Source organism: Nicotiana tabacum, chromosome 2 (genome assembly GCF_000715075.1).
Source record: "Nicotiana tabacum cultivar K326 chromosome 2, ASM71507v2, whole genome shotgun sequence".
Classification (NCBI taxonomy): Eukaryota; Viridiplantae; Streptophyta; class Magnoliopsida; order Solanales; family Solanaceae; genus Nicotiana; species Nicotiana tabacum.
Window position 1 is genome coordinate 69,775,200 of NC_134081.1, and position 71,103 is coordinate 69,846,302.

Here is a 71,103-nt window from a genome sequence, read left to right on the forward strand (position 1 = left end):
TGTTTCATGTATCCATGTTGAAGAAGTTGGTTAGAGACCCATCAATTATTGTTCCAGTTGAGACTATTGAGGTTAATGAAGAATTAATTTATGAAGAAATTCCAGTTTCCATTCTTGATAGGCAAGTCTGTAAGCTGAGAAATAAAGAGATTGCCTCCGTAAAAGTGTTATGGCAAAACCAACAGGTTAAAGAGGCCACTTGGAAAGCCGAGGAAGAGATAAAGAAGAAGCATCCTCATTTGTTTGAATAGATATGTAGTTGTGTCCATGATGTTAAAAGCTAACTTTCTACAAATTACGTTTCCCCTGTATAACTTATGTTAAGGATACTCCTTCTTGGTAATATAATGTTTATGATATTATGGCCAGTGTTGTTTCCATGTTATTTACATCATTATGTTATGGTTATGCTGTTAGGACTAGTTTTGGGATTCTCTGGCAGGTGGATATGCCCAATTATAGGGGACACTCTGGCAAAACTTTTGGAAATTTAGGGAGTTAGTCAAAATTTGGAGCTACTGGTGTGTGAAGTAATGGTTGGGTCACATTGGATGCTAATGGAGGATTTTGACCCTCATTCGAGGATGAATGATTCTAAGTGGGGGAGGATGTAAGGACCCGTAAAATTTCACCTAAAACCCTGGGTTTTGTGGTGCCGAGGTAGGCTAATGTATTTGAGGGTTGTAGAATGGTACAAACTCTTTGGGTTGAAGAGTATTGGGGAGTTGAAGAAATATTATTGCAGAACAGGGCATTTCTGCCGTCCATTATGCGACCGCAGAACTGATATGTGGACCGCAGATCCTCTGCAGAGTGAAGCAGAGAAATGGGCCAATTCTGGAGGTTGTTTTGCGGTCAACTATGCGACCGCATAATCGTTTCGTGGGCTGCACATCCGTCGCAGAACTAGCATGAAGATTTTCGGAGAGAGATTCTACGGCCACATAATTGATATGCGGGCCGTAGACCTGGCCGCATACTGGATCAGACCAGCCGAGATTTTGGGACTGTTTCTGCGGTCCATTTTGCGGGCCGCAGACCTGATCTATGATGCACTCTGCGATCGCAAAGTTGAGTTCGGAGGGTCCATTTTCCTATTTTTATAACCCGATCCCATTTCATTTTATATAGCCATAGGGGTCATTTTTGAAGGATTATATGATATTTTAGAGAGAGAAGAGAGCTATTTTAGAGAGAGAGAAAGTGGAGGATTCAAGGATTTCACTACTGAACTCTGATCAAGCCTTGGAATTTCATCAAGATGAACTTGCTAGGGTTTCTAAAAGGTAAGAATTGCTTCTCCCAATTCTTCAATTTCGCATTTGGGTTGGTTATGGGTGATGAGAGTAGACCTATCACATGCATGAGCTAATAGGGATTGTGGGAAAGTTGTTGGACAATCTTGGGTGGTTTTGTTGTTGAATTGGTTGAGGAAAGGTTGCCATTGTAGTAGATCTTGCCATACAAATTCCTCTAATATAGCTTGTAATTCTTCCCTCTTCTATATATTGGCATCGTTAGGAGTGTCAGGACGTTATTGTTACACCACGGAAAGCTTTTTCGAGATATGAAGGCTAAACTCTTCTTCTAGTATCGGAATTCCCGTATTCTTCTAAAACTCCATCGTGTGTAGTTCGAACTTGAAACACTATTGAGGTGGGATATTCAAGCTAGTAAATTGATTCCCAAATTGCATAACATGTCAGAACCCTCGTGTGTTAATGATTCTCTATTTTGACTTAATTATGTTATGCCCTTTTTGGGAAGAAAGTTTTGTACGAAATCAATGTGATCAAATTCTTATATCTCATATGATGAAATCTTATGAACTTATATATGTTAAGGCCAAAGGCGCCAAAGGGTTTTTATTTGAAAAGAAATCTTTTGTACAAACTATTATCGTATCCCACTTCCAATAGCATTGTTTGACTTTCTTGGTCGATATTTAGCTTGGATCTACGTGAAGGTTAGAATGAGGTTTTGACTCGATTTGAGATTAAAACTAGCCTGGGAAGAGGTAAGTCTCTTGGCTAAGCTTGTTTTGAGGTAAACCACCTAGGATTGACTTGATTGCTATATGTTTGAAATATTGTGGATGGTGTATATACAAGGTGACAAACGTATGTGCACCTACCAAGTTTATATCATGTATGGGTTAGAATTGAGATACTTTATGTCTTATTTTGATTATGTGCTCATCTTGATGCATGATTTGTTTGGCTTATATGACTATGTTCGCTCTCTTGTTCATGCTAGAGATCATGCATATGTTTATGATTATTTATGAAGGCATGATAGCTTATTTTTTAAATGTTGAATTACTTGAATTATCCGTAGTCATATAAAAATTCCTTGAGCACTTATCCACATAATTATTATTAAGTCTATAATTCTTGGGCATATGCATACATATTATATTTGGATATTTGATTTGGACTGAGAATGAGGCACGAGAGCTAAGGTCGTGTTGATGAAATACATTTATGGCATACATGACATGGTGAGCGGATATTTGATTATACGTGAGCTATCAAGTTCCTTTTTTCGCTTGAATAAGGATTTGTTAATCTAAAGTCAGGTGATAACCTAGGTTACTTTGGGCTCTTAGATCATGGTCGATACTTGAATTGTGTATCGGGTTTCAGTGATACATGGATTGTGTATCATGTTCAATGATACATGAAATATGTATCGGGGTACATGGATCGTGTACAGTTATGGTGAGTAACATTTGAGCATACATAGATATCCCTGATTCTTTTAGCAGTATTCATTTGAATGCTAACCATTTCATTCAAACTAGTGATCCAATAGGTTGGCATTTTAAAGGTTTAATTTTGAAGGTCGGGCCTAATGACCTTGGTAGAATCGTGTGTTATATCGCTATTAGTCTGAATATTCACGAGATAAACCTTCCACTGATGCCCGGCATTTTATGGTATTCCCGATTTATTTGATATTGACACTTGGCATTTTCTGAGCTATTAAGGTAGAATACGAAATTGAGAAATTTATACTTTAAAAGAAATATTTGGAGGATTATGAAATTTACAGATTTACCCCACTATTACTGTGCACTTCATATCTGTTATGAATTATTATATTATTTTATTGAACCTTTAGTAAGGGTCGATGTAGACCCCTCGTCACTACTTCTCCGGGGTTAGGCTAAATACTTACTGGGTACGCATTGATTTACGTACTCATGCTCATGCTGCACTTATGCACTAAATGTGCAGGATCTGACAGGTTCATTGGGTGATCATCTTGGCGCGTAGGTGCATCTGTTGAGGAGACTTTATGGGAGCTGCAATTCAGGTTACGCATCTCAGTCCACCGAGTCTCCATTATACTATTTATTTTATCCTATCCTATTTACATTCTGGATAGATATTATACTATTATTGTACTCCTTAGAAAATGCTCATGTACTTGTGACACCGGGTTTTGGGTGTTCCTACGTGTTGTTCGTTATTGTAGTTCGTGTAAATATTATCATTTACCCTGTAAATTCTATTTCATACTATTTAATTAAGGAAAATTATGATTTCAAAATACTAAAATGAGTAATTAAGTTGATCATTCACCGTTGGCTTGCCTGGCGGCGGTGTTAGGCGTCATCATGACCTTTAGAAGATTTTGGGTCGTGACACGTTCATTCAGCACTTCCAGTTGCCAGTGGTATTTCGGACACTCCTAGGCCCCAGGCCCCCTATTATGCACCGCCATTGTCTAGTGCACCTCCTGCACGGGGTGCTTTCAGCGGTCAGTCCTGTTGATCATGCCCGAGCCAACCACAACAACCATGTCCTCTAAGAGCTTGTTTTAAGTGTGGTAACACTCTTCATATGGTGAGGGATTTCCCAGACTCAGGAGGGGTGCACCTCCACAAACCACTCAGGCAACGCATGCTCCAAAGGGTCCTCAGGCTATGGTTACAGCACTAGCTACCACTCCACCTGCACAGCCAGCTTGAGGTGGAGGTCGAGCAGGTAGAGGTCGCCCTAGAAAGGGAGGCCAAGCCAGATATTATGCCCTTCCTGCTAGGACGGAGGTAGTTGCATCCAACTCTGTCATCACGGGTATTGTTCTGGTCTGTCATATAGATATGCATCAGTCTTATTTGATCCATGCTCGACTTATTCATATGTGTCATCTTATTTTGCTTCTTATTTGGATGTATCCCATGATTCTTTGAGTTCTCCTGTCTATGTGTCTACACCCGTAGGAGATTCTATTGTTACTGACCGTGTGTATCGGTCGTGTTTGTTGTTCTTAGTGGTTTTGAGACCAGAGCCAATTTATTGTTGCTCAGTATGGTGAATTTTGATATTATTTTGGGCATGGACTAGTTATCGCCCTATTATGCTATCCTTGATTGTCATGCCAAGATGGTGACGTTAGCTATGCCAGGTCTACAGTGATTAAGTAGAGAGGTACTTTAGATTATGTTCCTAACAGGGTTGTTTCATTTCTAAAGGCTCAGTAGATGGTTGAAAAGGGGTGTGATGCCTATCTGGCATATGTGAGGGATGTTAGTGTCGATACTTCTACCGTCGAGTCAATTCTGGTAGTGAGAGATTATCCAGATGTATTCCCGGCGGATCTTTCGGGCATGCCGCCCGATAGAGATATCAACTTTGGTATTGATTTGTTACCGGGCACTCAGCCCATTTCTATTCCACCATATCATATGGACCCAGTAAAGTTGAATGAATTAAAGGAACAGTTGCAAGAGTTGCTCGATAAGGGCTTCATTCGGCCCAGTGTGTCGCCTTGGGTGCTCATGTCTTATTTGTAAAGAAGAAGAATGGTTCTATGCGAATGTGTAATGATTATTTCCAGTTGAATAAGGTTACAGTGAAGAACAGGTACCCATTGCCACGTATTGATGACCTATTTAATCAGCTTCAGTGTGCCAGAGTGTTCTATAAGATTGACTTGCGTTCAGGCTATCATCAGTTGAATATTCGAGAATCAGATATCCCGAAGACTACCTTCAGGACACGGTATGGTCATTACGAGTTCCTTGTGATGTCTTATGGGCTGACCAATGCCCCAGCAATATTCATGCACTTGATGAACAGTTTATTTCAACCCTATCTTGACTCGTTCATCATTGTGTTTATTGATGACATTCTGGTGTACTCCCAGAGCCGGGAGGATCATGAGCAGCACCTGAGGATTATGCTTCAGACCTTGAGAGAAAAGAAGTTATATGCAAAAATTTTGAAGTGTGAATTCTGTATAGATTCAGTGGCAGTTTTGGGTCATGTAGTATCGAGTGAGGGGATCAAGGTAGATCCAAAGAAGATTGAAGCAGTTCAGAGTTGGCCCAGACCGTCCTCAGCTACGGAGATCCGGAGTTTCTTAGCTTGGCTGGGTATTACTGTGGATTTGTAGAGGGTTTCTCATCTATTGCAACAACTATGACCAGGCTGACCCAGAAGGGTGCTCCGTTTAGGTGGACCGAGGAGTGTGAAGAGAGCTTTCAAAAGCTCAAGACTACTTTGACTATAGCCCCAATGTTGGTATTGCCTACTGGTTCGGGGTCCTATATGGTGTATTGTGATGTGCCGCGCATTGGTCTTGGCGCGGTGTTGATGCAGGACGGTAGGGTGATTGCCTACGCGTCTAGACAGTTGAAGGTGCATGAGAAGAACTATCATGTCCACGGCCTCGAGTTATCAGCTATTGTTCATGCCTTGAAGATCTGGTGGCACTATTTGTATGGTGTCCCTTGTAAGGTCTACACCAATCATCGGAGTCTACAATATCTGTTCAAATAGAAAGATCTTAACTTGCGGTAGCGGAGGTGGTTGGAGTTGCTTAAGGACTATCATATCACCATTCTATATAATCCCGGGAAGGCCAATGTGGTAGCCGATGCATTGAGTCATAAGCCGGAGAGTTTGGGCAGCTTAACATATCTACCGGTAGCAGAGAGTCCATTAGCCTTGGATGCTCAGGACTTGGCCAACCAATTTTTTAGATTGGATGTTTCCAAGCCGAGCTGGGTTTTGGCTTGTGTGGTTTCTTAGTCTTCTCTTTATGATTGTATCAGAGAGCGTCAGTATGATGACCCTCATTTGTTTGTCCTTCAGGACACGATTAGGCACGGTGATGCCAAGGAGGTCACAATCGTATATGACGGTGTGTTACGGATGCAGGACAGGCTATGTGTGCCCAATGTAGAAGGTTTGCGTGAGTTGATTCTCCAGGAGGCTCACAGTTCGCGGTACTCCATTCATCCAGGTGCCACGAAGATGTATCAGGACCTGAGGCAGCATTATTGGTGGAGGAGGATGAATAAGGACATAGTGGAGTATGTAGCTCGGTGCCTAAATTGTCAGCAGGTGAAGTATGAGAATCAACAACCAGGTGGATTGCTTCAGAAGCTAGAGATTCAGGAGTGGAAATGGAAGCAGATCACTATGGATTTTGTTGTAGGGCTTCCACAGACTCAGAGGAAGTTCGATGCAGTTTGGGTGATTGTGGATATATTGACCAAGTCAGCTCATTTCATTCCAGTGGTAACTACTTACTCTTCGGAGCAGTTGGCTCAGGTTTATATTCGCAAGATTGTCAGGCTTCATGGCGTGCCAGTATCTATCATCTTTGACCAGGGCACGTAGTTTATATCGCGGTTTTGGAGAGCCATACAACATGAGTTGGGTACTCAAGTGGAGTTGAGTACATCATTTCATCCTCAGACGGACAGTCCAAGCGCACTATTCAGATATTGGAGGATATGCTCGGTGCATGTGTGATGGAGTTTAGGGGATCTTGGGATCAGTTCTTTCCACTTGCGGAGTTTTCCTATAATAACAGTTATCAATCGAGCATTCAGATGGCCCCGTGTGAGGCTTTGTATGGTAGGCGGTGCCGGTCCCCGATAGGTTGGTTTGAGCCAGGTGAGGCAAGACTATTGGGTACAAACTTGGTTCGGGATGCTTTGGAAAAGGTTAAAGTAATTCAGGATCGACTTCTTATAGCCCAATCTAGACAAGAGAGTTATACGGATCGGAAGGTTCACGACGTTGCATTCATGGTTGAAGAGCGGTTCTTGCTCCGAGTTTCGCCCATAAAGGGTGTTATGAGGTTCGGGAAGAAGGGCAAGTTGAGCCCTAGGTATATCGGACCTTTGAGATTCATAAGAGGGTTGGAGAGGTGGCCTACAAACCTGCACTACCACCCAGTCTAGTTGCAGTTCATCTAGTGTTCCATGTTTCTATGCTCCGAAAGTATCACGGCGATCTGTCTCATATGTTAGACTTCAGCTCAGTTCAGTTGGACAAGGATCTATCATATGTTGAGGAGCCGGTAGCCATTTTGGATGGGCAGGTCCGGAAGTTGAGGTCGAAGAACATCTCTTCAGTTAAGGTCCAGTGAAAGGGTCATCCATTCGAGGAGGCAACTTGGGAGACCGAGCATGATATGCGCAACCGTTATCCTCATCTTTTTACCACTTAAGGTATGTCTCTATACTCGTTCGAGGACGAATGTTTGTTTTAAGAGGGAGAGGATGTAACGACCCGGTCGGTCATTTTGAGTGTATTAGCCCCGACCCCTTCCCCCCTAATTACTGCATTATCTATGTTATATTGTGGGTACGTGACTTGCCGGGAGGTTTGGTTTTTGGTTTCGGAGTGAAATGTGATACATAATCCCTAAATTGGAAGCTTAAGTTGAAAGGTTGCCTGGATATTGATTTATGTGTAGAACACTTTGGAATGGAGTTTTGATGGTTCTGTTAGCTCCATTGGGTGATCTTAGACACAGAAGCACGTCCGTATTGTGAATTGGATGTCCATAGTTGAATTAGGCTTGAAATGGCGAAAGTTGGAAATTTAGAAGTTTGACCGAGAGTGGACTTTGTGGATATCGGGCTCGGATTGGGGTTTCGGGAGTTGGAGTAGGTCTTTGGTGTCATTTGTGACTTGTGTGCAAAATTTGAGGTCAATCGAACGTGATTTGATAGGTTTCAGCATCGAATGTGAAAATTAGAAGTTCAAACTTCATTAGGCTTGAATCGACACGCGATTCGTGATTTTAGCGTTGTTTGAGGTGATTTGAAGTCTCGACTAAGTTCGTATTGTATTTTAAGACTTGTTGGTATATTGGTTGGGGTCCCGGGGGCCTCATGTGAAGTTCGGACGAATATCGGATCAAGGTTAGGAGTTGAGAATTGCTTAAGTGTACCAGTTCTGGTGCTACCGCACCTGCGTAATTTTGATCGCAAGTGCAAGCTCGCAGAAGCGAGCACTGGAGCGCAGAAGCGACCTAGGACAAGGGTGTGCAGTGGTCGTAGGTGCGAGGAAATTTTCGCACCTGTGTGATTGCAGATGCAGCGTGATGGGCGCAGAAGCGGAGTTGGCCAGTGGGGGAGTTTGCGCAGGTGCGATGGAAATTCCGCACATGCGATTGTTGGAGGTAGGATCGCATAAGAGAAAAGAGCCTTGAGTCATGTCCGTTGAATCGGAGGATTTTCTGCAAAAGCGGAACATGTGTGGTTAAATTTCCGCAGGAGCGAAAAGGCTGGATAAAACCTTAAATTCAAGGGTTCCGTGATTTTCTTCATTTTTTAACATTCCATGCTCGGATTAAGGCGATAATCCGAGGGAGTTTTAGAGGGATTTTTGGGGTAAGAGTTTCTAACTCATTTTTGATTAATTTTCACTAATCTATCTTCGATTTCTTCATTTAACTAAGGATTTGGGTTGAAATATTTAAGGAAAAAGGTGTAGAGTTCTTAGACCGAATTCTTGAGTTTTGAAAGGCGAAATGGGATCGGATTTGAATAATGTTTGTATGGTTGGACTTGATATCGAATGGGTGTTCAGATTTTATAATTTTTGTCGGTTTTCGAGATGTGGTCCCGGGTCGACTTTTTGGGGCAATTTTTTTTACAGTTCTTGCTAAAATCATAATTTCATTATTTAGATTAGTTTCCATAGTTATATTTATAGTATGTAATTATTTTTGGCTAGATTTGAGTCGTTCAAAGTCGGAAAGTCGAGGGAAAGGCCTTCTTATTGATTGATTGAGCGAGGTTTGAGGTAAGTAACTTGTCTATCCTTGTGTGGTGGAAATTCCCTTTAGGTTTTGGTACTGTTATGGTAATTTGCAATATGTGAAAGCCGTGTACGCGAGGTGACGAGTGCGTCTTTGGGAAAATTTTTTACAGTTCTTGCTAAAATCATAATTTCATTATTTAGATTAGTTTCCATAGTTATATTTATAGTATGTAATTATTTTTGGCTAGATTTGAGTCGTTCAAAGTCGGAAAGTCGAGGGAAATGCCTTCTTATTGATTGATTGAGCAAGGTTTGAGGTAAGTAACTTGTCTAACCTTGTGTGGTGGAAATTCTCCTTAGGATTTGGTACTGTTATGGTAATTTACAATATGTGAAAGCCGTGTACGCGAGGTGACGAGTGCGTACACGGGCTAGATATTGAAAATTCGGTTTTGCTAAGTAGTTTCCTTTTATTTACTTAATTGAGTTACTTTAGCATGTATAGTCATCATGTTTAGCCTAATTTTACATGTTTACGTGTCTTACCTCTTATTTGCAACTTGTACAATATGCTTAGTTGAAATACCTGCTTTCTTGATTTCGTATTCATTATTTAACTGTGGGATTCTTTACTTGAAATTGCTATCCTTGGAATATCATTGTTTCAATTGTTATATTTTAATTTTCGTGATTTTTGTTAAGGTGATTGGTTGGTTGTTGCACGAAGTTTTTGCCGTGCGGTTGTTATTGTGGCACGAGGTTTTTGCCGTGCGATTTTTATTGTGGCACAAGGTTTCTGTCGTGCGGTTATTTATTGTGGCACGAGGTTTCTGACGTGCGGTTGTTATTGTGGCACGAGGTTTATATCGTACCGTTGTGATTATTGATACTCATGGGTGGTATAAGGAAAGATTGTGATATATTTACTTTTGGGACTACGAGGCGGTACCTCGGGAATGCCCATGTTGATTTTCTCTATTTGTTATATTGTTTATTGTTGTTGTTCCTTAACTTGTAAGATTCTTGCTTCCTTACGTGTTGTATTTGTCTTCTTTGATTCCGTGTTGTTACCTTCCGTAAATTCTTATTGTTACACTTCCCTGTTATTTTATTATATCATTATATCTTTTGCCTTGTTTTTTTATTATTCCTAGTAGGGCCCTAACCTGACCTCGTTACCACTCTACCGAGGTTAGACTTGGTACTTACTGGGTACCGTTGTGGTGTACTCATACTATGCTTATGCATATCTTTTTGTGCAGATCCAGGTACTTCATACAACCTCAATATTAGAGTGTTGTGCTGCTGTTTGGAGACTTCAAGGTACAGCTGCACGCGTCCGCAGGCCTCAGAGTCCTCTTCTATCCTATCTTTTCCTTGTTTCTTTATGTTTTGATAGAGAGTGATGTTTAGGATATTTGCAACATTATATCTAGAGCTTGTGAATTATATCTACCAGGTTTTGGGAGTTGTATATACTTAGAGTTGCAGTTTTTACTTTGTACAGTTGCTGGCGTTTTGAGCTTTTAGATTATTATTCCAATTATTCCGCATGCTTGTTAGGTATACCTAGTTTTAGAGACCAGGTGTCGTCACGACATCCTACGGAGGGAAATTGGGGTCGTGAAAATCCTAAAACCTAAAAGGAACTTTTTTATGGACTTAAAAGGAATTGAATCAAAAACTAAGGCTCCCAAATGCAAATGGGAGTTCAAACTAATGTAAATGTTTTTTTAGACACTTTACAAAAAGATTAGGCGGTTGCTGATTTTTTTTTGTTTCAGTTGCTAACTCTTATAATTAGTTTTGGACTATTAATTGTATGGTTTATTTTGTGGCTACCGATTATCATTAGTTTTTTCCGGAAGCTATAAGTGATAATAGCTCAAGTACTTTTCAGGTTTTATATAACTTGGTGGGCCACACCGGATAAGGTCTTCAAAAGTGGGACATTTTCGAATGGACTGTTGGACCAAGTGATACGAAGCAATGAGTAAGTGGGACGATCAATCTTAAACCCTAAAAGCAATGCTAATCTAATTACTAAACTACCAATTTCTTTATTTTCTTTCTCTAAATAAGTGCATCTCAAAACAAAAAATCAAAAAAGTGCACTCGTTAAGTATTACTAGTAAGGGTAGCCCCGGCAAAGCCCGAGCTCAACGTGAACAAAGCTATAATAAGTAAAGTATAATGGCAATGTCGGCAAAGAATGAGCTTGTATAGGAGAGAGATAAAAGACTACAGAGCTACTACAGGAATGTTACAGACTTACAGTTACTTAGAAGAGAAATAGAAAACTATAGTGCTGCTACATAAATGTTACTCTTTCAATTTTTCTCCAATAAAAACTAAGAAGGTATTTAAAGGTAAATATTGATCTTGAATAGCCAATTTAATTTGACCACTGCTCTAAACTAAACCTATCAGTTTACAGTAAGAAATTTACCGAGATGATGTAACAAGGCCAATAAAGATCAAGTTGTATTTAATTTCATATGGAGATTAATTACTTCATCGGCAAAGACCCATGAGGCAAAGCCCAAAAAAAAGAAAAACTGAACAAAATTAAATTGTGCATCTATTTGGATTACAAGGCTAGCCAATATTCGGGAGCATCATATATCTTTTTGGTCTGGCAAAGTCAATTGTCCCTAGCAGAGTCCACAAACATTGACAGTTTCTTCCGGGCAAATACAAAAAAAGATGGAGTAATAATTTTACCCAATTTAATTAAATTCTACCCAGCAAAATTTGTGGTTACGAAAAATCAAAAAATTAAGAAAACCTGCAAAACGAAACTCACCTTTTAATAAAGGGAAAAGACCATTATTACCCTGGTACTATTGTAAATAGTACACTTTTGTCCTCCGTTTCACTTTACGTCCAAAACTCACCCTACCGTTAACAAATTTAATGGAATTACCCCTAACTCTAAAGGATGACCAACATGTCCGCTGTTAAGTCAGCTTAGTCTTTACTCAACTATTCCCCTTCTCTTTCTTTCTCCGAGTTACGACAAAAGCAACGACCGATTTTAAAAGACTCGCTCCAGTCACTGACCCGTCAGTAGTGAACCCAATTTAACCCCTTAAATAAAATAAGCAAAATTTAAAGAAAAAAAAGAGTTGACGGGAATAAATTCCTATGAAGTCCCAGATCTGTAGAGTCTGAAGGAAGTTTTTCGACTGTTAAAGCAGCAGCTAACAATGGTTGGATATATCTCTAGAAAAATTCAACTATGTTGGATAATGGAAAGGACCTCAAAACTCAAAATCTTTTCGCCGGCAAATTAATGCTCATTGACAAAAATGACAGATTCGGCCATTCTTAAAACAACCTGATCCATACAACTCAAGTTCCACCCTCTAATAGCCCACCCCACAAAAGCTTTGTGCACTTTGTCCTTGAAACCCTTTTGACTCTTCAATTTCCTTTTACCAGCGAGCTTCCAACCTGAAGATATGACCATTACTGTCATGCTAAGTAAAAAACCTTGTATTTAATCTTGTTTCTTATCCTCTCAACAACTACCCTAGGAAAACCAATGCCATTTTAATCATCCAGTTGAGAGAAATATATTGGAAAACCTATGCGATTAACTGGCAACCCGAAAAAGGAGGTTCCGGCGACTTCTTGGCAACAAGGCTACCGTTAATGTCTTCCCCATACTCATCGGGCCTCACACATACAGTAAATTGTGGCTGAACTTTGGAGAAGAAGATGACCGGAAATTGTTAGTGGATGAAGAACACCAATTAAGGGGTTAAATCCGGTTCACTATTAACGGGTGGCCTAGTTTGGATTGAAAAATTTGAAACAAAGATGAAGAACTCATGGAAGAAAGAAGAAGTAGGGAGTCCGGAGGGGGTGGGGTTGGGGATATGTTTTAATTTTTTTTAATTGTGTAAATAAGTGACTTGGTGGCTGACACGAAAAAAATAAAATGGGTCGGCTGCCATATTGATTATCCGTTATACTATTTACAATAGCTCAGGGGTAATAATGACATTTTCCCTTTAATAAAGGGAGCACGAAGAGAGAACTGAAAAAGACAAAGGAAAGTGAAATAAGAGTGGATCAACTACGAAAATCCGGAGAAAGAACAGTATAAATTAGCTGCAAGGACATGTAACACGAGGGAAAACAGGGATAGCACGTGTCGCAAGCCAAACCAATTGCGATTTCCCCATGATACTCCTGACGACCCCAAGTTCCTCGAACTGTACCTTATTAATAGTAGGAAATCGTCTTATTTTGATTCACTTTTATCTTCTTTATCTAGTATAATTAACTCTTTGTTCCCCTTTTTTTTCTTTTACAAGATCTTCTTTTCTTTTCGTGAATAATATTCATCTAGTCCGAAAAAGAAAAGGGCAAAATGAGTATGATATCAGCATAAATTTTATACTATATTTTCTAAAATAAAATAACATATTTAGAAACAAAACAAAATGTACCTTAAGTCAAAACTTATTATAGTTAAAAATACTATTTATAATATTAACCGAAAAAAAACAGCTTTATCTATCCAAAATGGTATTTTTTTTCTTCCAAAAGATAGAAGGCCTAATCAGGTCCAACACCGTACTTTAGTTGATAGGAGGTTAACTGTTAATTAGTAGTTGCTTTTAACTAGATCCAAAAGGGCAGAGGACACACATCATTCAGTGTGTGAAAGACTCAAAAACTATCGATTCTAACATCGCGCAAAAATTAGTGTGCCTTAAGTTGAAGAGAAACGTTCAGGAATGGTGGTTATAAGATAAATAATAAGGAGTAATTTCTCGTTATCTGCATGAGCAGTATGTGTTTAAAACTATACGATTAATATATATCATGCCAAAGGCTAACATTGTTCTACTTTTCATGCTAAAACTTGCTTTCATAAAGTCCATCCCCTTTTGACGGTTTTTCGAACAGTGTCATAACTAGGTTTATTTAATAAGCGTGTCAAATAACCCTAAAAGGTAGCTTATTGGGTTCCGACAAAGTTATTTAAGTGAATTTTTAAATATAAATACATGGTCTGGTCTGACACTAAGCTACTTGATTTTGTCAAACCCGTAAACGATATTGGAGCTCCGCCCTGCTCAGAGAATTCGCTAAGAAAGAAGAGGAGAAGAAAGATCCCGTGTCGCCATAACAATGAAAGTTAACAAGTTGTGAACAAGAGCATTTGACTCTTAGGAAAGAGAATGCCCATCTCTCAAGTATTCAAACATTAATAATTTTTTTTAAAAAAATCATGTATTCAGAAATGACGTAAAAGTACTATGCATAAATTAAATAAAAAAAACATTGGGGCTAAAAGTATTTTTTAAAACCATAGTAAAAGAGAAATTATTTGACTCCTCAAAAAGAAACTGCTTCCTTCTTTTTTCAACGAAGGAAGGTACTCTTAAGAAGGAGATTGAAGATATGGATATCTAGGACTTCTCTCATGGTTAATGCACCTTTTCTGATATGCCAATTGATCAGGAATTCTGTGAACTTGAAACTGAAAAGTATATTGTAGCTCTTGATATGGTGTACTAGGCCGAATTCAAGGTTTAGTTAATCAGTTCAAGTTTTGGTCATCAATACAAACTCTTTTTCTATTAAGAATTCATTTAAACTATAGACAAGTTGATTGGAAAGTCGATGAAAAATAACTGGAAACTCAGGTCGTCTGTTCTGGTGAATCACCGACAAATCTTAATTATTTGTTTTTTTTATTGCTCCACTACTAGAAATCCGAGAAAAACCGGCCAAGCGATACCGACCAACGTTGGTCGGTCCACAAAAACGACCAAAAAACCGTCCACAATGGACGGAAACTACCAAAAAAATATTTTATATTTTTTTAAAATTACATACCGACCGAAATTGGTCGGTATATTGGTCAAACATTTGACCACAGTGGTCAGACTTGCTTAGTCAAAGCACATTTTTGATTACCGACCAACATCGGTCGGTAATGTGGATCCAATTTTTAAAATTTTAATAATTATATTATTATTTAAAATATTTTATAAAATTTATAGTTAAATTTACCGACCAAAGTTGGTCGGTTATTGCAGGGGAAGATTTTACCGTCTAACGTTGTTCGGTAAATATAATTTCTGAAAAATAACCGACCAACTTCAGTCGGTTCATAGATCAAACATGGTCAAACTTTTGAATCACATTAATATTTACTATCTAAATAATATAAATATAATTTGTTAACACTTTATTTTGTAATACAAATAATGAATAAACTAATATATACTATAACAAGCTATATATAGTTAAAGTAGTACAACGAAGTGTGTGTGTGTATATATATAGGTATAGTCGCATCTAAGAACACGAATCGCTAGGGCCACAGGGTCGGATTCTTTTGGGGATAGACTTGTGAAGAAGCAATAGTCTAATTAGTATATATAATTGATCATCATCAAATATATCTATTTGTAAATTGATTCATCGACGTATAACTTACTTAGATGCATCGATGAATATTAAAAATAAAACGTCTCGACCTAGATCGATGAATATTAAAAACAAAACGTCTCGATCTATATCGATGAATATTAAAAACAAAACGTCTCGACCTATATCGATTAATCTATGTCATACATTATTAGTGATGAATGAATGACATATAGAAGAATTAATACTAAACATCTTTGACATGTATATATGGATCACAAATTAAAGAAAAGAAAGAAGTTATTAGCATTAAGTAAACGAGTTAACAATATAACAATCGACTAAACATATTTAAAATAGAATAATATTGGTTTATCAATTCATCAATTGATAAAGTTTTCGTACGTTGTAATATATGTTATTGATCATCAATTACAATATAATGTATGTATGTGCATGTGTGTGTTTGTGTGTGTGAAATTACTCATATACTTAATTATAACTTAGAAAATTAACTTAGATAGATGAATACAAAAAGTAAAACGTCTTGACCGATATTTATTAATCTATGTGATTTGTAATTAGTTATAAAATGAATGAATATATAAGACGAAATGTGGAATTCGAATAAAATAAACGTCTCATATATATACCTTTATTTTTTTATTATGATTGATTAATTATATATATGTGTGAATAAAATATATGCTTATAATTTATTAAAAGTAATTAGTTAATATAATTATTTATAAATATTATGCTTATAGTTTATAATTATTTATAGTAAATATATATGTGAATAAAATAAATGCTTATAGTTTATAATATTTTAAGAAATAAAAACACAAAAAAAATGATTTAGTTTTTTAAAAAAAAATAACCAACCAAAGTTGGTCGATTAATGGTCAAACACAGTCAACGCGCGGTCACTTAGTGTACCGACCAACGTTGGTCGGTAATTCTAATTCCAGATCCCAAATACGGGATTTTCCCCTCATTTCTCTTACTCTCTTCTCAAAATTTTCTAACTCCCCACTCTCTTCTCCCTCACACACACAACACCCTTCCTCCTCTCCTTCTCTATTTCCCTCACACAAATCTCATTCCCCACCCCACGTCGCCACCGTCCGTCACCTGCCGTCGCCGGCCACCCCTCGCCGCCGCTGCCCGTTGCTATGGCCTCCACTGCCCCTCCCCCTCCACCTCCTAAAAATTTCAGGTTTCGATTTAAACTTACATTGTTTGTATAATTTTAATATTTTGTTATTTCGTTATGAATTAGTTAATTGTTGTTTAAATTTGAATTTTATTGAAATCTAGGGTTTAAGTCATGTTAAAATTGAATTAAATTGATTACCTAGGGTGTAAATTCAATATTTAAGTTTGTATTGACTTGAGTAGTTTTGTTAGGAATTGAATGTTTAACTTTAAATTGAATTGTGTTTTTAGGATTTGTTCTTGTGAATTGAACTTTTAGGGTATGAATTAAATTTTTAGGGGTAAGTGTTGAACTTTTCGGATAGAGCTTATGTTGTGTGAGGTTAATTGAATTGTTTAGGGTATTAATTGAATTGTTTAGGGTATCGGTTGAACTTTTAGGAAATGAATTGAACTTTTATGGTTAATGATTGAACTTTTTGGATGTGAATTGAACTTTTAGGGATAATTGTTGAACATTTTGGGTGTAATTATTAAAAATTAATTATCTTAATTAACTAAAATAATTTAATTAATTTATAATTGTAGAATAAACTAAGTAGTTGTAATACTTATGGAAATATCTCAGTTTTGTTTTATTTGTATAGATGGAACATTGTACTTGGATGTACAATAGGAATTATCCTAATCGGCGGGGATTGCAGAAGGATTTTGTAGAAGGGGTTGATGACTTTATTAGACATGCAATGTCACTTTCATCATACCAAATTGAAGGAGATGTAATCAAAATTAAGCCTGTAGGTAGGGTGGAAGTCGAAAATATGTTAGATGTTGCATATCAAAACGATATCTCAAGTGTTCACCAAATAGTGGACGATCAGTTAGAAAATGATTTGGAACATCTTGAACGCATATTGGAAGAAGTTGATATAAATGAAGTAACAATTATAGAAAATGAGGATGAAGAATCATCTGATGAAATTCAATCAAGTGAGGACGAGGAATTCTCGGACGAGGGACAATACATCGACGAGGATTAAAAAGTTGATTTTTTAAAGCACTCTCGTGTTATAACTAGTTTCTTATATATTTCAATCTAAATATGTATTATATTATGCAGATGGCAGGCAAGGGTCAAGGTAACAATGACCCTACTAGTTTTCGGGGTCGAGAAAAGACTAGGAAGGGAAAGAGGAGGGTTGAATCTAAGGATAATAATACTCTCTCTTTTCCACCCTTTGTAGAGATGTGTAAGCCTTATCCTCCACCACAAGTCTATACTGAGTTGCCACAACATCATGAGGCCTACACCTTCATCCAGACACCATGTCTTCCATCACAGGGCCATAGGACTATACGCCCGACATACAGTCCAGCTGCCTCATAGCCATGTGGATCGCAACCATCTGCATCACAGCCACATGGATCGCATCCCTACATATCACAGCCACATGGATCGCAGCCATCCATATCACATCCACTCGGGTCACAACCATCAGTATCACAGCCACATGGATCGCATCCAGCTATGTCGCAGTGACAGGGATCGCAACCATCTTCATCATCGACTCCATCCATTTCAGGACTTTGCCTGCAGACCATAGCTCTGGGGCCCCTACACCGTCTACACATGCCTCTGATACATATGCTGAGGATGATGATTCAGAGGTAGTGCATTATGATCGCTATGGCAGGATCATCATAGTCCCTGAGGGTAACGGGTAAGAGTTATTTGTTATTTTTGCGCTTATTGTTTTATAATATTTTTACTAATATATTCATGTATTTTTATTGTTAAATTGCAAGTTTAGGCCGGGTAAGAAGACTACGAAGATAATCATTGATGCGATCAAAAAGATTTATGATGGCCCTTATGCGACTTGGACTGATTTCCCATACTCGCTGAAGGAGCAAATTTTCAATCAGTTTAAGGTATAAATGTTCTTTTAAGCAGTTTAATAATTTATATTTATGATATTTCCATCTAATATTTAACTTTTGAAATGCAGAGCAAGTGTGTCTGGGAAGACCGCTATAGCGAGGAAGTGGTTGTAAATTTTCATCATAAAACCCGCAAGAGATTGTCGGATCATTTCTCGGATGGTAGAAAGAAGAACAAGAGGCATGACTAGTGTCTGCAACATTTATGGGATGATTTGTTAAGGCAATGGTAGACCGAGGATTTCTCACAGAAGAGCGAAAAAGGAAAGAAAGCTCGCTCATCCGAGAAAGGAGGCTCCTTGCACCCTAGGGTGCTATCAGCATCGGGACAATAAGAAGAATATTGCTAATTGCTTAAATTATTTTACTTTTCTAAGTATATCAATTTTATTTATTAACTAAATTAATTTATTTTCAGGAAAAGAAGTATGGGCGTCCAATGAGCCATGGTAAGCTATTCAAGGAGACGCATATTTTAAAAAATAAAAAAGAGCGGGATGGAGATAGGTAGGTCGAGGAACGGGCAGAGACTGCATATGTAAGCTTTCAATTTTCTTTAAGTGTTATAATTTACTTTGATAAGAATTTTTAAATACTAATTTAATTTAAAATAATGTAGGGTCGCTACCAAAGTAATATGGAGGAATTCATTCGTAGCAGCCAGCTGGTGAATCGGGCGAGCCAACCCAACATTCAGACGAAGATGCTGAAAGAATATAGTTGGAGGCTATTGGCGGTCCAAAAAGGGGGAAGGTATACGGGCATCCTGAGAAAAAATTCCATCGCTATAGGTGTGGAATGCAAGGAATAGGGACTTCCTCACAGGGCGAGGAACTTAATATGGAGAGCCTCTCGGCTATGCGGGAGACAGTGGCAAAGCTTACATCCGAGCTAGAAGCGGCCAAGGAAAGAGAAAGGCTTAGAGATGCTCAATTCCTTGGTATGCAAGCTCAGATCAGAACTCTCCTTTCTACTGGAGCTTTTCCGTTGCCCCGGACTCGTGAGTCATCGCCAGATTCTCGGCCTCCATGTGATCGTTCCTCCCGTTCGACCCGTGATCGTTCTTCCCGTCCTCCATAAGACCGTTCTTTATACCGTCTTGTAGATGAAAGTTTAAAAGATAGTGATGATATTATAGAAAACACCCCTTGGCCAATACTTTGATATACTTTGAACTAGACTAATAGAAATAGTTTTGAATTAGATTGAACAATTTTGAACTTGTTGTAATTACTTAATTTTTGCTTGGTTTTGGATTGTGATGTTTATTTGAACTGTAATTTGTTTGTTTTAAAGTATTAATTGGATGTTTGGTTGTTGTTGTTGTTGTTGTTGGATGTTTGGTTGGATTTGTGGTGAATTAGGGGTTGTATGTGGTGAATTGGTGGTTATTAGATGCGAATTGGGGGTATGGGTATGTTGTTTTTATTTGGCAAGTGGTGTAGCTACCAAAACAGGTATTTTCTGCCAAAATTAATCCCAGAAAACCGACCAACCTTGGTCGGTAACTAAAAAAAAATAATTGCAAATTACCCACCAATGTTAGACAGTTAATACACATTGAATTCCTAGAAATTCAACATTCCCGACCAACTGTGGTCGGTAAGTTGCTTGCACTGTCTAGTTTACCGACAAACTTTGGTTGGTAAGTTGCCTGCACTATCCAGTTTATCGACCAACGTTTGTCGGTATTGTTAAATTTTAATTATTTATAAAAAAAAATATTTTCCAATACCGACCAACATTGATCGGTAAGCAAAATTAATAAATTTAAAACACCGACTAAGTTTGGTCGGTAAAATTAAATTATTAAAATAATATTTCAACAAATGTTGGTCGGTAAGTCAATTAAATTGCCAGATGGTCATGTAGAGCATACCGACAGATGTTGGTCGGTAATTTCCGACCGTCTTTGGTCAGTATGCTCTTCCGACCTTCAAAGTACCGACCACACGTTAATGGTCGCGTTTTGGACGGTTATTGACCATTACCGACCGACTTTGATCAGTTTTTGTGGACGGTTTTTCCCCAATTTCTAGTAGTGCTCTTTCAGTAGTGTATCCTCAAGATTTGTCCAATAATATTTCAGTCTTTTTTTTCTCTTGTATTGAATGACGTAGCTCTTGAGCAATGGAATACGGATAACTAAGGAGTATCATTTAGAGAAGAATTACTCCAAGCTAGATCACTTGAGTGTGGCCAGTCGATTGTTGTTGACGCCTGTTCGGCAGCATCTGGTGGCGATGGACGCGGAGATTACGGATGATTTACCGCCAGAGGATATCGACCGGCACACGAGACAATTGTTGCTGCTGATTTTTGGTGGTATATTGTTCCCGAACACTTCGAGAAACCTAGTCAGCTTGAGATTTCTGCATCATCTTGAGCGGCTAGATGATTTATCTGATTACAACTGGGGTGCAGCTATTCTAGGTTACTTGTATAGGAAGATGTGTCGGGCGTGCATGGGCACCCAGAGAGACGTTGCCGGATTTTTACCGCTACTGCAGGTGAAAACAATGTCAATTCTTTTCATGATTATAACATACATAGTAAAAAAAATACCTTATATTTTACGTCTACAATCTATATTAGGTTTGGGCCTGGGATCGATTCCTGCAGTTCCAACCACCGATCGCTCCGGATGTACCACCTCCACCGTTTCTCCCTTTAGCTTGGAGGTGGGTTGATAGGTGAGGCTACGCATGCGAGGTCGAGGCTCGACACCATCTCCCTTATTATAGGGATTTGTTGGATTTACTTGAAGGCGTGCAGGTATATATATATACTTAAGTTACTTAGCCTGGCTTGATATGTGTTGGTTTTACTCACGATTCTTGTGTTTAATAAATAATTTGTATGGAGGCCATACAGCGATGCGCTCATAGCTAGTTTGCCCGATTATTTCTCCCGCGGCCGAGCTATGTGGAGCTCTTCCGTCCCACTGATATGTCTCAATATAGTCGAGCATCATACCACCGAGCGAATCCTTCTCCAGTTTGGTCGCCCGCAGCTTGTACCTATTCCGCCCACTTGGCACGGGACACATTACCAGCGGGATAATCGTTGCAAGGTTAACCAGACATACTTGGCATGGCTAGAGGCCCAGATTGAGGTCTGGGACCAGAGATATGACCTGATTCCGCCATACCCTCTACCTGATCGTATGGAGGGCGATCATGAGTACATGGATTGGTATCACAGCGTTACCCGACTTCTCATCGGGAATCCCATTCATCGCGCTGGTGGTCGATACATTCCATATGTTGGGAGGCATGAGGCACTGGTATGTTATTTGTTATACATACTTATAATGTTACATTATCCTTCCATAATTAATATTTTACATGTTTTGCAGGCTATTAGCTTACATCAGTTCTACCAGTTGGGATTGGAGATGTTGCAGCATACAGGCGAGGGAGCGGCATCTTTGCACGTGTTTGGCCATCGGGTTACTGATCTTGCTGCCGACACATTGAGACGTGCCTGAGAGGAGGGCGCTTAGGATACGAGGCTGCATATGTGCCTCCCGAAGAGTACCATCATGGGCCACTAGTGGAGCCTGAACGTGATAGATGTGGCAGGCGTGGCCAAAGAGGAAGGGGTGGCCCACGAGGTCGTAGTGGTCGGCGAGGACGGGGTCCCCAGCAAGGGGGCGTTGAGGCACCCGTGGATAATATTAGAGATGATCAGCCGGGTGAGCACCCTAAGCCACACGATGCTCCTCATGATATGCCGTCATTCAACCTTCAGTTGTCGCCAGGGACTTCGCAGGTGACCCTGTCAGCTCCATTGTTGATCGCGGGCACAGACATTACGCGGCAGGAGTGGGATCAGTATTTTCCTGATCCCCCAGAGCCATTGACGGTTGTTGCTGATCGTCCGATACGAGAGGTGCATAGTGGGCGATGGCTGAGTTATGGCTCATCACCGAGGGATACTGAGGATCTTTCACATACTTCATCTACTCCAGTGCACCTCAATGGCGCTACTCTGGCGCAGATTTGTTTGTATTACTATTATTTCAATTTGTTTTTATGTCATAGATTAGTCAGTAATATATAAAGTGTTTTTATTTTTTTAAAGATTTCATCATCGCCCGTCACGGAGGCCATATTGTGCGATACTGACTTGCCGGGGACGGATAATTTTATTCAGGAGCACGTTGAAACCATGGTATGACCGTTAAAAAATATTTTGCTAACACGAACGTTAGTATTTTATATTTCATGTACTAAAATATCGTATTATTCTGTAGGTTACTGTTGGCCCACGACCGCTTCTACCGAGTCTGACAGCCTTACTGACGATCATGCTGCAGCGCATCCTCCGATAAAGAGGCGACGTGATGAGGATGATCCTGATAGCGTAGACGGGCGGGATGGGATGCACCTCAGGCCAGCCAATGCTTTAAAGCATACAGGTTGTGGGACTCATTGGTATGTATTATTAGTTGTATATATGACATTAAATATATAATAGCAACATTATTTATGTTTTACATAATTTGCGCATGTATTTTTATTTCTCGATTTATTTATTAGTTTAACACTAGAACACAAAAAAAGATGATAGCTTAATATAAATTTTAATTCATTACCAATTAAAGATAATACATGACACATACAACATAAAAATAAAATATTACACTAAACGCATCCATGCGTTTGTTTAGTCACTATCGCCCATTATTCTATGCTTCAACCACTTAAATTTCTCTTCCAACTTATTTTTTTCTTCTTCTGCCTCTTTTAGTTTCTCCTTCACTGCCGCAAGTTGTTCTTGTAGTTTCAAGATCTGGAGTTCGTATTCACCAAATGTTTAGCAAACATGATTTGTAGTATTCCTGGTTAATGGGTTCATCATACCATTCTTCAAAACTACATTGATTTTCATCCCACCAATGGGAGAATAACACAAGACTATTAATTAACATGTTATATAAAAAAGTATTAACAAACATTTTTTCCAAAAATAATAACTTACAACTTGTTTACACATCCAACGTCTGCGCCCCAGATTGCAATTTGACCAACATGGCTTCAAAATCGCACGTTTGCCACAGTAACACCTTGGTACGTCATTGCGTCCAGACATGTCGTAATGCTCGAAAATGAAAAATTAATGGAAAGTTGTTCTATTCGTTTCGTTACAACGCAAATAATAACTAAAATGCACGAGACTTTTATAGGCAGCTAAGAGTGATTTTAGGTTACATAACGCATATTGGTGAGGTGCTACCTAAGTTTCTACCACAGACGTTGGTTGTAGGAGTCCCATATTGTTGTAGAAATCAAGCAAATGGCCTTACTGATGATAGCGATGAAATACGAGAAATGTGTGTCAATTGGGGCCTAGATTATGATGCCTCGGTCCGGAAGGGTGCGTACAGGATGTTGACGAAGAAGATGAAGATAGTGACAATGAAATAGTGCCAGATAGTGACGATAATGGCGAATGAAAATTGTTATTTATTTCTTTGGGTATATGTTAAATTGTTGTATTGAATCTTTAATGCTAAATATCAATTAGATTTAACCCCATTGGAAACATAATTTTATTTCATAAATTTTGCAAACTGATTATTTACAGACATTTAGTACAACAAAATACTATAATAAAATACTATATTTATCCTTGATAATTGGACACATTGGATGAACTTCCACCTGGATCTAAATTACCACCGCTTCCCAAACCAGCTGAAGAACATTTACGACAGTCGTGTCCTATTTGGGAACATATGCCACATTTACGCGCATAAACGGTATCACCAACATCCATTTGGTTCCATATCCGCATTTTTTTTTTGCACTTGTTGTTGAAGCACATAATCCTTGTTATACACCATTTTAAATGGTTCTGGAGGCCAATAATGCTCAGCACCCATTAGCTGCAACTGTCCACTATAGGTGTTTAAGTATGTAGCAACACTATATTTCTAATCAACGTACCTCGTTACCGCGAAACTTGTATGTTGAAAGCACTTCATGGCATGTGAGCATGGCAAGTGATAGATTGACCATTTTCCACAGGAATATAATCTTCTGGCTTCATTGACGGTGTGTGTATTATTCCCGCGGTTGTGATGCAGACCAGTGTGAACTTCAAAAATATTTCGCTCGCTGCAATATTGCAAATATGAATGCCACTGTGCTCGCTTCCTATATTTCTCAATTTATTTCATTGGTTGTGGTATAAATTCAACACCGCTATCCATCAATGATGATGCACCTCTAGATCTTTCAACAAACCTCTATGCCATCTGCTTGAATGACATCCGCACCATGGCAATGACAGGCAATCCACGTGCAGACTTCAATAACCCGTTGAAAGACTCTGACACATTTGTAGTCAAAATTTCCCATCTTCTACCACCATCCTTATGCAAAGTCCACTTGTCAAGCTCATGTCGCATCAACCAACGATAGGCTTCTGGGTCTTCCTGCCTAATCAATTCCATTCGCCTCCTAAATTTACACTCTTGGTGATCTGTTGCAGTCATCCACATTAAATTATGTAAGTCCTTGTTCGGATAAGCCCTCTGGAAGTTGGCCTTCAAGTGCCTAACACAGTAATGGTGGTAGGCATACGGTTCCTTCCATGCACGCAAATTCTGTACATAACTTAAAATACCGCCATGCCGATCAGATATTAGACAAATACCTGAACGTTGTCTCACAACGTGCTCTTTCAAGTGGTTCAAAAACAATGTCCACGTCTCTTGGTTTTCATTGGCACAAATAGCAAATGCTAGGGGAAATATACTTTCATTAGCATCTACTGCAACGGCGATCAACAATTTAATATCATACTTTCCATAGACATAAGTGTCGTCTATGGATATTACCAGCCGACAATGCACAAAACCATCAATGGCTGGTTTAAATACCCAGAACACATATCTGAATATGTATTCTGGTATTCCCGGACTCCGCTCAAACTTCCATTCAACAACAGTCCCGGGATTAAAGTGTTGCAATGCAGCCATGTACCTGGGTAGAGCGGCAAAGGACTTATCCCAGTTACCATAAATAATTTCAAACGCACGTTTACGCCCAAGAAATGCCTTTCTTTTGGTAATGGTACATCCATATACCTGGTGGACAGATGTTATACACTCTTTGATCTTGTACCTTATGGACGTTTCAATGTATAGAATCAAGACAAGAGAAATCAAGTCAACATTCAAGTTAAAAAGATGTATTTCCCCACAGTCCACATATTTATTTTCAAATTTCTCGCACGCAGCATCCAATTACAACCTTGAAACCATCTACGACAAATAACCTTGTATACTTCCGGAGATGACTCATGAACCACGATCTCACGACACTCTTTTATATTGTACATTCGCACCACCCTGCTTAGGCGCGCTTTATCAGCAAAAAGTATGCCCTTTGACAACACTGTTGCTCTAGTTTCATCCCACATTGTTGTCCGAATTTCGTCAAGATCCCTTGTGAGGGCATCCACATCCGGCATACTTGGCAACTGATCAAGGTAGAAAATCTCCCTTGAATGAAACGGCACATGGGACTCGTACACTCTTGGTCTAACGGGAGGTGGAGCATGCTCCCTCATCAAATCAGGTTCATCATTCTCGTCCTCATCATCATCACCCTCATCAAGGAAGGGTGTGTCATCTCCAAACTCATCAGTATTGTTGTTATAATCACTATCATCTTCCTGACTCTGGCATCTGCCAGATCCCGATTAAATATGTCGTTTTCGGGCAATTGAGTAACGACAGGACCTTCAAGTTGCTCGTTTTCACTGCACAACCAATAAAATAATGAGTTTCTCAAATTCATCCAAACATCACATATAAACTTTATCACTTAACTTACAAATCATAATGTATTGATATCCCATGATGCACATTATCATGTTGCTGATGACTCCTGGATGGACCACCATGATCCAACTCACCAAAACTAAGCATATTCCAACTGTCCATCGGTTCATAACTTGTAAAATTCATATCTAGTTGGTACCCCCTGTGGAATATATGAGTGTTAATACAAATACAATACATAAAAATAAACATCGTAACACAAAGGAAAATTGAAGTTTACCACTCGGCTTGTGGATTATGTAAACTTGGGGAGAAATTATGTCCTCGCTCCTCATTCGCCCGTGGAGATAAGTTTAGATCTGGCCAAACTCTTCCACCCAGAACCTGTTCGGATAAAACTACTCCAAAAAAATCACCTGATGATTGAGGGATATCCCTATTTTGCGGAACCTCAATATTGCGAACGTCTTCAGCCTTGACGTACATTTCCAACATTTTTATCACAAGAAGTTCCCGGTGTTCATCCGGAGTCCTCAAAAAATCTGTCAGAGTTTCATCGTCTTCGATGTTAAACTCAGCATAACAAACAACCCATTGCGGAGTAACAGAATACGGATATCTTCCGGTTACTTTAATATCAACCGAACGTTTGCTCACACTCATTTTTTTTACATAACAACGATGTCAGTCTATCGTACTCCATTGTAAGTGGCAACTTAACATGACACTGTGGAGAACAATTATAGTGTACTGAGTTATTCCCCACCACAATCTCACCCCCCCCCCCCCCCCCCCCCCCCCCCCCAATATAATGAAACCCTAATTTTTCGCTCTTTGGACATTATAACAAAATGCAAAATAACTTAACGAACAAATATTTCGGAATACCTGAAGGATCCTGAATGGATTTTTACTAAATTCTAAAACTCCTTAAATAAGAAAAAAACCAGTCCGGGGGTACAATAATTGAGGTATAGCGCATGCATAATAGGCGCTATATATGTAGCGTGTATACTGCATGTGCTATACCCATATGAATTATTGGTGGGTCAGTAAAGTACAGATGAATTATTGGTGAGATAGGAAGGTATAGCGCGGTGAATAACCGCGCTATATATAAAATGGTAGTCAGTTTTTTTTCCACCTATTTTTTTCGTTTGAGTCCAAAAAGACCACACTTTGGTTCCGGACTCCAAGATTGAGTCCCACGTAATACTTTTTTTTCTCCTTTCTTTTAACGGTGCACCCATGATCTTAAAATCCTAAATCCGCCTCTGCTTTACCCCCTTACGCCGCATGAACCCTGATTAGTTGGACCCATGAGTTTAGCATGCCAGATGCCTGAAGCAAAATAAAAGAGTATGTTTGGTTTTGTTGTGCAGTAATATTGATAATTGGGAAAACAGAATGCTTCCATAGCTTAAATAAGAAGGAAATAATGAGCTGATGGAGCTCTATATTAATGCTTACAAGTCAATATTCATGAAAATGTACCCAAGGTAAAAATGGTGGAACCAATAGCAGGGAAATGTTACAACATAGAAAGCTGATGAGAAACTAATGAATTTAAACATACAAAGGAGAAATCATGCCGGAATTAACCACCTCAGGTGAGCCAACTGCCACAAATGCTATTCCTAGCATTGACCACCAGGTGCAAATAAAAAGATCACTTGCTTAACAAAGCTGAGGGTACATAACAATACAGAAATTAGAATCACCGCCAGAAGGTGAAAGAGGCAAAGCCGTTGAGAGAAAGTACAAGGACGGCAGGAGCTCTTTCTTATCTAGAACAATAAAAATAGTATAATTTTGTCACTGGCCAGGCAAAATCAGCTGAGGGAGAGTCAGATGTGATCAAAGTCCCAGCTACGGTCACAGTCACATGTGAAGTTGGCCAAAACCCTCTTTGTGTTTCAAAGACAGGTCTGCAAATTGCTGATCAAGATCCCTACTTGTCGTGCGTCGATGGCTGGAAGATGATTGCTGTTGCTGCTGCGACTGTGGCAGTTGCTGCTGCTGGTACAATGCTCGTAGTCTTCCTCTTTCTTTTTCCAGTACTTCATGCTCCACTGCACAGAACATTTACAGGGTTTAGTTTCCCGAGAAGTTAATAAAACGAACGTTCTACTGTATCAACAATAGCAGCTTTCTGGTCACCACCATCCCCAAAGCAGAACAGTTTTTCTTTGAACTACATAGCTAATCGAACTACAAAAGTTCCTCAGCCGTGATGAAGAAAAAAATTAGGCTCTAGAAAAGTTTAAGTTTGATTACTTGAGTTTCTTTGTGAAGGTAGATTCTGTCCTTGGAGCAGAGATCCACAGTAATCTATAAACTTATAACCTCAATACCTCATTATTCAATAATGATAAAAGCATGGTGACCACTTCTCCTTTGTTGCTTTCTTTCCTTCCAAAGGTTAAAGTTTTAATGTTGAAGGGCTGAAGCACAAAAGAGGGAATCCCCTTCTAAACAGCATCTAAAACCCAACGATAATTTTGCAGTAGAAAAATCTTTTTGTTTTGTTCTAGGCAAAATACATATTTTGCCACCCGAACTATGGACCAAATCCCTGTTACACACTTTCTGACGGCCAAAATCAATTTTACACGATCAACCTTTAAAAAGTATGTCTATGTCACACCACTGTACTTGACCAATTTTCACAAAACATGTCTATGCCACACACCAATAGGATTGCGACATGTGTCCTTAACTTAAAAAAAATTACTTAATTACACATCTACCCTCTTCTTCCTTCACCGTCGCTCCACATTCTCATATAATTTCATCTGAAACTGAAAGATTCTCGACCATGGAGCAGGAGCATTACGAAATCATGGTGGTCCATGAGTGCTCTACTGAGAATTGTTATTTGCTTTTTCTTTTGACAACTACTGACTATTCGGAGTATTTGGGCAATAGTGCAGACCAAGTGTTTGATAATTGTTCTCAGAGAGTTCTGCCACTCTATGTTGCTCGGACTCTCAAAAGATGCCGCCAGGTACTTGTCGGATTCTCCAAAAATAGTGTATTTTTGGAGGATCCGACACGGATGCAGCAACATTTTTGGAGAGTCCGAGCAACTTAGCTGCCACTTCACAAGATATAGATGTTAGGGACAATAAAAGTTTCTTTGTTCTTGATTGTCGAGGATGTCTTCTGCCATCTGAGATTGATTACAAGGCTTTCAAGAGCAAGCCAAAGAAGGCATTGGAAGAGGATGGTTAATTGAAGAAGCAAAGTGAGGATAGTTCATATGCAACTAACTCGAAATTTCATATGCAAATGTAATTCCGACTTCAACCTTCAAAGCTTTGCCGGCAATGGTGGTTTGAACATTACTCCACCCAAATCTCATCCCAAACAGTTTTTACAATTCAATTGTTTATCTCAACAACACCACAATTTTTTAATGCGAATCTGAGATCTAAAACTTATGTAGATTATTTGCTGCTTGGAATTGATTAAGAACTAATTCCTTGAGCATAAAAACATTTGAATGGACTGATTTGAGGAGGAATTCTGAACTTCCATTGTTGAGTTCTTATGAGTTCAAACCCGAGTTAAAGTTTTAAGGTTTTTTTTTTCCTAAGTAATTTTTGAGTTCACTCGCCCTTTATATGTGTATAACACGCGAGTGCCAGCTAAGCAGAGTGGTGAGTCATAGACACACTTTTGAAAGGTTGTGTGTATGATAATTTTCACCGTTAGAAATGTTACGCGGCGCCTTCCTGAAGTTCCTTGGAAGGGCGACGTAAGGCTAAGCAACCGATGTCAGTGCGGTTGCTATGCGCCAACTGAGGTCCTCGCCGTACGCTAGACTAGATTGTCAGTGCCGTACGGGAAAACCAATGTCGTGAGCAATTGGGCAGCGGAAAATGAGCAATTGATGATGAAAGCTGATGATTGTATTGATGATGATGAAAGCTATTACAAGATGCAATGCGGTGTCGGGGGAGAGACACCAGTACAGAGAATTGTTTGAATGCTTGAATGTTTGAATGCTTTGGTCCCCCTTAATAATGCTTAAAAAAAATAAACCAAAGTTACATGACTTGACTTAAGAAAGTTATAGAAGTACACTGAAAATGAATGAAGTAAAACTACTCTATAATTACAATGAAAAGGACTTAGTCTTCTATGGAAGCAAGTCCGATGGCAGCAACTTTGTCTTGAGCATCAGGGTCTGCGCGCGCATTGCTGTGGGCGCGCGTGGCACTATTTGGATCTGCCAGCGGCGGGGCACTGGTGCTTGGCATTGGGTCTGCGCGCGCGGCATTGTCGGTGCGCACGGCGCTGATGGCATTCGCCAGCCGCTGGGCGCTCGCACTGATTATCGGTAGGGCGACAGAGGCGCATGCGCGCTTGTCACTTGGCGCTGCCGAGACCACGGGGCCGACCGTGGCGCTAGGCGTTAGGAGGCTTGCCAGGACGCCACGGGGCGCGTCCAAGGGGTCATGGGTCGATGATGGAAAGCAGCCCATGACATTCTCCCCCACCTGAGTTGGCGACGTCCTCGGAGCCTTACCTGCCGGATGATGATGATTGGTCAGGCTCTTGTTGGCTGGGAGGTCTGTTCCCCTCGGTGTTGTGAGATGTCTTTCTGAATGATCTTCCATGTATTTCTGAAATGGTTGGAGGCGGCTGACATGGAAGACTGGATGGATTTTCCACCGGGCTGGTGTGTTCAGCTTGTATGTGGATTTCCCGATGCGCCTTTCAATGGAAAAAGGCCCGATGTAGCTTTGCAATAGGCGAGGATCTTGGGTCCTCTTTGCAAATAAGTTCCGCCTCGGGGTTCTTACCATCACTTTGTCCCCTGCTTGATGTTGGACAAAGCGACGGTTTTGTTCGGCATACCTCGTTGCCCTCTCCTGTGCTTTGACAAGATAGCTCTGCACTATCTTCAAAGTTTGCTCCCATTCTGTCGAGAAACTGGCAGCTCGATGAGATGATGGCATGTTTGGTGCATTCACATTTTGTGGGAGTAGCGGTTGCTGTCCGGTAACAATTTCAAAAGCGCTTTTGTTTGTATGGGCGCACTTTTGTGAATTGAAACACAGCTGAGCAGCATCCAGAAGCTTCACCCAATGTGTTTGTGACCCGGTTGCAAATTGGCGGAGATATTCCTCCAGCATGTCATTGAACCGGTCTGTTTGATCATATGTTTGCTGATGATGATGGTTTGAGTTGTAACTCAATTTGGATCCGAGGCAACTGAAGAGTTGGGTCCAAAACTTGCTAGTGAAGCGTGGGTCGCAGTCACTAATGATGTTGCTGGGCATACCCCAATGTTTGACAACATGAGAGAAGAAGAGTCGAGTTGTATCTTCTGCCGATATGTTCTGTGGGGCTGCGATGAAGGTAGCATACTTGGAAAATTGGTCTACTACCACCATGATGGTTGCATGATTTCCGACCTTGGGTAATCCTGTGATGAAATTCAGGGAAATGCTTTCCCAAGGTCTCTGTGGGACAGGTAGCGGCTCCAAGAGTCCCGCTTGTGCTGAGTGATCCGACTTGTCCTTTTGGAATGCTTGCCAAGTCTTCACACAATGAGGGGCGCCATGAGCTGTTGGTCCCCGATGATGTGATGTCTGTTTGATGATGTTGAGGGCAGCCGGAACCGTGGGTTCAGGTCTATTGGTTCCCTCCTTAAACTGCATGGCCGTGATGTTTCCAGCGGCCATCTTCTTGGATATACATGGTATGGTGTGGGGTTTGGCCCCGTTGTCTCCCATCATTAGGAGCATGTTGGCATATGGTACCGGGATGGTGTTGGTCTGCCTGAGGAATTCCAATCCCACTATCAGTTCGAAGTCATCGATGATAGCTATGCGTAGGTCGAATATTCCCTTGTATGGGCCAAGCTGGATTGGCGCTTCTTTGGCTATTCCACTCACTTGCTGAGATGGAGAGTTGATAGCCTTGACACGACCTTTGCATTTTTGCACTGCTAGACCGAGGCGTTGTACCTGAGTTGAGGCCAGGTAGTTGTGGCTAGCACCCGTGTCTATCAATGCCCGAATAGGTCTGCCGTTTACTTTCATGTCAACGAACATTAAGGTCCTCTTTTATGATGTGGGAGGCCTCTCGTCCGCCTTTCCTTTCCCTTTCTTGTCGATTGGGAATGCCTTCTTCTTGGGGTTGCCAGTACTGGTTCCCGCCAAGGTATCATGAATGGAGCCAACAAATGCGTTGAAGGCCCATACCTGTTCTTCGTCGGCTGAGCCGTCCTGATCTGACTCATCGTCGTCAACAGTTTGTTGAGCATTGATTTGTGTACTGGGGCATTGATTGTTCCAATGTTCCCCGCCGCAATGACGGCATTCTGATGGGGGCTTTCTCCCCTGATTGTTGTTGACTGATGCAGCAGTGTTGCTGCTTGAGGAAGGAGTCTTAGATTTGGATGCACCTCGATCTCCTCCGTTTCTGTTGGGGCCACCGTTGCTAGGTTGGCTCCCGTTGCATCCCCCTCGGACAGGCGGCTGGGGCCTATCCTTCTGAGTTTCCAACTAGTAATCCCCAAGGCACTCTGCAGCTTGAATGGCCTTGGGCAGGGTATCTACCCGTTGTCTTTGCAGCTCCATACGAGCATGAGGTTTCAAACCTTCTATGAATGCGAACAGTTTGTCTTTGTCCCCTATATCCCGTATGTTTAGCATGAGTGCGGAGAATTCACGCACGTAGTCCCGCACCGACCTGGTGTGGCGGAGTTCGCGCAACTTTCTCCGTGCATTGTATTCCACGTTTTCGGAGAAGAACTGCAGGCGTATGGCGGCCTTCAGTTCTGCCCATGTCTGGAGAGTATCTTCACCGGCCCTGATGGCTTCGTATTTGACTCGCCACCAGAGTTTTGCATCGCCTTGAAGATACATGGCAGCAGTTGCTACCTTCTTGGATTCCTCCAACTGTCCAACGGCGTCGAAATATTGTTCGATGTCGAAGATGAAGTTTTCCACTTCTTTAGCATCCCGGGCTCCGTTGTATGGCTTGGGCTCCGGAATTTTCAGCTTTTGTGGCATGGGGGCAATGTTCATGGCACCCCTGATGTGGTTTTCGCCTCCTTTGAGCAGGCTTTGAAGGGCAGCATTGACAACATTGAGCTGGCCTGTCAAGTTGTCTATGGTTTGCTGCATGACGGTCAGTCAGTCTGCCTCTAGTTCCCGATGGGCTAAATCCTCGGCACGCTCCTGTTGGAGGTCCTCGAATTGGCCATGAATTTTGGTTGCCTCGACGGCAGCCGTTTGCCGGTCTTCCTCAGAGTCTTGACTGATGTTTGCTATGTCAACTTCGGCCTGCCGCATTTTGCGGTTCAGGTCGTCCAACGTTTGCACTAGGCTGGTCTTTAGATCAGGCAACGTATGCACGATGGGCCGTAATGCGTCAACCGTCTCTTCTAGGGTCGTGATGCGATCCCCGTAATTCACCATGGTCAGAAATGGTGATGATGATGGCAATGAGTTCCCTCGTCCGATGTCGAGCCTAGGCTCTGATACCAACTGTTACGCGGCGCCTTCCTGAAGTTCCTTGGAAGGGCGACGTAAGGCTAAGCAACCGATGTCAGTGCGGTTGCTATGCGCCAACTGAGGTCCTCGCCGTACGCTAGACTAGATTGTCAGTGTCGTACGGAAAAACCAATGTCGTGAGCAATTGAGCAGCGGAAAATGAGCAATTGATGATGAAAGCTGATGATTGTATTGATGATGATGAAAGCTATTACAAGATGCAATGTGGTGTCGGGGGGGAGAGACACCAGTACAGAGAATTATTTGAATGCTTGAATGTTTGAATGCTTTGGTCCCCTTAATAATGCTTAAAAAAAAATAAACCAAAGTTACATGAGTTGACCTAAGAAAGCTGTAGAAGCACACTGAAAATGAATGAAGTAAAACTACTCTATAATTTCAATGAAAAGGACTTAGTCTTCTATGGAAGCAAGTCCGATGGTAGCAACTTTGTCTTGAGCATCAGGGTTTGCGCGCGCATTGTTGTGGGCGCGCGCGGCACTATTTGGATCTGCCAGCGGCGGGGCGCTGGTGCTTGGCATTGGGTCTGCGCGCGCGGCATTGTCGGTGCGCGCGGCGCCGATGGCATTCGCCAGCCGCTGGGCGCTGGCACTGATTATCGGTGGGGCGACAAAGGCGCATGCTCGCTTGTCACTTGGCGCTGCCGAGACCACGGGGCCGACCGTGGCGCTAGGCGTTGGGAGGCTTGCCGGGACGCCACGGGGCACGTCCAAGGGGTCATGGGTCGATGATGGAAAGCAACCCATGACAGAAAGTGTGTAACAGGGATTTGGTCCATAATTCAGGTGGTAAACTTACGTATTTTGCCTTTGTTCTATAAGAAACTTTGACATAGTCCCGCTATCCATTGGAAGAGCAGATAATAACTTTGGTCCTATCCTAGGAAGCACAAGTTTGGGTTGAATCAGTTCCTATATCTCTTATATTTTTTATTAGTTATTAATTCCAATATCATTTTTAACTAATTAAAAGTCAAAACAGCCTTTGTAACAAACAGACGTATATCCTTTCAAAAAGAATATGTAGTAAGAACCTCAATTGCTCGGACACGGGTACGGATCTAGAGGTCGAATCCTTCGAGATGTAAATTCTAAGATTCAGGGATATGGATCCTAGTACGGATACGGGTGCGAGGATACGACTAAAAATAATTCAATAAAATAAAAATATAAAAATCTCTCTAAATTATGAGAAATTTTGTGGAAAACTTACATATAGCTTTTAAAGTGTGGATTTCTTTTTTATTCTCAAGTTGTAGATAAGTAAAGGATTGATTTCCCAGATAAGGTATGCTATTTTCTTCAAATTTACCCTAGTTTTGGTTCTGATTTTGGAAATCAAATTGTATCTTATCTCGAATTTTTCCGTCCGTCGTGGTCAAAGTACCCAAAATTATTTGACCAGATCCGGTACGGATTCCATACCCACACCCATACACAGGTGCGGCACCTAAACTGTCGTGTCGGAGCAACTTAGGTAAGAACAATGTATGCTACTGCCTACTGTACACACAGCTCCAAAGGAGCTAGACAAAATCATAAATTAATAGATTGAACTGCATACACAGCTCTAAAAGCTAGACAAAATCATAAATTCATAGAAATTGCAGATTTCAAGGATATCTTTTTTGCACACAAAAAAAAATGATGCTTTCTGGAATTACACAAGTTGTCCCCATTTCTCCTAGAAAACAAGCAATTTGCTAATGAGACCAAACATTGCTCAACACAATGTGCTTCCAGTTTTAGGAAAACCTAACCCAGTTTCCCAGCTCATCTTCAAACCGACCTTACTTACGTCGAGATTTTTATTCCCCATTAGAACACCATTCATGTGATGTGATAATTCTTTCAAGATAACCCTAATTTCCAACTATGCAGGTTTAGACTCATTATATCTGTGCTGCATATTCAACTTTTTAATACCACTTCAAGCGCTGGAAATAGCAGATACAACAATAAAGTATGACAGATAAAGAAGAAACTTACAATACTTTATCAGCTGTTCTTGAGCTAAATTTTCTAAGCGCTGCTTTAAGGCTTTATTCTCCATGCTTAGAATAAGGCTCTGCTGGTTAAGGAATTCAAGCTCAGCGGACACTTCAGAACCTTCAGCCTGGAAATTAGTAATGACCAGATCAACATTTTTAACAAAATACAACATGCATCATACAGCCATTTCAAAGAGTATATTACTTAAAGCGTCTGTGAAAACACACCTGCAGAGCTTGTACATTTCTTTCCAGCTCAGATATGTATTGAAGCTTCCGAACTCGCGATCGTTGAGCAAACTGTCTGCATTACATGGCACCTTGTCTTTAGTAAACTTCACTATATGTTAAATAAAATCCAAACAATATCCAACTAATGACACGAATAGTAGATAAGTGAATCAGTTGGCATATCCTATAATAAAAGAGGATAAGTTGTAGACAAAACATATTCTTCCACAACAAGTGGAAAAATAATTTAGTCAAAACAAGTGTGGCAAAAAATCGAAGAGAGATGGGAAAAGAGACTTGCTACATGGAAAAGGCAGTACCTATCACTGGGAGGTAGGGTGATTTTTTTTCTTTTTTTGATAATCATGGTGTCCGGGCCAGCTTACACGCAACTCAACTAAATTCACGGGATACCTGCTAACTCTGTCCACCAAAACTTGGACAAATGGGATAAAATCACCAAGTGTTTTTGCCTCCGCTAGGATTTGAACCTAAGACTCATGGTTCTTAACCCACTTCCTTGACCACTGGGCCACACCCTTGGGGTCCTGGGAGGTAGGGTAATTCTTATCAAGAGTGTACTTGATTCTCTTCCAGCCTATCTTATGTCTATTTCTTCTGCCAGTGAATGTGAGGACAAAGTTGGATAAGATCAGGAGGAACTTTTTGTGGAAGGGAAGCAAAGAAAAGAGAACTTTTCACCTGGTAAAGTGGGACAGGGTGTTGATGTATAAAAGAAATAGGGGGCTGGGCACTTGAAAGTGCACAATAGTAGCTTAATTATGAAATGGTTGTGGAGATATGGCAGAGAAGCAAGGAGCTAGTGGACAAGAGTGATTACTAGAAAAGATGGTGATTAAAGCCTATGTATTCAGGTCCCGTACAGATTTCTCATGGTTTAGGCTTATGGAAGCATATATGCATCTTATGGGCTGCTTTTGAATCGCATAAAAAGGTTAAGATTGGTAACGGAAGGAATATATGGTTTTGGCATGATGCTTGGATAGGACCCACACCATTAAAGATCATGTATCATGATCTTTATGGTTTCACGAACAATGCAGGAAGCTATGCCCCACAGTGCTCGAATGGGAGCTCCTGGTGTATAAGTTTTAGGAGAAATTGCTCTGATTGGGAAATACCCAGAATGGCTCTCTCTGAACGACTTAGAGAATGTATCTCTCAAACGCAGAAGTTGAGGATTTTGTTGTATGGACAACGCAGAACTATGGTCTCTCTGTTAAGTTTTGCCACAAGGCAACCAACAATGAGGGAGACAGCTCTACAGTTGGCCATGTAAACAGTTACAGAAATCTAAAGCACCTTACAAAATCAGTTGTTTTATGTGGCTGGTCACTCACGACACATGCCTCACTCATTGCAACCTACAGAGAAGGGGAATGACGATATGCAACAGGTGCTTTATGTGTAACAGCAAGGTGGAAAGCTGCAACCACCTCTTTTTGCATTGCCCAGTTGTTAACCAGATTTGGTTGCTTTTCTTTTAGTACTTATTCAGGATGCAATTCCTCATGCCATATATATTAAACAGTTACTCAACCACTGGGCTTCCAGGGGAATCAGAAAACCACTGAGGAAGATATAGAACACGGTGCCTGTTAGTGTCTGTTGGGTTATATGGAAAGAGAGGAATGCTAGAAATTTCGAAGAGAAGATAGATACTGTACAGAAGCTGAAATACAAATGTTTATGGTTGTTGACAATCTACAGGATGTAAAGAATGAAAATAGCATATGCTAGATTTCATAGAATCTTTACAGGAATAGGTTTTTGTACAGCAGGGTTCCTTCCTTTTTGGTTTTTTTTGTAATGAAGGATTCCTAACCAGTGTACTGCCTTTGTACTATCCTAGTGCCAGGCTGCTCTACTTTTGAAATAATGTTCACTTACCTATTCAAGAAAAAGAACATATTCTTCCGCACCTAAAAATCAAAGTGCTCCATCTCTATCAAATTAGACGGCAGATGGCCATTTGATTCGTGCGAAGTTTAAGAAAATGTTTTGGGTAAGTTGATACGTCGAAGTTAGCAAGAAAGGTGCTAAAAAGAATTGAAACGCATCAATAGTAGGGTAATTTGTCAAGTATAAATCACTAATGTAAAAAGTGATATTAATTACTGCCTTTGCATTGCACAGAATCGGAAAACAAAAGCCCCTTCAAAGTGGCTTGTTTCTCTTGGTTGGTGACAAAGAAGGCATATTTGACAGAAGACAATCTCCAAAAAGGGGCACCATTTTGTGTAGCAGGTTTCATTTATGTGGAAAGGAAGCTGAAAGTGTAAATCACCTCTTTTTAAATCGTAATGTAACTGCTCAACTATGACAAATCTATCTGAACATTGGGTGATGCCCAGAACTCTCATACAATTACTTCAGTGCTGGAACAGGGGAAAAAGGGAGAAAAAGAAGTCATTTTGGTGGATTACCATTCCAGCTAATATTTGGGGGACCGGACGGAAGGAAAGGAACACCAAATGCTTTGAAGGCAAAAGCAAATTCGATCCAACAGATCAAATTTAACTGTTCACTTTTTTCTTTTGCTAAATAGTACATATTCCAGCACTTCCTTTTCCTTAGAGCTGCAGATCTAATACAATTACTTTTTCTATAGAATAAAAAAAAAGTTACCGTCTATGCATTATAATGAACTGTTGAAGGTGGGAAAGTTTACGTTTAGGAAAAGGGGTCCGTGAAATTCAGGAGGAGTGAAAAAGACAAGGTCAAGTAAGTTAAGATAAAAGGAAGAAGAAATGTTCCTGACATATATATCCTTCCTGTAGCATAAAAATCAATTTGTTGTTAGAAGTTAAATCACCTATTTTTGTCAACATCTATGGATCGATAGGATTTGAACACCATAGGCATCCCTTGAAAAATTCAAAGAGCATAGACTACCCTACACTTTTGCTGTAGGCCGGTATCCTGTTCAGTGTACAATATCATTAAAGTTTTAGAAGGTAAATAACACAGAATCATAGTACTACTTATTGTGGCTGCAGAGATTCAGAAGAAAAAAAAAACATGCTAAATTACTTATTAATGAAAATTAAAATCCCATTTGGTTTTCAGCTATCCTGGTTATAAGCCTCCAACTAACCAAAACATCCAGTAAACTGATAGTATGGGCATGCAACAAAAAGAAAAAGGAATGATAGACAAACCATGAAAAGAGAAACCAAGAACTATACTATAAACAGTAACTGCTACAGGAACTATGTCTTCTTTCAAATTTCAACATACAGAAAATATGTTTATTCACTTCACAGCTATTTCCTTTGGGGTTGCTGAGAGAGTTACACTTACTGCTTTGCACGTTTCGTGTCACTTTCTGATGCAGAACTCTTGCTGTGAGAAGAATCCTTTTTTTCACCTGATCCCACTGGATTAGGAGAGACAGATTCAACTAAATCCTGCTTGTCGCTTCCTGCAGATTTGGGCCTCTCTCCTTCTTGTGGAGGACATGATGCTCCCAAGCTGTGAGTCTTGACATTTTCCCTAAAAGGGGGCCGGCCACGGGGATGTTGTATTGCATTTGGAGAAGCATCCCTTGCCCTATTCTTTTGTCGGTTTGAGAAGTTTTGATCAACATGAAATGTGGCATGCCGAGCATCTTTGTAATAATCAAAGTCTTGGGATCCCCAGGAAGGGACAGGAGTTAAATTTCTGAATTTGTTATCATCTTGAGCTATGTAATCTAAGTTTGCAATGTTAGCAGCATCATGATATGTAAAGGAGTCACTAGATGAACGTCGATGGCCACCTCTGCGTACTGGAGTTTCCGGCTCGTTAAGAAGATCATCCAACCAAGATGGTTGCTCCTCTATAAGACAACTTTCAGAAGAAGTGCGCTGATGGTGTGAACCATCTCTAGATTTTGAAATGCCTTTTTGGGTGACAGCAGAACTAGGGACATAATCAACATACGAGGGAGATATGCTAGGAAACGGACTTTTAGGAGGCAGTAAAGAGCTCTTTCCATTGTACACCATATTTCTCATGCTAGATGCCCCCTTGGAATTTGCCATGCAAAGAACACAAGATCCCTGCTAAACAATGAAATAATTGTACATATGTGAAAAGAAAGAAAGGAAATAATTGTCTCCATATTATGCTAGATAGATTAGAAGCAACTTATTGTAACCCATCCCAAAAAAAATGTAAGCAAGTAAACAGTCCGTTGGAAAAAGAATCTAACACTACAACAGCAAGCTATCCTGTAAGAAATCCCATTTAGCACGAGGCAAAGTATCACCAGGAAATCTGAAATTTTCTATGCTAATAAACGATCAACATAAGTCAGTTTACCAGCCCAATACAAAGAGGAGATAAAGAAACAAGAGCCATTGCCAATCATTCTGCACATTCATGTCTACCAAATGAATAGAACACACCCAATCATGGAATAAAAGATTCACACAAAAATTGGAAAAGCTAGTTTGCCTCTGCAGCAGGTGATCAAAGAGGATATCAGGATATGGAACAAATGGATCGTGGACATTTAATTTAAAGATGCTAAGAGTGAACGAAAGGGGAGGAAGAGAAGGTAAGGAGCATGTTTATCACCAACAGAGGGTAAGCTCACCTCAACTTTGCAAATGCACTCAAAACAGATAAACAGAATGGATGCTCAACTTAAATTTGCAAAAGCACTCAAAACAGATAGATACAAAATCCAAGGAAGAACTGCCATCTTCTTCTATGTGCAATTTTTTTCTTTTATCTTCATTGTTCAGAGGAAAGGGGATTAAATGCGTAGAGCATGTGGAAATCCAAAAATTCATCAGAACATTATGTTCGCTACAAATCAAAGTCTAATCTATCTGGTCGCGGCTATATGTACATGCATTTCATAATAAATTTACGCCATCATTTTAGGGAAAAGGACCCACAATAAAAAATCAATAACAAGTGAAAGAAGAATACATAATTTCCCACCATCTTCAAATGGAGTAAAAAACCATTTCCTAACTTTGTAATAGGAAGCTATGCTTTTCTTTGGTAATGCTGTTTTATGGAAAACATAGAAGTATAGGCCTGACTTGGGGTCTGTAAGAAGAAACTTCAACGGATTAGAATTGGACATTGTTTTGAAGCTCTAGCTTCTGTACTTCACTAGCATCATGTTGGCAGTGATCAAAACATGTTGGTGGACAGGTACAAATTCTGGATGAATCTCCAAGGAATCATATTACAAGCTTTTGTTCAGCTTAGGAGCAAATAGCATGGATTTCATTTAGAGAATTAGATTGAAAGTGCATCTCCTCTAGCTTTAGCAGTAAGCAAAGTAAAACTTTGCTACATGTTTGAAAGAACACAATACGTGTCAATCAAGCTAGTGTATGTTTGTATTTCTAGATCACTACAAACAAGTAGCTCCAGGCATCCAAGTTCAAGGATATAAATCAAAGCCCAGCATCGTTCGCAGAGCTTGTGAAACCAGTTTCCATCTAAGAAGTAGAACCACACAAAGCAGGAGAATAAGGCTTTCGTCAACATTATCTGTTTGGGTACGCATTTCAAAACTATTAAATCAGCGGAAAAAATATTCCAGCCAGGATAACTCAAACTGCATTTTAAGACACTCAAAAGGTTAACTGTAGCTTTGCTACCTCTCTGCAGGCACTTCAGGATAAATCTCTCCTCACCAAGTGACTATATCCGTTTATCGTCGGAACCCCATGTGTAACCAACGACAACTAATCCTAAGCGTCAACCCTAGAATAATTGTGAAGCACAATATGAATCATCAATACCCATTCTATTAAATTTGGGCATATTTCATTCCACTACTCAAAAATCTAAATCTCACACTTATTCCTGCACTGACATACAAATCTCTAAATAAACAAAAAAGACTACTAAAAAACAATGGCAGAACCCATGTTAAATCATTCCAAACTATTACTCACTCCGTCCCATTTTATATGATGCACTTTGAGTGAGTACGGAGTCTAAGAAAGAAAAAAGACTTTTGAAATTTGTAGTGTAAAACAAGTAATAAATACTTGTGGTTCTCATTAAGAGTAAAATGGAAAGTTTAAAGTTAAATTGTTTCTAAATATAGAAAGGCAATACTATTAGTTTTGGGACAAACTAAGAAGTAAAGTGCATCACATAAATTGGGATAGAGGGAGTAATCAACCTCATATACACACACAATCAGAGCTTACTTTCATGTTAAATATCTTAACGAGTAAAAAAGAAATAATTTTACAACCACTGATTGGGCAATTAGGAAAACAAAGTAAAGTAAAGAAGGAAAATATTTTCCCCCAAATCTCAGGCTTAACATAATAATTTGTTTCTCTTAATTTAATTTTTCTCATCTGGAAATGCAAATGATCAAACAAAAAGGTAAAACACTCAACTAATTTTCTCTCTCTTTTTCTTCCTTCTAATTCTTCAACACTTAATTGGCCTACCATTTCCAGCTACCAAAGAGACGATTTCTTAAATAAATAAATAAATAATTAAGGCAACTAAAGAAGATATGAAGAGAATTATACCAATGAGCTAAATTGATAATGAAGATCTCAAGGGGCGATGTGAAAAATGGAAGATTCAATAAAATTTGAAGCTCACTGCAATTGCTGCTAATCCCTTTCTTCTTATTGTTTTGCAAATCTATCTTTACTTTATTACTCCTTCACGTCTCATGTTGAAACTTGAAAGACAACCCAAAATGAGATGGCTTTTTATTACTTTTGGTGGTCTTTACGGTCTCATCCCCATTATATTCTTCGATATGCGTGTAAAAGTCCCTACTTCTATTTTCGAGGATCAATTGGTTTGCCAACAAATTATACTGAAATTATAATATGAGTATTAAATAATTGATAGAAACTATTTAATGGTTATACTTTTACTTCCAATTTTAACTTTGATTTTCTTAAAAAATATTTGGAGAAGAGCAAATGTGTTACTATTTTGTTGTTCTAATCTCGAGCTTAGTAATTCAGAGGTTATTATCCCACATAAAATGCGTAAAAATAATACTACAATATGATTCTTTCACATCCGATTCTTTCTGTTTTGGTTTAAACATTTTTCGAATTGCTAATCCCAAGATTTACCAAATGCGAAATAGAAAAATTATATATTTTGTTCCGGAATTCCTCATCCTTGTAATCAAACGAGTCCTTATTACACAAAATGCTCTGAATAATAGAATAATAAACAAATATACAGTCAAACTTTTTTATAACAGGATCATTTGTTTCGATATTTTTTTACTTTTATAGTGAATGGTTGTTATACACCTATAATAGCGTTTGATGTTAAATATATTTTGGTTGTTATACACAAAAATTATTCAAAAATCAATTTTGTTTTTATGTTACGTATAAAAGATTTAAAAAAATTGTTCAAATATAAATACTCAAAATATATGTAATACTAATTAAATATTAAAGAAAGATAACGCATTAGTAATAAATTCGTAACTAAATGTATAAAGATATAAACTCTAAAGCGTATATTATACAGCTACTAAAAGATTAAATTATTTCAAGATTAAGGGAAAAACTTCGTAATTGTAGTATGTTTCATAGATTTCGGTCTCTTACCAACTATATTACGTTTGAATTAGCAAAAATTGTGTCCAAACTTTCAGCAAAAGAATACCTAATAGCTTTCCCTTGAAGGCAATCTAAGAGGTTAATAGTTGAATCTTTTATCTCGGTCCAAGTAGCAGTAGGTTGAGGTCATAATATTTAAATTTATTATTGGTAATCTTATTAGAGATTCTACGTGGATATTATAGAGGGGTAATTTTACAAAGAGCATATTGCTGTAAAGATGGATGTTGCTTTTATAGGTAAAAGGTTGTTATATAGAGGTAAAATATAATATAAAAATTTGGTTATGAGGAAAATTTGGATTTTATAGTGAATGATTGTTATATGAAGATGTTGTTATATAGAGGTCTGACTGTAGAAACAGACGCACACAAAGAATTGCATCGAACCAATTTGGAACTAAAGTAATGTCAATTGATTAATTTTGGACAATTCACGCTCTTGAGCTAACTTTTGAGGTTGAGTTAGGTCCAAATATCTATTTTCTAGGAATTTTGACCTATCTATACTACATTATAAACTTATTTACCCTCATAAAGAGGTAATTACTTAATTATATTAGCATATATAATTTATCACTTATGTACAAAAAAAAATATTAGACTCCAATTTTACCCATTTTAGGCTTCATTCTTCTCTATTTTTCTTCTCTGTATAGATATTTCTTTCTCAGTTCCTCTTCAATTAAGCTTTTGCAGATGAACATGCTCAGAACTTTGAGAAATGGTGAAGAAAAATGAATCAATTGGTTCAAAGCATAGAATACACAATATGAAGCACAAATACAAATGGGCTACCATAACTTTTTTTTAGATGAATAAACAAGATATTGTCTACATAAGTGGCATTTGGAACTAAAATAAAACTGACGGTGTAACTGAAACTAAACTAAAGTTGATCAAGTATACATGAGCTTAAAGTTAAACTATATTGATAGTCATTAGAAAGCTTAGATACTTTGAATTCGAAGATCGAAATATGTAAAATTGTTATTTGTTTGGATTGGGTGTTATTGCAAATGATTGAGAATATTTTTTGGAGTTTATATCTCAATTTTGAGAGAATTTGATGAAGATTCGAGGTGGTTTTGGTTGGAATTTCATATTAAAATTCGAAGAAGATGACATAAACAAATTGTATATATTTAGCATGCCGAGTGTAAAAACGGTATACAAAATATATATATAACTTACGTAATTGTATACAAGTTGTATATAGATTGTATGTAAACTATAATTTTTTACCAGATTATGTACAAAAAAAATTGTATTTAAGTTATAGATAAATTGGATTTTTGACCGGATTTGTATATATTTTGTAAAAAAAACTTTAGTTTTATAAAAAGAAAAATTTAGATAAACCGGGTAAATAAGTTTAAAAGTTTGTATATATACAAAAAGGTCCCATTTTCTTATCATAGTATTATAGCCATGTCCAACCCAATTCATTATTTATTCAATATTGGGCACCGATCTTGTTCATGCCTAAGTGTTCGGTCTTGGACTTGTGAGGAGAGGAGGTTAAAATAGCACGGGGTAGCCAGTTTTCGAATTGGTCATTCAAAAATAGCCAGCGTTTGTCAAGTCATTGAAAAATAGTCACTATTTTGCTGCAACAGAGAGCGGTCCAGCATAATATACTGGAGTTCAGTGCACCTGTGTATGAACTTCCAGTATATTATGCTGGACCGGTATACTTTGCTGGCTCCAGTATAATATACTGGAGTTCCAGTAAAGTATACCGGAACTCCAAACTTCAGTGTATTATGCTGGAGTATTTTTCGAATTTTGAACAGTGCTTTCGTTCAGATTTATCTTTACATGAAAAAGTGGCTAAATTTCGATGACTTTTGAAAGCGTAGCTATTTTTGAATGACCACTTGTAAATTTGGCTATTTTTGAATTTCTCCAGGTGAGGAGGTGCCATTTATCCCATATAAGGTGGTATGAGTCTTTGGTCTCCTTAATACCGTCTTGGGCAATTAACACTCCGTGGGCTAACTTTTGGGCTTAAGTTGGACCCGTGATTCATTTTCTTACCATATCTCAAGTTCAAATCTCAATGGAGACAAAAGAATACTAGGTAATTTCTTCCCACCTGACTAAGAGCCCGTTTGGACATAAGAAATTTTTACTTTTTTAAAAAAAAAATTTATTTTTTTCGAAATCAGTGTTTGGCCATAAATTTTTCAATTTTCACTTGAAGATGAATTTTGAATTTTTTTGAAAATTTGAAAAACTCCAAAAAGCTATTTTTTAAAATTTTCACTCAGATCACTCACAAAAATTTAAAAACAACCCAAAATTATAATCATGTCCAGACACAACTCTAATTGTCAAATACCATTTTCACTTGAAAAAAAATCACTTTTTTTTTTGAAAATTTACAATTCTTATGTCCAAATGCCACTAAGTTTTGATGGACAGAATCACTCAATATTTGTACTGATAGAAAATTGCAATACCTAATTAAATAATCAAGGTAAGTGCAAGCTGATCCGAACACTATTATGTTGTCGAGGAATTTTTTCCGATTTAATAACTAATGGAATTTCTTGATTTTTTCAGTTTTTCATGGTATTAATTAATATATTAATGAGATTTGTTTTTTCCTTCTGGGATATTATGAAGGAAAGATTGTGCCACTAGTTAAAGTAGTATTACTGTTGTCAAGAATTGTCTCAATCATATACGACGAGGATGGCTCATAACTCACTAGCTAATGTTGTAGTGAGTTGTGACAGAATCTTTACAGCTATTACTATACTACCACATCATGTCTTCCAATAATAGTGCATTCTTAAAAGAATTAAGTTTTAATAGCTCATTTTGTAAAATATTTACTTGATAAAAGTAATTTGACCAACTTCAACAAATTATTCACGTGTTAGCAAAATTTAAACTCCTTTAATATATGCAGTTCGTGTTAACAGTACATGCCAAGAAATACATATTATAGTTTTCTTTATGTCAACTAAAGCACATAACTAAGTACCTAGTATAATTCTTATGAGTCACAAAGTCTAATATGATGAGAAGTACTTTACAATATCACTAATTTTTTTATTAGCTTCAAAGATTATAAAAAAAAAAAAACTTTAGACGACTATAATACAAGAATTGTATTAGTTCAGTTCAATACTTCAATTATGTGAATAAAATAAGTATCCATAGTTTATGGAAACAGTGAGTTTTATAGCCTCAAATATAGTTTGTGGAATTTGGAGAGAGCTGTCACATGGTCCCCTCTTTACCAACCTACCAATCTCTCCTTAGGATTCTACAACTCAAGTAAAGGGAAGTTCCGACTATGTATTTGTAATTTTGTATAGAGTAAAATATATTCATATTAAATAATCGCATGATAAAGTGACACGTGGAACTGAAGACATAAGACAACCAGATCTGAAGGCAACGATCTCACTTGTTACCGAAGAGAATGATATTCATAAAGGCAAATTAAATACATGTCACCTGGTAACATTTAATGGAAAATATTCCATAGTTAAGTGCACGGTCCGTTACAGAAAATATAACATTCACTGCCTACCGTTACACATTTTTCAATGGCTCTCATAATTGTCATTTAAAAGGATCTTGATCCTAGACCTTGTTCCCTAGGTGCAACTATAAATAGTGAGCTCTACAACTATATTCAGTTCAAAACTCAATAATATTTTACCTTCTTGCTTATTTTATACTGTTATTACTGCCTACGGAAGCTCTGCTCCTGGAATCAAGATTTCTACTGTATTATCTCGACTTCAACATTAAGTGTTACTTTTTTGTCTAATTTATTTATCATTTTAGGATCAAATCGATCCATTTGTCTATAAACCATGTATAAATTCAATTGTACCATTTTACGGATAAACAGTTTGGCGCCCACCGTGGGGCTTAGACAGTTTTGTAATTGAATTGATCCTTGCATCTATTACTAACTTGTTTAATTATTTGTTCTTAGCAAAAATCATTAAAATAGCACATAATGATGTCAACATCGCAGACAACATTGAGGCCCAGGGAAATCAGCCTCAGCATGAAGATTCAATCAATAATACCCGCAACGAGGGGATGAGGCCACGTAGGTTCATGGCGGGAATTATCCACGACATGTTCGAGAGGCAACTCCTGATGATGCTGAAGACGAGCATGTCGTTGAAACTGTAAGGATCTTGAGGGAGCAACAAAAGGCAATTATGGGACAACTCTCACGACAAGATCAGGTCATGACGGAATTGAGGCAGGCGTTGTCGGGTGCTTTCAACAACGCGAATAGACGAGGTCCAGTTGCTCCTCGTGCTCCCGCAAATCAAACAACGCAGAGGGTCGACAACAACACCTCGAGCGGCGAAGTCAGATTTGACAGGGTCGGGAGGAATGGTAGCGGATCCGGTCACAACAATGAGAATGATCCCTTTAAAGCAGAACTCATGCGGTTTATGAGGGAAATAAATGCCTGAATGGATCAGATTCTCGACGCACCACCAGTATTGAAAGGTCTGAACTCAAAGAAGTACACTCAATTGCTCGAGTTCCAGGCAACAACATGGGCAGATGTTTACAACTGGTACGAGTCAAAGATAAGAATTGAATATGATCAGCTCGGTTTTTCGGCATCAACCAAAGTCCGGGACCGGGAAAAGAATAAGGAGAAATCAAAGGATGATTTCGACTTAGATTGACGGTCTTCAAAGGGTCAGTTTTTGCCTTATGAAAGGACCGAAGGACGCGATAAAGGTTTTCGATCAACGGATAGATTCGCTACCGATAGGAGAGCTGATCACGGTCGGAATAATAGGTCATTGTAGGACAAGGAGATATCAGGTTCTCGAGATTCCTCATACCTCAGGCTTTCTGAATACAACTTTAACGTCAGCGTGGTAGAGCTGGTGTCGACTATGAGGAACATTAAAAAAAAAGCACAGTTCCCGAAATCAATGAGATCCTATCCCAGTTAGAGGGATCCTAATTTGGTGCGAATACCACGGGACCAATGGTCACAGGACTGGGTACTACCGACATTTGCGCAAAGAGATGGCAATATTACTGAAAAATGGCCATCTCAGAGAATTTTTAAGTGATCGGGCTAAAAATAACTACGGCCGCAATCGCGATAACGCGGAACCTTCAAAAGCAAGGTATGATCCTCCACGTTTGACGATCAACATAATTTTTAGGTGGAATGAGATTAATGGTGTTACATTTTCGGCAGAAACAAAGATGAAGGTATCAGTAACCCATAGTAAGAGACTCCGAGAAGTCGTTGAGGATGATATAACTTTCACGGAGGAAGATGTAGATGGACTGATGTTGCCGCACAACGATGCCTTGGTAATCTCTTTAAATGTCTTAGATTTTAAGATTAAACGTGTTTTGGTGGACCTAGGAAGTTCGGCCAATATTATCCAGTGGAGAGTGCTGGAGCAAGCCAAGCTGACCGGAAGTATCATTCTGGCCACGAAACTCCTCATCGGGTTCAATCTGGCAAGCATGAAAACCCGCAGAGAGATCCTACTACCCACGAATGCCAAAGAGGTAATTAAGATGACCCTTTTCGAGGTAGTAGACGACGATATGGGCTACAATATTATCTTGGGGAGACCATGGTCATCAATTGATAAAGTTCCTGACTCCCAAGGGAATTAAATGAATAAGAGGAGACCAACCGGTGGCAAGGGAGATGAACACAATCTCAATTTCCAGTAGCAAAGGGAAGGAGCATGCAGCATAGCAATTACAGGAACCGACGCCTGCTCCCAAGCCGAGTGAAGTCAACTAGGGGGAGGAGTCATCGGAATCCTATCAGGTACCACGATATTTCTAGGTACCAAAAGAAACGGACGTAACAAAATCCACGTCAGAAGAACTTGAGCAAGTCGCGTTGTTCGAAAAGTTCTCGGAGAGGAAGTTTCACTTAGGGACAAGACTAAACCCCGAGCTCAAGTCTGGATTTATCGAATTTCTAAATTTAACATTGATTATTTTGCGTGGTCCCATACGGATATGACAAGTATCCCTTCGGAAGTGGTCGTGCACAAACTAAGTTTGTATCCTAACATCCCCCCGATAAGGCAGAAAAAATGCCTTATCGCCGAGGTCAGAAACCAATTCGTCAAAGAAGAGGTAACTCGTTTACTTGATATCGGTTCAATCCGAGAGTTAAAGTATCTTGACTGGCTAGCTAACGTAGTAGTAGTTCCAAAGAAGAATAATAAATTTTGCGTGTGTGTAGACTATAAGGATTTAAATAAGGCGTGCCCAAAAGACTCATTCTCATTGCCAAACATTGATCAAATGATTGATGCAACGGTCAGGAACGAGTTAATGAGTTTCCTCGATGCTTACTCCGAGTTCAACAAAATCAAGATGAACCAGGAGGATCAGGAAAAAATTCGTTCATAATGAACTTCGGCACATATTGTTATAATGTGATGCCTTTCGGGCTAAAAACATCGGGGACACTTATTAGCGTCTCGTAAACGAAATGTTCGACTAACAAATAGGGAAAACCATGGAAGTTTACATAGATGATATGTTTGTTAAGTCTTTGAAAGCAAGTGATCATCTAAAACACTTGCAAGAAACCTTTGACATCCTAAGAAAGCACAACATGAAACTTAACCTCGAGAAGTGTGCACTCGGGGTCAGCTTCGGTAAGTTCCTGAGATTCCTGGTGTCGCAAAGGGGAATCGAGGTTAACCCCGACAAAATTAAAGCCATCGATACATCACGGATCAGCTATCAAGAGTGAAAGAGGTTTAAAGGTTAACAAGGAGACTGACCGCTTTGAGCAGATTCATTTTCCTGTCTTCGGAGAAATGCCATCATTTCTTTTCACTAATCAAAAAGAAGAACAACTTCGAATGGACTCTGGAATGTCAGTAGGCTTTAAAAGATTTGAAAAAGTATTTGTCAAGTCCTCCATTACTGTCAAAACCTGAGGAAGGCGAACAATTGCTAATCTACTTAGCGGTCTCGGAGGTAGCGGTAAGTGACGTTTTAGTCCATGAGGATGAAGGTACGCAATCTCCTATCTACTATGTTAGTAGAATTCAAATGGAAGCAAAAGCTCACTACCCACATCTGGAAAAATTAGCTTTAGCTCTCGTAGTCGTCGCTCGAAAGATTATGCCTTATTTCTAATGTCATCCAATAGCCGTGGTGACCACTTTTTCCCTGCGGAATATTCTTCATAAACCTGGACTTTCAGGTAGGCTAGCCAAGTGGGTAGTCGAAATGAGTGAATTTGACATAGAATATAAACCTAGGACTGCGATTAAGTCATAAGTTTTGGCCGACTTTGCGGAAGACTTCAGTCCGAGAGTGTTACCTTTGGCTACAAAAGAAGTAGTGATGGTGTCAGAATCGACATCAGGAGTTTGGACCTTGTACACGGATGGAACTTCTAATGTGAAGGTCCAAGCTCGGCATAGTGCTAACCACGTCCTCGGGAGAAACCCTAATGCACGCCATAAGAGTCGTTCCTCTAACTAACAATGAAGAAAAGTATGAAGCTTTGATTCTAGGACTCAAGCTAGCCCGGGGACTAGACCCTGAGGTCATAGAAATCAAATGCGATTCCCAATTGATAGTAAATCAGGTCTACGGGATCTTCAAAGCCAAAGAGGAATGCATGCAACAATATGTAGTGAAAGTCCAGGCTCTACTCGCTCGGTTCAGGGAATGGTCAATTACGCATATCCCAAGGGAAGAGAATGCAGAAGTAGACACACTAGCCAATCTTGGATCGTCCACGGAAATGAAGGGATCAGACTCTGGTACGGTCATACAGCTTATGCATTCGGTATTGGACGCAAATAGCTATTACGAGGTAAACGCGATAAATTTGGTCTGGAACTGGAGAAATGAGATCATTGACTATCTCGAGCATAGAAAATTTCTTGAAGATCCCAAGGCATCTCGGGCGATGCGCACTAAAGCAACTCGATATAACTTCAATAGAGGGCAATTGTATAGAAGATCTTTCCAAGGCCCGTTGGCCCGATGTTTGGGAGCTTCTGTAGCTAACTATGTTATGCGAGAAGTCCACGAGGGGATCTGTGGAAATCACTCAAGCGCTGATTCCTTAGTGTTAAAATTAATTAGTACAGGATACTACTAGCCCCGGATGGAACATGACGCCAAGGCTTATGTTTCAAAATGTGATAAATGTCAACGCTACGCACCGTTGGTACATCAACCGGCAGAGCCACTACACTCAGTTTTGTCACCATGGCCGTTCATGAAGTGGGGGATGGATATAGTCGGTCCGCTGCCACTGGCCCCCGGCAAGGTAAGATTTCTTTTGATTTTAACTGACTATTTTTCTAAGCGGGTTGAAGCTGGTCCTTATCAGAAGATCGGCAAATGCGAAGTGGGGAGAATATAATTTGTAGATTCGTGATACCAAAAGAGATAGCCTGCGATAATGGTCTACAATTTATAGGCGCAAAGGTCACGAAATTTCTTGAAGACCTGATAATCAAAAGGATCACATCGTCACCCTATTACCCGAGTGCAAACGGTCAAGCAGAATCAACAAAAAAGGTGATTATACAAAATCTCAAAAAAAGATTGGAGGCAGCCAAAGCCAAATGGCCCAAAGAGCTACCAGGAATACAATAGGCATATCAACAACAGCCAAATCAAGCACGGGGGAGACTCCTTTTTCTCATATGCATGGAGCAGAAGCCCCAATCCCGGTGCAAGTAGGAAAACCTACTCTAAGATATTTCCGGGTGAATGAAGAAACAAACAATGAAGCAATGTTGGTCAAATTAGAGTTGCTCGACGAACGCAAGGACTTGGCGCATATAAGGATGGTAGCCCAAAAGCAGAGAAAAAAAAAATATTAAAACAACTAAGTATAATCCCATTAGTGGGGTCTGGTGAGGGTAGTGTGTACGCAGACCTTACCCCTACACTGAGGTAGAGAGGCTGTTTCTGATAGACCCTCGGCTTCCTCCCTCCAAGAACTCCCCACCTTGATCTTGGGGTGACTCGAACTCACAACCTCTTGGTTAGAAGTGGAGGGTTCTCACCACTAGAGAAACCCACAAAAGCAGAGAATGGAAAGATATTACAGTCGAAGAGCTAACCTCCGTTATTTCAAAGTAGGAGACTTAGTTTTAAGGAAAGTAACTTAGAACACCTGGGAGCTCAACGCAAGAAAGCTAGGTCCAACATGGGAAGGCCCCTACCAGGTGTTAGCTGGCACCGCAAAATGATCATATGAATTGGAAAATCAAGACGGAGTAAAGTTGCCGAGTAACTGGAATGTGGCACACCCCAAAAGATACTATTACTGATGAGCCTCGCCTATACTGAAAGTATGTGCTACACTCTTTTTTCCTTCGTCCAGTTTTTGTCCCATTTGGATTTTTCTGGTAAGGTTTTTAATGAGGCAGTAACGGAAAGCATACTACGAAGGAAGCTTCGTCAGTAGAAATAAGACCTTTAAATGACAAGGCATGCAAGCAACGAGACATTGCGGAGCGATTAGATAGTCTTTTGCTCGGTAGTAAAGTTCCTACCGGGAAGTAAAGTTTGTTGTCGGGCAAAGATTACCTGACCGTTCACAAGTGCAAGCCACTGGGGATTGTTAGATAACATTTAGCTCGATAGAAAAAGTTCCTAAGGGGAAGTGAAGTTTGCTATCGAACTGAAGATTATCTAACCATTCACTAGTGGAATCTTCAAAGGTGCAAAACTTCCAGTGTTCAAATTCGCATTCTTTGCATTCGAACACTGGGGGGAATGATATGAGAATAATACAACAATGACTGCCACGTCGACCGGGAACACAAAACCCGAAAACAAAGTTGTATCATCGGGATCGGAGACTGCGCTGCCAGCCCTGAAGAAACAAGTTGTACAAGTTAGCCACAAGTAATGGCAATTTCTCTTTAGCACAACGAATGCTTATGTACTGTTGAAAATGGAAGGAATAAATTAAAGTTCTTTTATTTTTATTTTGTTTCTTGTCCTATCGATGAATTAATTTTATTATTTGAAAGTTAAATAAGTACTTCAAATGCTAGTACTGTAATGAACAGGGGACGTCCTCTTCAAAAGCACTGTAAACATAAGAGGGCCCTCTCGTATGAAATCCACACGTTAAAGGGTTAATTTCGGAAGAACTTGTGCCCGGAATCCAAATACTATCAGGAAAAAATACACTCGAAGCCTCGCATATCTCGACGCAGAAAATGTGTGAGAATACTTACACAAAAAGAATGCAGAAAGAAAAACTTGCACAATACTTGAACAAAAAAGTACTTCTATTTATAACAAATGTGCCAAGAAACGCGAGTACACAAGTATAGAAAAGAAAGCAAAAGCTAAGCTACTGCATCTCCGGAACCTGGAGAAAGAGACGCATTTGCACCCTAGGAGAAATGGGTGGATCCGCCGTCGGCTCAATATCTTGGCCTTCAGCATCATCACCTTCCGGTTCTTCTTCAGTTCTCGAGAACTCAGAATTGGAACCAGAAGTGTCGGTAGCATCAAGCCGGACCGGAAGACCCCTTCGGCTAGTTGACTCCAGCTCACGGGCCTTAGCGATTTTGGTATCAAAGTCAATGACGCCTGTTTTGGCCTCTTCCATGGTTTTTCTACTCATGCTATACATAGAATATGTTTTTTCAATAATGAGGGAAGTTATTCGGTGCTGGAGTTCTTCTTTAAGACGGTCAACCTCGGTTGAAAGATTATCCCGCTCGAATCTAGTGGCCAGGAGGCGGATATCGAGGTCATGAATAATGAATTTGAAAACTTTATTGTGCTCTATGACCCTCTTATGCCTCTCTTCCAACATGGCATACTTCTACTCGGTAATAGTAACTTCTTCAGCTTTGGAGTTTAAGGCTGCCTCCAAATTATTCAATCTTTCAGCAGAGGCAGCCTCACGGTCGAATGCAGCAAGAACGACATTATGGACTTCAACCCATTTGGCCCTACCCTCTTCGAATTGTACCTTTAACAGGGTAGATTCTTGGCCAAGAGTCACTACCTCTTGCTTGCTTTGTTGCAACCGAGCCTCCAGTTCAACGGCCTCAACAGCTCGTGCTTCCAGTTCTGAGAGGTGAGCAGTAGCTCGATCTAGCTCAGTCAACAGTTGATTCCACTCGGAGGTGAGGTCTTCCTTATCAAGAATCAACCTTTGAAGGCCCTCGAAAGTAAGGGAGTTAGCATGCAAAACAAAAATACAAACTAAAAACCCCGTCGTAACAAAGATAGAAAAAACAACAGAAGAAATAAAGTTTTTACCGTTGCTGCATTGTGCATGGCGTTGTTCAACAAACACTCTCCCAAGAGAGATTGTATTTTATTCTTATATTTTTCTAAAGCCAGAGGCTTCAGATAATTAGCAAGTTCCATCGGCTGAGATAGCAGATGGCATCCAGTAGAAACCGAGAGGGAGACGCTCCTCCCCCTTTAGGGATCTTCGAAAGGGGCAGGATAATTATGCCCCAAATTCCCATGAACTGGGTGCTGGGGAAGAGGGACATCCTCCTCTCGGACAACTGCGGTTGGTGGAGATGATGTAGAAGCGGCTGGTGGCGAAGGCAGAGTTGGTGAAAAAGGAGATGAAGTTGATGGCATTGTAGGTTGAGAAGTAGTTTCGGCAATCACAATGCTAGTTGTTAGTTGTTAGTTACTCGTCAACCAAGAACGGGAGATACCCAATACCCAGCCTCACGGTACCGGGAACAGTGACTGGGAATCAGAAACGAGAATTGGCATCTTCCACTACATTATACTCCCCACATAGTGTCGAGGCGTCGCCCTCGGTTGGCATAACTAGCTCAACAGATTGAGCATTTTGTTGAGGTGATGAAGGTCATCGTCTTCTATGTAGAGAAACCCCCTCATCATGGGCTCCTCCATCATCGTCGATCACCACAGTGTCTATGGTTGGGAGGGAGGCAGCGCTTATCACCACAGCATCCACAGATTGCTTGGGCGCGACACCTTTTGCCTTTTTATTTTTACCATCGGCATTTTTATAATATGACATCCCCCTGTCTAATGTAATGCATACTTGACCGTTGGTTATAATATGGCATCCCCATAGCTTGGAATCTAACTTTGGTTCTTAAGACGTGATTTGACGATAATTACTTGTTGCCCAAATGCTTAAAGCAGAATAAGAAAATCATGGTGCGTGAATGTCACGACCCGAAAATTCCACCTTCGGACCGTAATGGCGCCTAACATTTCACTTGCTAGGCAAGTCAACGTTAGAATAATATTATTCATTTTAAAACAATTTTTAAATGTATTAATAACAAGAAAACAAATGCGGAAGCAAAGTTTGAAATATAGTGAAATAATCCATCAAACAACGGTGTCTAAATACCATCCCAGAATTGGTATCACAAATGCACGGGCTTCTAAAATAAATACAAATAAAGGTCTGAATAAAGTAAAGTTGTCTGGAAATAAACACACAGCTAAAGTGAAATAGACGGGGACTTCAGAACTGCGGACGCCATGCAGTTATACCTCAAGTCTCCTCCGAGTAGCATAAATCCGAGCAAAGCTATGGCACGCCTCTGAGACCAACTCCAAAATTTGCACAAGAAGTGCAGAGTGTAGTATCAATACAAACGACCCCATGTACTGGTAAGTGCTGAGCCTAACCTCGACGAAGTAATGACGAGGCTAAGGCGGGCCACTTACATTACTTGTACGCAATATTAGATACAACAACAATAATAGAAATAAATCAAGTAACTCATTTATAATAATTGAAGCCAACTCAGCAGTCATAACCAATTATCATTTCCATCAATTCAGTTGCAGTGTGCAACCCGCTCTCACAATATATTCATTATAATCAATCATGTTGCGGCGTGCAACCCGCTCCTCACAATATATTCATTTTAATCAAGTCTGTTGCGGCGTGCAACCCGATCCTCCAATATTGACTTTTAATAAGTCTGTTGCGGCGTGCAACCCGATACTACAATATGGACTTTTTAATAAGTCTGTTATGGTGTGCAACCCGATCTTCCAATATTGACTTTTAATAAGTCTGTTGCAGCGTGGAACCCGATCCTCCAATATGAATTTTTTTAATAAGTTTGTTGCAGCGTGCAACCCGATCCTCCAATATTAACTTTTAATAAGTCTGTTGCGGCGTGCAACCCGATCCTCCAATATTGACTTTTTAATAAGTCTGTTGCGGTGTGCAACCCGATCCTCCAATATTGACTTTTAATAAGTCTGTTACGGCGTGCAACCCGCTCCTCCAACATATTCATTTACCAATCAATTCTTATAGAAGAAATTTCCCAATAAACGCAACAATTAATATAAAATCATAAGACAACAAGCATACAATAATTATGATTTAATTATGAAGCAAACAATGACAAATAGCAAATTATTATGGAAATCAGGGAGCAAATAGGCACTTTAATATTTAATATGCTAAATATCAAATAACAATTAAGGCACATAATTCAAATAACATGTAACAATTAATGCAGGAATTCAAGAATTAATATTTGACAAAGAATAAGAGAGAAACAATTATTGTAATATTTAATTTATGATTAAAAATAATTTATAATTTTTCAAGTAAGTAGGCAAACAATTAATTTGACGACGTATAGACACCCATCACCTCGCCTATACATCGTTCACATGCAATTCACATAACATATAATTTAAGGGTTTTATTTCCTCAAGTCAAGGTTAACCACGACACTTACCTCGCTTTATAAATTCTAATCAATTATTCAACCATATCTTTTCCTTTTAAATTTGCCTCTGAAAGATTCAAATCTATTCACAAATAATTCGATATATTCAAAACGAATCATAGGAATTAATTCCATATGAATTTACAAATTTTCCGGATAAAAATCCGAAATTCATTAAGATATTCAGCAATGGGATCCACATCTCAAATCCCGAAAAAACTCACAAAATCCGAACACTCGTTCCGATACGAGTTCAACCATACCAAATTTGTCCAATTCTGATATCAAATGGACCTTCAAATCTTAAATTTTTATTTTTGAAAAGTTTTACAAAAATTTCAATTTCTTCCATCTAAATCCGAAATAAATGATGAATATAGACATGGATTTGTGAAATATAATCACTTTTGGTTATAAAACACTTACCCAATCCAAAGTCGTGAAAATCCCCCTTGAAATCACCCAAATCCGAGACTCAAAACTAAAAAATGAGTAAAAATGGCTAAGACCCGATTTTATGTATTCTGCCCAGTATTTTCGCATTTGCGGGCTATATTTTCGCACCTGCGGTCTCGCATTTGTGAGACAAAGCTCGCATTTGCGAAGTGGGGCTGCCAGGCGAGGTTCTGCATCTGCGGACAAAATGTCGCACCTGCGACATCCGCTTATGCGCAAAAGGGCCGCACTTGCGAAGACCGCATCTGCGATGGAAGTCTCGCTTCTGCGAGCTCGCACCTGCGGTCAAAATTCCGCAGGTGCGATTACACCAGAACTCAAAATTTTAGATTTTGCTTAAGTCCAATTCTTGTTCCGATTTCGATCCGTTTCACTCTCGGGGTACTCGGGACCCCGCTTGAATATACCAACAAGTCCCGTAACATAATACGAACTGACTCGGGGTCTAAAATAATGTCAAACAATACTGAAATTACAATTCGCACCCCGATTCGAACTTTGAGTTTTAAACTTTCAATTTGCAAATCTCGTGCCAAAACATATTAAATGAATCCGGAATGACTTCAAATTTGGCGCACAAGTCATAAATGACATAACAGAGCTGTTCAAATTTCCAGAATCAGATTCCGGTTCCGATATCAAAAAATCAACCCCGTGGTCAAACTTGGAATATTTAGCCTTTAAATTGCTAGTTGCGTTAAATAGTCATAACTTGAGCTAGGGACCTCCAAATTAAATTTCGGACGTACGCCCAAGTCCCAAATTATGATACAGAGTTACCGGAACTGTCAAGACACCAATCCGGGTCCGTTTGCTAAAAATATTAACTAAGGTCAACTCACTTGAATTTTAAAGCTCTATTTTCTATTTTAATCCATTTTTCACATAAAAACTTTCCGAAAAATTATACGGACTGCGCACGCAAGTCGAGGAATGATAAATGGTGCTTTTTGATGTCTTAGAACATAGAATTACTTATTAAATTTAAAGATGATATTTTGGGTCATCACATTCTCCACCTCTAAAACAAACGTTCGTCCTCGAACAGAGTTAGAAAAAGTACCTGAGCTGGAGAAAAGATGTGGATATTTACTCCGCATGTCCGACTCGGACTCCCAGGTAGATGCCTCTACCGGTTGACCTCTCCATTGCACCCGAACTGAAGGATAACTCTTTGACCTCAACTGTCGGACCTAGCGGGCTAGAATAGCCACCGGCTCCTCCTCGTAAGTCAAATCTCTGTCCAATTGGACTGAGCTGAAATCTAACACATGGGACGGATCACCATGATATTTTCGGAGCATAGACACATGGAACACCGGATGAACTGCTGATAAACTAGGTGGTAATGCAAGCCTGTAGGCTACTTCACCCACCCTTTCAAGAATTTCAAAGGGTCCGATATACCTAGGGCTTAACTTGCCCATCTTTCCGAACCTCATTACACCTTTCATAGGTGAAACCCGGAGCAATATTCGTTCTCCAACCATGAACGCAATATAATGAACTTTACGGTCGGCATAACTCTTTTGCCTAGACTGAGCTGTGCGAAGTCGATCCTGAATAATCTTGACCTTATCCAATGCATCATGTACCTAATCGGTACCCAACAACCGAGCCTCTCCCGGTTCAAAACAACCAACTGGCGATTGGCATCGCCTTCAGTATAATGCCTCATATGGTGCCATCTGAATGCTCGACTGGTAGCTATTATTATAAGCAAACTCCTCAAGTGGCAAGAAATGATCCCAAGAACCTCCAAAGTCTATAACACAAGCACGGAGCATATCTTCCAATATCTGAGTAATGCGCTCTGACTGTCCGTCTATCTGTGGATGAAATGTTGTACTCAACTCCACCCGCATGCCTAACTCAAACTGTACAGCCCTCTAAAAATGTGAGGTAAACTGCGTACCTCAATCCGAAATAATAGACACAGGCACACCGTGAAGGCGGACAATCTCACAAATGTAATTTTCAGCTAACCTCTCTGAAGAATAGGCAACTGCCACTGGAATGAAATGTGCTGACTTGGTCAACCTGTCCACAATGACCCAAACTGCGTCAAATTTTCTCTGAGTCCGTGGGAGCCCAACAACAAAATCCATAGTGATACGCTTCCACTTCCACTCAGGAATTTCTAACTTCTGAAGCAAACCACCAGGCCTCTGATGCTCGTACTTAACTTGCTGACAATTTAGACACCGAGCTACATATGCAACTATATCCTTTTTCATTCTACTCCACCAATAATGTTGCCGCAAATCTTGATACATTTTGGCGGTACCTGGATGAATAGAATACCTGGAACTGTGTGCTTCTTCAAGAATTAATTCACGAAGCCCATCCACATTAGGCACACAAATACGGCCCTACATTCGCAGAACACCATCTTCCCCTACAACAACCTCTTTGGCATCACCGTGCCACACCGTGTCCTTAAGGACAAGTAAATGAGGATCATCATACTGCCTCTCTCTAATGCGCTCATATAAAGAAGACCGAGCGACTATGCAAGCTAGAACCCGGCTGGGTTCTGAAACATCTAACCTCACAAACTAATTAGCCAAAGTCTGAACATCTGCAGCTAATGGTCTCTCACCAACCGGAATATACGCAAGACTACCCATACTCACAGCCTTTCTACTCAAGGCATCGGCCACCACATTGGCCTTTTCGGGGTGATACAAAATGGTGATATCATAGTCTTTCAACAACTCCATCCATCTTCTCTGCCTCAAATTAAGATCCTTTTGTTTGAACAGATACTGAAGGCTACGATGATCAGTAAATACCTCACACGAGACACCATAGAGGTAATGCCTTCAAATCTTCTGCGCATAAACAATGGCTGCCAATTCTAAGTCATGAACAGGATAATTCTTCTCGTGAACTTTTAACTGCCGCGATGCATATGCAATTACCTTGCCATCTTGCATTAATACTGCACCAAGCCCAATGTGAGATGCGTCATAATATACCGTATACGATCCTGAACCTTTGGGTAATACCAATACTGGCGTCGTAGTCAAAGCGGTCTTGAGCTTCTGAAAGCTTAACTCACACTCGTCTGACCATCTGAATGGGACACCTTTCTGGGTCAATCTGGTCAATGGGCTTGCTATAGATGAAAATCCTTCCACGAACTGACGATAATAACCTACCAAACCCAGGAAACTCTGGATCTCTGTAACTGAAGTAGGTCTAGGCCAATTCTGAATAGCCTCAATCTTCTTAGGATCCACCTTTATGCCTTCTGCCGATACAACATGCCCCAAAAAGGCAACTGAATCTAACCAAAACTCGCATTTTGAAAATTTGGCATATAATTGATTATTCTTTAAGGTGTGGAGCACACTTCGAAGATGCTGCTCATGATCCTCTCGAATACTGGAGTAAATCAAGATATCATCAATGAATACAACCACAAAAGAATCCAAATAATGCTTGAACACCCGATTCATCAAATCCATAAATGTTGCTGGAGCATTTGTCAACCCAAATGACATCACTAGGAACTCGTAATGCCCATACCGAGTCCGAAAAGTTGTCTTAGGGATATCAGATGCCCTAATCTTAAACTGATGGTAACCAGATCTCAAATCAATCTTCAAAAATACCTTGGCACCCTGAAGTTGATCAAATAAGTCATCAATTCTTGGCAATGTATATTTGTTCTTAATAGTTGTTCATAATCAATTACCGAACCGCAAATTAACCTCATGTTTAAAAAATTTTTGTTGCAAACCTTCACAATACTGATAACAAGATGCGAGGCATGAAGACCTCATAATTATTTACCCGAATTAAGGAGTAACATTTAACGCCACCTGGGCGAGCACCTACTTCGTAGGTTAAAATTCAATAATTACAAACACGAATTTTGGCAAATGTGCACAGAGAATTTCATACAAGAATTCTCAAATAATTCCCTATTAGTACTATAGTACAAATTTAATTTCACAAAGGAGAGCTTAAACACAAGAATTTTTATCACAAGGATCTCGTCCTTATATAACTTCCACCGCAGCTCGTAGCCCGGTTTAAACATATCAATTTATTTTCTTTTAAAAAGGGAACAAGTAATATGCATATCGTGCCAATCGAAAAATTTCATTTTTCTCCTTTTAAATAATTTCGGTTACACAAAATCACAACAAATAATGAACCCCACACCGATAGGGAATATAATTCATAAATTGTAATTAATTATCCGTAAATCACATCAAAACTTACTGAAATGAGTTAAAGAAAGCCACATTTAGCCTCACAGCTCTTATTAGTGACCAACATGGAATGATAGGCGTAGTTATCTCTATAGAATCTCCCAACAGGAGTAAACACATAAGTAGATTATAGAATTACGAAGCTTTCACATACGTGGAGCACAATAGGAGGATTCGTCTTGACACTCAGAATCGAATCAAGTCAAGGAAATTATTCCTATATTTTAAATTGAGGTCGTACCCATAACAACACCATCTGATGTAACGACCTCCGCCATACCGTAAAACAAATATAACAACGGTTGGGTCTCCACCTCTAGGACGCCTTCTACCTGCTTGTCCTCCACCTCTAACGGTCTGACCTCTACCTCTAGGTACCTGACCCCTGGCTTAAGTACCCCTGCCTCTAGACGAGGCACCACCAAAACCACCGAACTGACGAGGCCTCTTATCAGACCTCTGTCCTCTCTCCTGTGCAAGAACCATCTCGATCTTTCTTGTGACATTAGCAGTCGCCTGAAAAGAAATCTCACTCTCGGTCTCCTTGGCCATCTTAAGTTTGATAGGATGAGTGAGTCCCTCCATAAACCTCCTCAGTCTCTCTCCCTCAGTAGGTAGTAAAAGGAGAGCATGACGGGCCAAATCTACTAAACGGGACTCATACTGAGTAGCAGTCATACTGCCCTACTGTAGACGCTCAAATTGCTTTCGATAATCCTCCCTCAGTGTGATAGGAAGGAACTTCTCCAGAAATAGCTAAGAGAACTGCTCCCAGGTAAGTGCAGGCGATCCAACTGGTCTAGTCAATGTATAATCCCTCCACCACCTCCTAGCGGAACCTGTCATCTGAAATACAGCAAAATCAACCTCATTGGTCTCAACTATACCCATGTTCCGCAGCACCTCATGGCAGCGTTCTAGATACTCCTGTGGGTCCTCGGAAGGTGTACCACTGAAGTGAACTGGAAAGAGCTTGGTAAACTTATCCAGTCTCAATAAGGCCTCAAAGACATGGTAGCCTATCACTAGTCTGTGCCGCAACAACTGGCTGAACTACCCCAACTGGCGGGGCTGCTGGAGTGGCTATGAACCTTCCGGGACCTGAACTGGTCCAATTGGTACATTTTGAACTGCAACCTCCTTCTAAAGATCCACCTAAGGTTCTACAACAGGTGCGGATGCTCGAGCTTTGGGCTGAGCTCTACCTCTACTTCTACCTCGGCCTCTGGTGCGACTTCGGCCTTTGCCCCTAATCGTAGCTGTCACTGGGGGCTCTAGCTCCTGTCCAGTTGTAGACGCAGTGCGTGTTCTTGCCATTTATGAGAGGACAAGAATAGAAGAGTTCAATCGTCAATGATAGAAATAAATCGCATGACAGAGTAGAATAGAAGTGAAACTTGTTCCTTAACTTCATAGCCTCTGGAAGATAAGCACAGACGTCTCCGTACCGATCCTCCAGACTCTACTAAGCTTGCTCGTGACTCGTGAGACCTATGTAACCTAGTGCTCTGATACCAACTGTCACGACCCGAAATTCCCACCTTCGGACCGTGATGGCGCCTAACATTTTACTTGCTAGGCAAGCCAACGTTAGAATAATATTATCCATTTTAAAATAATTTTTAAATGTATTAATAACAAGAAAACAAATGCGGAAGCAAAGTTTGAAATATAGTGAAATAATTCATCAAACAACGGTGTCTAAATACCATCCCAGAATTGGTGTCACAAGTGCACGGGCTTCTAGAATAAATACAAATAAAGGTCGGAATAAAGTAAAGTTGTCTGAAAATAAATACACAGCTAAAGTGAAATAGATGAGGACTTCAGAACTGCGGACGCCATGCAATTATACCTCAAGTGTCCTCCGAGTAGCAGAAATTCGAGCAAAGCTATGGCACGCCGCTGAGACCAACTCCAAAATCTGCACAAGAAGTGCAGAGTGTAGTATCAGTACAACCGACCCCATGTACTGATAAGTGCTGAGCCTAACCTCGACAAAGTAGTGACGAGGCTAAGGCGGGTCACTTACATTACCTGTACGCAATATTAGATACAACAACAATAATAGAAATAAATCAAGTAACTCATTTATAATAATTGAAGCCAACTCATCAGTCATAACCAATTATCATTTCCATCAATTCAGTTGCAGCGTGCAACCCGCTCTTACAATATATTCATTATAATCAATCATGTTGCGGCGTGCAACCCGTTCCTCACAATATATTCATTTTAATCAAGTCTGTTGTAGCGTGCAACCCGATCCTCCAATATTAACTTTTTAACAAGTCTGTTACGGCGTGCAACCCGATCCTCCAATATGGTCTTTTTAATAAGTCTGTTGTGGCGTGCAACCCGATCCTCCAATATTGACTTTTAATAAGTCTGTTGCGACGTGCAACCCAATCCTCTAATATGGACTTTTTAATAAGTCTGTTGCGGCGTGCAACCCGATCCTCCAATATTAACTTTTAATAAGTCTGTTGCGGCGTGCAACCCGATCCTCCAATATTTACTTTTTAATAAGTCTGTTGCAGCATGCAACCCGATCCTCCAATATTGACTTTTAATAAGTCTGTTGCGGCGTGCAACCCGCTCCTCCAATATATTCATTTACCAATCAATTCTTATAGAAGAAATTCTCCAATAAACGCAATAATTAATATAAAATCATAAGACAACAAGCATATAATAATTATGATTTAATTATGAAGCAAACAATGACAAATAGCAAATTATTATGGAAATCAGGGAGCAAATAGGCAGTTTAATATTTAATATGCTAAATGTCAAATAACAATTAAGGCACATAATTTAAATAACATGTAACAATTAATGCAGGAATTCAAGAATTAATATTTGACAAAGAATAAGAGAGAAATAATTATTATAATATTTAATTTATGATTAAAAATAATTTATGATTTTTCAAGTAAGCATTCAAACAATTAATTTGACGACGTATATACACTCGTCACCTCGCCTATACATCGTTCACATGCAATTCACATAACATATAATTTAAGGGTTTTATTCCCTTAAGTCAAGGTTAACCACGACACTTACCTCGCTTTGCAAATTCCAATCAATTATTCAACCATAGCTTTTCCTTTTAAATTTGCCTCTGAAAGCTTCAAATCTATTCACAAACAATTTGATATATTCAATACAAATCATAGGAATTAATTCCATATGAATTTATCAATTTTTCGGATAAAAATCCGAAATTCATTAAGATATTCAGCAGTGGGACCCACATCTCAAATCCTGAAAAAACTCGCGAAATCCGAACACCCGTTCCGATACGAGTTCAACCATACCAAATTTGTCCAATTCCGATATCAAATGGACCTTCAAATCTTGAATTTTTATTTTTGAAAAGTTTTACAAAAATTCCAATTTCTTCCATCTAAATCCGAAATAAATGATGAATATAGACATGGATTTGTGAAATATAATCACTTTTGATTATATAACACTTACCCAATCCAAAGTCGTGAAAATCCCCCTTGAAATCGCCCAAATCCGAGACTCAAAATTCAAAAATGAGTAAAAATGGCTAAGACCCGATTTTATGTATTTTGCCCAGCATTTTCGCATTTGCGGGCTATATTTTCGCACCTGCGGTCTCGCATTTGCGAGACAAAGCTCACATTTGCGAAGTGGAGCTGCCACGCGAGGTTCCGCATCTGCGGACAAAATGTCGCACCTGCGATGTCCGCTTATGCGCAAAAGGGCCGCACCTGCGAAGACCGCATCTGCGATGGAAGTCTCGCTTCTGCGAGCTCGCACCTGCGGTCAAAATTCCGCAGGTGCGATTACACCAGAACTCAAAATTTCAGATTTTGCTTAAGTCCAATTCTTGTTCCGATTTCGATCCGTTTCACTCTCGGGGTACTCGGGACCCCGCTCGAATATACCAACAAGTCCCGTAACATAATACGAACTGACTCGGGGTCTAAAATCACGTCAAACAATACTGAAATTACAATTCACATCCCGATTCGAACTTTGAGTTTTAAACTTTCAATTTGCAAATCTCGTGCCAAAACATATTAAATGAATCCGGAATGAATTCAAATTTGGCACACAAGTCATAAATGACATAACAGAGTTGTTCAAATTTTTAAAATCGGATTCCGACTCTAATATCAAAAAGTCAACCCAGTGGTTAAACGTGGAATATTTAGCCTTTAAATTGCTAGTTCCGTTAAATGGTCATAACTTGAGTTAGGGACCTCCAAATTAAATTCCGGGCATACGCCCAAGTCCCAAATCACGATATGGAGTTACCGGAACTGTCAAGATACCGATCCGGGTCCGTTTGCTAAAAATGTTGACTAAGGTCAACTCACTTGAATTTTAAAGCTCTATTTTCCATTTTAATCCATTTTTCACATAAAAACTTTTTGAAAAATTATACGGACTGCGCACGCAAGTCGAGGAATGATAAATGGTGCTTTTCGAGGTTTTAGAACACAGAATTACTTATTAAATTTAAAAATAACATTTTGGGTCATCACAGTGAATACTCATCAACAAAGACAAAATACTTCGGTAGCTGCCTTAAGACTTCAGAATTGTTAATCTAATAAGATGCTATAAACATTCAAGTCATGGTGGAAAGAAAATCATGATCAATACTCGATATTGTTCGACATGGTGGCAAAAAAGAGAGAAGCTAAAAATGTAGAATATAATAAATATATAATAAGCTAGGATATTAAAAGAATTGGGACTCAATATATAAATAAATATATGGTTGTCGGTATTTTTATGTCTTTCACTTCTTGAGTTCAACAAGTGACTACGAAGGATGACTAATATGTGAGGAAGAAATGCAGTAAATAAAAGGGGTTAATGGGGTTTTTTTTTTTCAAAAAAGGTATTATTTTAATTTGGTGGCTTTCCGTTAGGTGGAGAGTATTTTTGAAAATATTGGCTAACGGTAAGGATATATATGTCCCGATAGTATAACAGAGGATAGATGTGAACAATATACCAAAAGTAAGGGTATATTTGACCCTTTTCCCTTTATCGGTTGTAAAATTTGATAAGTAATCTGTTGATAATCGGTTGTTAAATTTATGAGAAAAATCGGTTGGTAATTTGTTAGCAATTTGTTAGTATTTACCAATGTATTTGGATGGTTAGTAAAATTCTTTGGTAATTTGAGTTTTTCTTGAAGTATAAGACATGCGCCTAACCCAAATATCACGCACTGTAATCTTACATTATGGGTGAAATTCAAAAATAGCCAGATATACGAGTGATAATTGAAAAATAGCCACAATTTCAAAAGTAATCGAAATTTAGTCACTTTTCATGTAAAGATAAATCTGAGCAAAAACACTGTTCAAAATTCGAAAAATATTCCAGCATAATATACTGGAGTTCAAATTTTTTACATGTGAACTTCCAGCATAATATACCGGAGTTCCAGTACATTATGCTGGAACTCCATTATATTATGATTGAGTTCCAGTATAAATATACTGGAACTTCGTCATAATATACTGGAGTTCCAGCATAATATACTGGTCCAGTATAATATACTAGAAGTTTATACACAGGTGCTCCAATTTCCAGTATATTATGCTGGAATTTTTCGTGTGCTGGAGTTCCAGTATAATATGCTGGAAGCTCATACACAGGTGCACCAATTTCCAGTATATTAAGCTGGAACTTTTCGTGTTGCAGCAAAATGGTTGCTATTTTTCAATGACTTTGCAAACGCAGGCTATTTTTTAATTATCAATCCGAAAATTGGCTAGCCCGTGCTATTTTTACTATTTAACCAAAGCCTGGGCCCATCAAATTCGTGATTTTTGACGAGTAGGTACATATAGTATTGTTATTAGTTTATTCGAAGTCATGATATACACTTACTAGATAGTGTACAAGTTTTTTCTTTGACTTTAAACTCTTTAGTTTACTTGATAGAAAGACGAGACCTCTCATGAGTGATTTGCTTACACTAGTTGGCATTAGAATCTTGAGAAAAGTAATATGAAAAAGACCAATCCCATGAGCGAACATTATCTCTGTTGTTTTTAAATTGCTCGCCACACATATGAGAAATATAGATATTGGCAACCAATCTGATACAATTGTATTCCTACTGCATTTTTTTTTAAAGTTGGCCCCATCTTTTACACTTTTATTAAGCAGCATTTCCTACAAATTTGTGTCTGTTCCATGCCTCCTGCTCCATCACTACAGTTGTATCTCTTGTTCTCTTTCTTCCTACAATATTGTTGTATACTCTCGAAATCGAGCTCGCCTACGACATGGTAGGTCAGGCTTGGAACATGGCAATAAAGGACTGAAGATCGACCCCAAGTCCTACCGGACTAGAACCAGGGGTTAGAATGCCTGCCTCCCAAAATATCGAGGTCGTGATCCCGGAATCGGTCCTAGCCCCGATTGAACTCGAAGAAACATTATTAGCATAACAGAATACCGAAATATCTGTGACCGGACCGGATATTACGGCGGAAATCTCGACACGTATCAATGAGGAACTGGCAATCGGCAAATCAAGAGATTTGTTTACCTTTTATAGAGTTATACCTAGAGTAGGACTCTTCTAATGTATAAAAGGGGTCTGATAATTCATTTAGCACATTGTAACACGCATTCCAAAGCAATACATTATTATTTTTCTCTTTAAGCTCTTGTTCTTCGCGATACCGATCAAAGTTTATCTGGCTCGAGGGTGGCTAACCTTCCGAGATTGAAATTGTCCAATTCGTGTGGTTTGAATTTACTTTATCATTGTTTATTTCAATTGTAACTTAATTTATCACTTTGTATCAAGTTAATCCGTGTATCCTTAAAACCACTTACAAATTCAATTGTTATCCGATTTTGAGGGTAAACAATTGTCATTTTCAGCTAAGCAGCTCATCTCATTATCGGTACGTATTCTATGCGAGTGTGCAAGTATCATGTTCAGATACTAACAGATTTTTGCTAATTTATCATGTATATATTTTGAAGAATTCATCTATAGTACTTATACTTTTTAATGAACACATAAATGATCTGTCATCGAGGTAACATAGCATCTCACAATTATATTCGAGTTTATGCAAATGGACAAGCATAACAAGAGAACTTTCGGATGAAGATTCATTAAGTCATACGGAGCTGTTAGATTCGTGACAGCTTTAGCTTATAGATAAATTAAGATGCAAAGGTCAATGCCAACTACAGCTGAATAAGTTATATTTTGCTCAATTGATATAGTCTTTTGCATTTGTTTACCCGAAAAATTGGATAACGTTAAATTTAGGTATGGTTCTAAGGATACGCAAATCTCTTTGATACAAAAATAACAATACTAATATTTTCACGATGAAAATGGGAATGATGAACAGGTAAATTGAACAAGTCGAGGCGAAACAAGCACAAAGAAACCTCAATGTATCTGAGAAAAGGATGTGTTTATTGTAGTCTGTCTTTAGCTTACAAGGATGCTCCCTTTTATAATAGAGGGTCATTGCTTTATCTATAACAATATAATAAAATAATGCATATAGTGGAGGACCCATGATGATTTGTCGCTTTCTCGGTTTCTCGCCAAGATTCTCTCCCTTGGTGCAGTTGTAACGGCTCTTGTCTCCGAGCTTGATACTGGCTCGAGCTCAGTATTAGATCGAGCCCCCGGTCTTCGTTCGAGCTCGATTCTGCCTTGGGGCATCGATATTCGGTGCGAGTGTTGGTCGGTCTAGACATCTTCGATGAACTACGAATTGTCTTGTAGTTCGATTTGGATATGGGCTCGATAATGATATCGAGTCTTGTCGTTGATTGGTCTATTGGCTCGAAACTCGACGTCCCTACTTCGGAATTCGACCGAGCTCATCATGTAGATATCCTTCGATCGAAACGTCATCGTCTCGACTGGTCTTTATGACGGAGGATCGGTCTTGATCGTACACAGCATTATAAGTTGACTAGTTTTAAATTGATTGTCAACATACTACAACTAGATCTCCTCCCTTATCGGATGGCAATGTGAGCAAGCTCATACAGACGGAGTTGTTTATTGGAATAAGACAAACTTAGATGGGACAATAAAGATTCACATACCCGGACTCAATTCGCTTGAGATTAAGGTATAGTTGTGCTGTTGACGCAGCAAACCTGCAGATTTTAAAACATTGCAGTGAGAGTGCAAAGATGATAGCCATGCTCCAACTTCAAACCAACGTAAGGATCAAATTTAGCTTCTGAAGTATATCTGCAGTAAAAAGATGCAACTTTATTGAACATTCATGATAAGGGATTAAGGGTCTAATTTATCATTTGAACTATTTGTCCCTTCCCTGAAGAAAGAGAAAACATTTTTGTCAACATAATTCCAATAAAAAAATGAGACTTAGAATTGATCAATCAAGGAATACAACTAGTGTCCGTTAAAGTTAACAACATCCAATCAAGGAAAAAGAAGAACAACAAGTCTATTTTAAACTAGCGGACCAATGATTGGAGAATTATTCACTATACAAATCTGAAAACTGACAAACAGTATTCTGCCCAAAAGTATTGTAATCATCAAACAGAAATGCCATTGGATGGGATGCGCCTGAAAGGGGAGCTGCAAATAATCGGGTAAGATTGCTTTTTAAAACTTCTGATCACAACATTCATGGCCAGTTCATCAAGGACTGGTAAAGAATTTATCTCCAGCTCAAACATCCAAATCTAAGGAAAATAAACATAGTACCTTGGAGAAAATTATACCAAAATTACCCAAATGCATAACACCAACATCCACAACTAGGAACAGAAGAAAATTTCTGATCAAACAAATTAGAGGGAAAAGAGAGAATTCAGAATAAATTTTGCTTCCTATCTATGAAGCTGAAAATAAACTACAATGTACTTCTTGCATACAAAAAAGTACAAGAGACTAAGATGCAGAAAGAGGTATTGGCTTCACAGCACTTCTAATTCGCCGGTATGCAGTCCTCACTCTGTCCTTGAGACCTTCATTTTCACATTCAACATCACCAGTTTGTTTGTCAAGATG

The 71,103-nt window shown here is 39.3% G+C and overlaps 2 protein-coding genes across 3 annotated transcripts in view; both read right to left on the bottom strand.

The window, feature by feature from the left end:
• Positions 1-27,735: 27,735 nt before the first annotated feature.
• Positions 27,736-42,855, bottom strand: LOC107775928 (uncharacterized protein At4g06598-like). 2 transcript variants are annotated; one of them, XM_075224445.1, is made up of 5 exons: positions 42,594-42,855; positions 39,391-40,130; positions 36,064-36,139; positions 35,834-35,960; positions 27,736-28,382 (listed from the first exon to the last, which is right to left on the bottom strand). In XM_075224445.1, the coding sequence occupies exons 2-5, from the start codon at positions 40,110-40,112 to the stop codon at positions 28,192-28,194; spliced, it is 1,116 nt and encodes a 371-aa protein (XP_075080546.1). In that variant the 5' UTR covers positions 40,113-40,130; positions 42,594-42,855; the 3' UTR covers positions 27,736-28,191. The 2 variants fall into 2 exon arrangements, with proteins under 2 accessions (XP_075080546.1, XP_075080549.1); XM_075224448.1 differs by having other exon boundaries at positions 39,391-40,133; positions 42,594-42,742.
• Positions 42,856-70,794: 27,939 nt separating this feature from the next.
• Positions 70,795-71,103, bottom strand: part of LOC142171428 (cleavage and polyadenylation specificity factor subunit 3-I-like) — a 13,348-nt gene continuing 13,039 nt past the window's right edge. Inside the window, exon 6 of the mRNA XM_075233786.1 lies at positions 70,795-71,103. This exon is cut by the window's right edge and continues 1,521 nt beyond it. Coding sequence (XP_075089887.1) covers positions 70,984-71,103 — 120 coding nt within the window. The 3' untranslated portion in view covers positions 70,795-70,983.

Coding starts and splice junctions, on each gene's coding strand:
- LOC107775928 (XM_075224445.1), bottom strand. CDS start 40,112: ATGGCAAATTCCAAGGGGGCATCTAGCATGAGAAATATGGTGTACAAT. Junction 36,140..39,390: donor GACACGAAACGTGCAAAGCA/GTAAGTGTAACT, acceptor CATGTAATGCAG/ACAGTTTGCTCAACGATCGC. Junction 28,383..35,833: donor AGAACAGCTGATAAAGTATT/GTAAGTTTCTTC, acceptor TGTTCTGTGCAG/TGGAGCATGAAGTACTGGAA.